The sequence below is a fragment of the Sus scrofa genome, chromosome 6, assembly GCF_000003025.6.
Source record: "Sus scrofa isolate TJ Tabasco breed Duroc chromosome 6, Sscrofa11.1, whole genome shotgun sequence".
Classification (NCBI taxonomy): Eukaryota; Metazoa; Chordata; class Mammalia; order Artiodactyla; family Suidae; genus Sus; species Sus scrofa.
Window position 1 is genome coordinate 164,270,904 of NC_010448.4, and position 68,242 is coordinate 164,339,145.

General features: G+C 55.1%; 2 protein-coding genes and 1 long non-coding RNA gene across 13 annotated transcripts; 2 read left to right on the forward strand and 1 right to left on the reverse strand.

The window, feature by feature from the left end:
• TAL1 (TAL bHLH transcription factor 1, erythroid differentiation factor) lies at window positions 11,339-26,733 on the forward strand. Of its 8 annotated transcripts, none has more exons than XM_013988902.2 (5): window positions 11,339-11,401; window positions 14,112-14,272; window positions 17,578-18,024; window positions 19,332-19,426; window positions 23,137-26,733. In XM_013988902.2, the coding sequence occupies exons 3-5, from the start codon at window positions 17,579-17,581 to the stop codon at window positions 23,589-23,591; spliced, it is 996 nt and encodes a 331-aa protein (XP_013844356.1). In that variant the 5' UTR covers window positions 11,339-11,401; window positions 14,112-14,272; window position 17,578; the 3' UTR covers window positions 23,592-26,733. The 8 variants fall into 8 exon arrangements, 6 of the variants coding, with proteins under 6 accessions (XP_013844356.1, XP_005656230.1, XP_005656228.1 ...); XM_005656173.3 differs by lacking the exon at window positions 11,339-11,401 and adding an exon at window positions 11,408-11,653; XR_298704.3 differs by lacking the exon at window positions 11,339-11,401 and having other exon boundaries at window positions 11,660-14,272; window positions 23,137-23,810; window positions 24,086-26,733.
• Window positions 43,857-50,269, forward strand: PDZK1IP1 (PDZK1 interacting protein 1). Of its 2 annotated transcripts, none has more exons than XM_021096698.1 (5): window positions 43,857-43,952; window positions 44,678-44,848; window positions 47,181-47,289; window positions 49,183-49,278; window positions 49,900-50,269. In XM_021096698.1, exons 2-5 carry the CDS (start codon window positions 44,782-44,784, stop codon window positions 49,967-49,969), a joined length of 342 nt encoding a protein of 113 aa, XP_020952357.1. In that variant the 5' UTR covers window positions 43,857-43,952; window positions 44,678-44,781; the 3' UTR covers window positions 49,970-50,269. The 2 variants fall into 2 exon arrangements, with proteins under 2 accessions (XP_020952357.1, XP_020952356.1); XM_021096697.1 differs by lacking the exon at window positions 43,857-43,952 and adding an exon at window positions 44,343-44,469.
• Window positions 46,025-56,022, reverse strand: LOC110261234. Of its 3 annotated transcripts, XR_002345218.1 has the most exons (6): window positions 55,216-56,021; window positions 53,842-53,975; window positions 53,609-53,738; window positions 53,316-53,461; window positions 52,822-52,957; window positions 46,025-46,467 (listed from the first exon to the last, which is right to left on the reverse strand). It is a non-coding gene; the product is annotated as an uncharacterized LOC110261234 (long non-coding RNA). The 3 variants fall into 3 exon arrangements; XR_002345217.1 differs by having other exon boundaries at window positions 53,316-53,464; window positions 53,842-56,022; XR_002345216.1 differs by having other exon boundaries at window positions 53,842-56,017.

Genomic DNA, 68,242 nt, shown 5'->3' on the forward strand with positions numbered 1-68,242 from the left:
TGGGAGCAAAACGAAGAAAGAGGAGGCACTGTTAGACCTGCCATTGCACAAGCGCATCGCTGCGGGCACGGGCACGTGCAGAGTCACCCTCCTGGAACACTCAGTCCTGCTCAGCGTCTCGTTAGACCCCACAAGGCCCTGTGAGGTTACAGCAGCAGTTTCACCTGCGAACACTGGCGGAGGTACCCATGGCCATAGGGAACTGGGGCGGAAGCGGATGAAAAGACCTGCAAGGAATGAGAAGATCCTGGTTCAGGGCTGTGGGATGAGCAGGAGATGAGGGAAAGGAAGGTGCGAGTATTCTCAGAGAGCTTTCTGAAGATCAGAAGCCGCCTGTTACAGAGCCAGTGCTGCCCGCTTGCCGTCTCTCAGATCAGTAAGGTCTTAGCGGAAGCACCATTACACTTTGTTTCAGTGACTTGAGAACAATGCTTAAGGAGTTCCTGTCGTGGCAGAGGAAATGAATCTGACTAGCATCCATGAGGACGCAGGTTCGATCCCTGGCCTCGCTCAGCGAGTTAAGGATCTGGCATTGCCATGAGCTGTGGTGTAGGTTGCAGACGCAGCTCGGATCTGGCATTGCTGTGGCTTTAGTGTAGGCCAGCAGCTGAAGTGCCTATTTGACCCCCAGCTTGGGAACCTCCATATGTCTCGGGTGCAGCCCTAAAAAAGCCAAAAAAAAAAAGAACAATAGTTAACATGTACTGGCTACATCTGCTATGTTCTAGGTCCTTTATGTTGTGAGCTTACTTATTCCCCACAACAATGTGAGGTACATACTTTTATTATCTCCCGTTTTGTGGAGTAGGAAACAGGAACAGGATGGTTAAGTAATTTTCCTCAAGGTCACACAGCCAGGGTGAAGAACCAGGATTTAAACTCTGGCAGTGTCGCACCAGAGCCCTTACTCTTCAGCTGAGCCTCCTGTCGGGACCACCCCTGAGAGGAAACGGACACCCAGTGGTAAAGGGCTGTGCCCAAGGACATGAAATGAAGCCAGGATTCGAACTCGGGCCCGTCTGGCTTCAGAGCCCAGGCTCTCTTCCTTTTCTTGTCCTCCTCCCTCCGGGCAGAGAGTTCAGGGAAGCATCTTGATAAGGTGATACTGGGTCGCAGGGGCTGGCTGGAAGGGAAGCAGGTACACGGACCACAGCTGAGTCCCTCTTGATGAGTGACTTGCTCCAAACCTCCAGAATCACCCTCTGTGACGCTCCGTGTGTCCTTCCCCGGCACACAGAGAAGCACAGAGATGGCGAAAGTCGAGTCCACCCCCCTAGCCCCTCAAGGCCTGGGGTGCACGGCTTGTGTAATCAGGGAACCATTCTTCTCTCCTCCTGGGGCCATTCAGGATGCCCTTGCATGTTCTCTGTGGCTGGTTTTTAGGACCGGGAGGTCTGGCCAGCTTAGCCTCCTCCAAGTTCATGGCCCAGGTTCCTGCTGGGTGGGGTGGCTCTCCCTCACTTTCTTTCTCCATCTCCGTTTCTCTTATTTCTCTAACACACATGTGTGGTCTCCTGCTCTGTCTCTATGATAGGCTGGGGCGCAGACAAACCAAAGTCCTGTCTTCTAGGGGCTCGGTCAGTGGGGTACACAGACACCCAGGTACACGTGGTCAGCACCACGATGGGGTGTTTAAGGGACACAGGAGAGGGAACTGGAGGCAGCTTCAGCTCTGCTGCAGGTCCCAGGCCACCCAAAGGCCCTGGCTCCCTCTGTCAGCCTCAAGATTTACTTGGAATTTACCCTGCCCCCGCCTCCCACCTCCACCCCGCCACCAGTGCAGCAAGGCCCCAGTGCACTTTCCCCGGGAAACAGACAGTGGTGGGACAAACCCAGGAGCAGCAAGGTGCCCAACCAGCCGCGTGCTGCCAAAGGCCCTAGATCATGGGTATAATCAGGGATTCCACTCCTTTCCCCTCTGCCAAGTGGAGCCTCGGCTCCTGGAGGGCAGCCCAGGTGGGCTCGCATCCTCTCCCACCCCCCACAGCCAGCATGGGGCCCAGAACACTGGTCCAAAAGTGTCTGCTTAAATGCAAACTATTACATGTAGGCTGGATACGCCATGAGGTCCTGTAAGCACAGGGAACCATGTCTAATCTCCTGAGATAGAACATAATGGAAGATCATTTGAGAAAAAGAATACGTATGTTCACTTTGCCATACAGCAGAAACGGGCACATTTGTAAATCAACTATTTTTTTTTTTGTCTTTTTTTTTTAAGGCTGCCCCCGAGGCTTATGGATGTTCCCAGGCTAGGGGTCGAATCAGAGCTATAGCTGCCAGCCTGCGCCACAGCTCACAGCAACACCGGATCTTTAACCCACTGAACAGGACCAGGGATTGAACCCGAGTCCTCATGAATACTAGTCAGGTTTATTACCATTGAGCCACCACAGTCTCCTAAATTAGCTATACTTTAATTCTAAAATTTTTTTAAAAAGAAAAAAAAACGGACAAACAGGAAGTTCCCTTGTGGCTCGGGGGTTAAGGATCTGGCATGGCCACAGCTATGGCACAGAGCAGTGCGGGTTTGATCCCTGGCTCTGGGAACTTCCATAGTCACAGGTGTAGCCTAATAAATAATTAAAATGGATAAACAAGCAGGGGCCGTGCCCACTCGGCAGATGAGAAAACTGAGTTCCAGACAGGGTGGATGATGGCTCTCCCCACTAAAGCTTTTAGGACCAGAATGAGGCTTCTCACCCTAGTGCAGGGCATGCTGTCCAAGAAAAGGGAGCATGTCTTATTCATCTTTGTCACCCAGGCACCTAAGATGTTGTCTGGAACAAATGAGATGCTTAACAAATGTGGAATAAAAGGATGAATGAAGCTGGGTGGCATGCAATGTGGAGAGTCCTGCCCCCCCACTCTCGCCACGTCTACCCAGGAGCCCCCTCAAATGACTGAGCCACAGCCACACCTGTACCTTTCACTGCCACCACTGAGCCTTTGTCCTTGTCATCGCTTTTCCCTGTCATCTGCCCCGGTTCCTCACAGTCCAAGACAGATGACACTAGTTCTGTTGGAAAGTCTAGTCTGATCCTTCCAGCAGAGTAAACACACACACACGTCTCTCGTGCTGCCCAGGGCACTTTCACACCCTCCCTGGTGGCCCAGTGATTGTGCTGCACTGTCATTCTTTGCTTCTGTGTCTGCCTCCTCCACCTTAGCATCTCTAGGCCTAAATACAGAGCTGGTGTGGAGTAGAGGCCCTAATAAATAATAATAGCTTCTAGAGTTCCTGTTGTGGCACAGCAGAAACGAATCTGACTAGTATCTATGAGGATGCAGCTTCGATCCCTGGCCTCACTCAGTTGGTTAAGGATCTGGCGTTGCAGTGAGCTGTGGTGTAGGTCGCAGACGCTGCTTGGATCCCTCACTGCTGTGGCTGTGGTGTAGGCCAGAAGCTGTTGCTCCAATTTGACCCCTAGCCCGGGAACTTCCATACACCGCAGGTAAGGCCCTAAAAAGCAAAAAAACCCACAAAAAACAAAAACAAAAGCTTCTATTGATTAAGCAGTGCTAGGCTCTGAGTCAAGGTCTTTATACCTGCCCAACAATCTTTCCAACAATCCTGTGACACATGTTATTTTACCCCCACTTTAGCGACGAGGAAACCGAGGCACAGAGGTGATGGAACTTGCCCAGAGACACCACCTACTGAGTGGCTGTCGAGGAACGCTAGCCCAGGGTCATCAGTCATGTATTCTCAACCACACCATCAGGCTCTGTCCTGTGGGGTTGGTCCTAGGATGGGCACACAGGATCCAGGCCACGTGGATGAGAGGGCTCCTGCCACAGCTTTCCAGGTGACTCAGAGCTGTGTGACAGAATCCAGTAGGCCCATGTCACGTGTGGGTCTTTAAAGGGTCTCCCCTTCCCTTCCCACCCGCCTGTTCGTCGCCTCCTCCTCCCGGCTGTGCAGGCCAGCTCATAACCCTCCGTCAGGTCTGACTTGTTAGAAAGATGGCAAGAGGACCAGGACGCCTTGTTGCCATGGGTACCTGTGGGGCATAAGCCTTCTCCTGAGCCAGACCAGAGACCGAGAAAGCGGAAGGAGGCAAAGATGAGAAGCAGATTAAGAGAGAAACAGAGAGAGGACCAGGGGCAGGAAGAAGAGCAGACCTAGGGAGAGAGAGAGACAGAGACAGAGAGAGAGTTGAGATAGAGCTGGCCGAGAGGCAGCGTGAAAGAGATGCTAAGAGATAAAAGAGGCATCCTGTGGTTCCCTCGCCCCGTTACACCCCCTGTTACAGACGGGGAAACTGAGGGTCAGGGGAAACGACCCCACTTCCTGGCAGATGTCTCTGTCACTTTTCTAAACACCATCCATTTAGCTTCTGTCATGTCCCCAGACACGTACGGAGGCCGCCAGTGCTGGGCCCTGCGTGGCGTGAGTTAGTCTGTAAGGGTGGCCCTGGGGCGTGCTCACCAAAGCAGCGGGGTGAGAGGAAATATCCACGCAGGACTGAGCAAGCCATGCCAGGCAAGGTAAGGACGAAACTGGGCCGCAAAAGAAGTTTATCATCAGCTTTGTTGAGGCATATGATTCACATGCAATACAACGCAGCCGTTTTGAGTTTACTTACTGGGTTCTGACATGTGTACACGCGTATAACTGCCACCACCATCAAGACACAAAAGGGGCAGTTCCCATTGCGGCTCAGGGGAAACGAATCCGACTAGGCACCATAAGGTTTCGGGTTCGATTCCTAGCCTCGCTCAGTGGGTTAAGGATCCAGTGTTGCCGTGAGCTGTGGTGTAGGTCGCAGATGTGGCTTGGATCTGGCATTGCTGTGGCTGTGGTGTGGGCCAGCAGCTAAAACTCCGATTAGACCCCTAGCCTGGGAACCTCCATATGCCGCAGGTGCGGCCCTTAAAAAAAAAAAAAAAAGAGAGAAAGAGAAAAAGACATGAAATGTTTTCATTACCCAGATAATTCCCTTCTGCCACTTTGCTCTCATCTTCCCTTGACCAGCACCCCTGACCTGAGTTCTGTCATCATAGATTAGCTTTGGAATCAGACACAGATATGTTCTTTAGTGTCTGGCCTTGTTCAGCAATGTCCTTTTTTATTATTTTTATATTTTGCCTTTTAAGCACGCACATGTGGCGTGTGGGTAGGGGTCAAACTGAAGCTGCAGCTGCTGGCCTGCACCACAGCCACCACCACACGGGATCCAAGCCGAGTCTGAGACCTACACCACAGCGCACGGCAATGGCAGATCCTCAACCCATGAGGGAGGTCAGGGATCGAACCCGCATCCTCAAGGATACTAGTTGGAGTCGTTACTGCTGAGCCACAGCAGGAACTCTACCAATGTCATGTTTTTGAGATCAGCCCATCTTCTTTCATGTGTCAGTAGTTTGGTTCTTTTAAATTGCTGAGTATTTTTCTGTTGCATGAATGTACCACAATTTGTTTATCCATCTGCCTGCTATGTGCTTGGATTGTTTCTAGTTTTTAATTATTATGCAGAAAGTGGCTATGAAGATTTATACACCGGAGTTCCTGTGTGTGTGTGTGTGTGTGTGTGTGTGTGTGTGTGTTCTTTAGTGTATGTTTATAAACTGTATGTTTACAAGGAATGGCCAAAGCACTCTCCAAAGTAGTTGAGTCATTTCTGGATTCCCTTCAACAATGTATGAGAATTCCATTTGCGCCATATCCTCATCAATACTTGGAATTGTCAGCCTTTTAAATGTTAGCCATTTTAGCAGGTGTATCATGGTATCTCATTGCAGTTGTTTGTTTGTTTTCCCTTTTATAGCCGCACCTGTAGAATATGGAAGTTCTCAGGCTAGGATCAAATTGGAGCTGCAGCTGAGGCCTACACCACAGCCATGGTGACACTGGATCTGAGCCTCCTCTGCAACCTACACTGCAGATTGTGGCAATGCCAGATCCTTAACTCACTGAGCTAGGCCAGGGATCGAACCCAAATCCTCATGGATCCTAGTCGGGTTCATTAACTGCTGAGCCACGAAGGGAACTCCTGCATGCTTCTTTAAGAAGCACGGCTTCGGGAAAGGGAAATGGCTTCAAAACATTAGGAAGCACGGTGCTTTCTGATTACATTCAATTCTTTTTCACACTGGCCTTTGCGACAGATGAGAGCTGTACACCAGAGGAGTGGTTCTCAGATTTTTGTGCACATCAGAAATCACCTGGACGTTCCGATGGTACAGATTTCTGGGTCTCGCTCCTAGAGTTCCCGATTTAGCAGGCTCGGGGGGTGGGGGGAGGTCGGAGAACCTGCCTTTCTAACAAGTTCCCAGATGATGGGGATGGTCCACTTTGAGAACCAGTGGATTGGACAGAAGTCCTTTCCATCCCTGAGCATGTGATGGCAGCGCTCGGTTTAGAAGCACAGAGGGGGAGTTCCCGTTGTGGCGCAGTGGTTAACGAATCTGACTAGGAACCATGAGATGGTGGGTTCGATCCCTGGCCTTGCTCATTGGGTTAAGGATCCGGCGTTGCTGTGAGCTGTGGTGTAGGTCGCAGATGCTGCTTGGATCCTGTGTTGCTGTGGCTCTGGCTTAGGTCAGCGGCTATAGCTCCAACTGGACTCCTAGCCTGGGAACCTCCATATGCCACAGGAAGTGGCCCTGGAAAAAGGCAAAAAAAAAAAAAAAAAAAAAAAAAATAGAAGCACAGAGGGAACTCTCCCCATATCTCAAGCTTGGAATTCTGGCCTCAGGCATGCTTACCGATGGGGCGAGAGTTCTTCCAGGGCAAAGAACGGGGATAAAAATGGAGACAGGGAGTTCCTGTCATGGCACAGTGGAAACGAAGAATCTGACTAGGAACCATGAGTTTGCGGGTTCCATCCCTGGCCTCGCTCAGTGGGTTAAGGATCCGGCATTGCCGTGAGCTGTGGTGTAGGTCGCAGATGTGGCTCAGATCCCGCGTTGCTGTGGCTGTGGTGTAGGCTGGCAGCTGTAGCTCTGATTTGACCTGGGAACTTCCATATGCCATGGGTGCGGCCCTCAAAAGAGAAAAAAACAGAAAAGAAAAAAAAAATGGAGACACAGGGAAGTGGAAGGGGGAAACAATGACGTCTCCTCACATCAGAGCTTTTATCTTTAAAAATAATCCTAAGAACAAACAATATGATGTATGGATAGTTATCATCTCCCTTCTACAGAGGAGGAAAGTGAAACCCAGAGATTAGGTAGCCTTCCTAGACACAACCAGCTGGCAAGTGGGGGAGCAGGGCGGGAGCTCAGGACTGCCTGTCTATTGTGTGCATTCTGATGCCCTTGGAAGCAGCCCTGCCCAAGCCAGAAGGTCATAGGTGTGACATGCGGCCGCACCACTTACCAGCTGGGTGTTTTCCGCAGGGGGCTCAGCCTCTCTGTGTTTCAATTGGCTGCCTACAAAAGGAAGGTAACAGTCCTTCCTACTTGCCTGGGTTGTGGTAAGGACTCACTGAATGAATCTTCACGAAGTGCTTGGGACAGCGCCTGGCACCCAGTACCGCCGTATACATGTATGGAAAATAAACCTGGCTGCCCACCACCCCCGCACCCTCCAGAGGACAAACTCCGGGAGAAAGCTCAGAGTCTTCCTAGTACCCAGAAACGGGAGGCAGAAACACGTGAAACACACTTAAAGCCTCGAATGGGAGGGCTTACGGAGCGCCTGGTCTTTGGTGGGGGCAGGGGACAGGTCGGAGAGGGGCCGCCACGGCCTCGGGTCCGAGGGTCCAGAGGCCCAGACTCCAGCCAGCGCAGGCTGGGTCCCGACGTCCCCTCCCCCTCGCCATCCCCGGCCCAGGCGCTCCGGGTTTCCGGCCGACTCGAGGCCCCTGTTTGGGGCGGGCCGAGGAGGGGTGGCATTTCCTGGCGGGGCCGCGGGCAGCGTCACTCGCTCCCGGACACTCGGCCCGCTCGCTGACCGGCAGGCACCAAATGCTATTTCGGGCGGCGCCCCGCTCGATGCGCAGTTTCCGTTTTTCCACCGACCTTCGGAAATGAAAAGGGGTGGGGGGGTGTAGACGTCACAAGCCCCCAGCCCCAGGCGGGGGTTGGGGGACAGGTTGGGAGGGCTGCCGGGCTGCCCGGCTCTGGAGCTTCGCGAATAGAGGGGGATGGGAATGTCACCTCCCGCACTCTCTGCCGCAGGGCGGACAAAAGCCGTGCCCACCCCCGTTCCTTCCCCAAGGGGTGCGTTAAATGCCCCGCCCGGTAAAACAATCCAGCAGCCTATAGGCGACTCCAAGACACTTCAACTCAATAAATGCGAAACCAAATGCAGAATCCCTTCTTCTGCCTCTCAGCGGCCAAGCCCCCCGTATGGCTCCAGGAATAAGGCTCCCATTTAGACAAATACAGCCAGAAGTCCAGAGTGTTCCAGAATGTCTCCTTCCCCTCTCTTCCCTCAAACCCGATTCTTACAAACCCAAATTCTCTAGACACATGTCGTCTGTGTCTGCCTTTTGCTGTCTCTTCAGCCAGCACCTTAGTCCCGGCTCCAGTCGCCCCGCCCCGCCCACTGCGTTGCCCGTAGAATGGGTCTCCCCACATCCTTCCCCCGCAACACACACCCCTTCTCCACCGTGCAGCCAGAGAGCTTTCTAGAAATGCAAACATGATCCTGTACAAGGCATTACACGCTCTTCAAATGAAAGAAACAAAATAGTCACCCCCTGCAACTCCCCCGCCAATTTTTAGAATTGTCCATAGCCTTGCTCCAGCCAGTTCCCAACACTTATTTCCCCCCCTGCTTTTCAGGGCAACACCCCTGGCACATGGAAGTACCCAGGCTAGGGGGTGAATGGGAGCTGCAGCTGCTGTCCTACACCACAGTCAGTGGGATCCTTAACCCACTGAGTGAGGCCAGGGATCAAACCCACATCCTTATGAATACCAGTCAGGCTCATAACCAGCTAAGTCTCAGTGGGAACTCTGGGCCAGTACTGAATTCTCTTCTGTTCCTTTCATGAACCTCAAGCCCTTCTGCTTGAGCCTTTGCTTACCTGGAAGGCTCCCTCTTCTACCAACCACTCTCAGATCTCAGTCCAGGCATCAATTTTCAGAGAGCAGGCCCTGGCTGGGCTCCCTCCCTCTCTGCAGGGAGATGTGAAATGACTTGCCCAGTGGTGCCACAGCCCAAAGGTGGCAGCGCTGGGCTTTGATTTCCATGACTCCCGCCCTTTTTATTTAGTGATTCAGCCAAGCAAAGGCACAAGAGACCAGAGGAGGGAGAGATGAAAACCACCCTCCCCTGCAGAGAGGCTTCAAGAATGAAAGGGCAGGAGTTCCCCTTGTGGCTCAGTGGTGATGAACCCGGCTAGTATCCATGAGGATGCGGGTTCGATCCCTGACCTTGCTCAGTGGGTTAAGGATCCCACATTGCTGTGGCTGTGGTGTAGGCTGGCAGCTGTAGCTCTGAACCCTAGCCTGGGAACTTCCATATGCCTTGGGTGCAGCCCTAAAAAAAAGACCAAAAAAAAAAAAAAAAGAAGAAGAAGAAGAAGAAGAAGAAGGAAGGGGCAGAAAGGCTGACTCTTGGAGGACTGATCTGTGAGAGGAGGAGGGTGGAAAGGCAGCAGCTGATACGTCAATGGAGGGTGAGTTGGATTTGATAACAGTGGGTGAAGTGGGGCTGGAGCCATGGGGACAGAGTGAGAGATGGGCCTGAATACACCACAGAAGACCCTCGTCTGGGTCCCTGCCAGGCGGTGTGGCTAAGCCAGGGGAGACCTTGTGCCAAGTCCAGGAATGAGACTCTTTTTCTCAGGACATGGGTAGCCCTTCTCCCACGAGTTTCTGTAAAAGTCACCTGTGTCCACATGGCACCCTGACTTCCACCAAAGAGCCCGTGAGGAACAGAGCAGACAGGCTGCACTGAAATCACCGGATCTTCACAGAGAGCCGCCTGATGGCCAAGCAGGGGCCAGGACTCAGACTGTGGCCACACTCTGGGATCTGTCTTTGCCTGGGACTCAGCCTGTGGATTCTCCAGAAGAAGCGCAAAACCAGAGATGTTGGAAGGACAAAGCAGCCTGAGGTGGTGGGCAGAACTGCGGCCTGGGAACTGTATAATTCAGTTTGGGTCTTGGCTTTTCCTCCAGGTCACTCTAAGCGTTGGCCAAGTCACATCTCCCCGTGGCCCAGCTTCCTTCTCCATAACGATAACCAGAACTCCTGGACACCTGCACATGATGTCATCCTGGGCTCTGGGCTGGGGAAGGTTCCACAGGTTATTGCCCTCGCCGCCTTTTAAAGATCATCTTATCTTCTATAACCCTCACGACAGCTCTCTGAGCTAGGTGTTCTTTCTCCATTCTACAGATGGGGAAACTGAGGTTCAGCGCTAAGTGACTTGTAATATTTCACCATAAAAGAATGAAGCCAGACACCCTCCATGGGCCAAGACGATTGCCTCTCCCTCCCTGAACTCAGATGTCTAGGCCACAGTTCAGATCCTAGCCCCTGCCACGAATTAAGCCCAGATCCCTCCTCCACGCCTAGGCTTTAGCTGCTCTTCTCATCAGCTGGGCTCCAGAGAGGACTCTAGTGCCAAACTGGCTTCAAACTCAGGCTCCACCCCTCCCTGGATAATAACACTGGGGAAGTTATTTTCACTCTCTGAGCCTCAGTTTCCTCTTCTGTAAATTGAGGATAATATTAGCACCAAGCTCTTAGGGTTGCTCCTGAGAACTAAATGAGTTAACTGTGTGCACATGGCTTAGAGCAGTGCTTCAAGAACATGATTAAAATGTTACAGGAGAACGGAATTTTAAACTCTCAGTTGACACCAGTTCTGCCCTCTCGCCCCATCCCCCCCCCCCCCATTTACATGCAGGCAAACGGTTCCATTTTAGAGCAGGAAAGAGAACTGGCCCTTGAAAGCCGGGTATCCAGGACACTGGATGAATGAAAGCCGGGAAGGAAGGGTTGGGAGTGATGCTTTTAATGTTGTCGCCTTGCTGGGATGACAGCCGCTGGAGAAAGGTGTCTGCAAGGCCGGGGGGGACTGAGCTGGTGGGGAGCCCGGTTCCCGAGAGGCCTCTGGATCAGTAATGAGGCGGCACCGGGCTGCCGGGTCCTAGACAGAGCGCCCAGCTCTCTCGGCGGCGCATTCCGGAGCCAGTCCCAGAGCCGCGCGGCCGGTGCCCACTCCCTGCGGTGAAATTGCCAAATTAAAATGAATCATTTGGCCCATAATGGCCGAGGCGCTTATCGGGGGCGAGCGGACCCGCGGCAGGGCCTTATCTCCGCGGCGCACACGGCCCCCGCGCGCCCGGCCCATGCTAACGAGGCCTAGGACGTGCGCGGGATTAGCGCGCGGCGGAGCCGGAGCCCCGCGCGGCGGGGGCGGGGGCGGGGGCGGGGGCGGCACCGAGGACCGGGCCTCAAAATGGCCACACGCGTCCCCCCGTAGCGGCAAAACGTGAGCATTGTGGCCGTTTTTCGGGGGGAAGGCAACCTGCCACGGCCCTCGGAAGTCCCCATCGGTGTCCTCCCTCTGTCGCCCGCTCGCCGAAGAGCTGTCGCTGCTCTTCCCTCGATTTCTTTCGATGGGGGGCCTTTTCCACGGACGCCCCTGCGCTCGCCGCCGCCGCCGCCGCCCCTCCCGCCTCGGAGACTCTCTTCCTTCCTTCCCCTTCTCCTTACGCAATATACAGAAATGCGCGAGGCGGTGGTTGGTTTTCATTTCTTCTTGGTGGTTGTGTGCATGCGGTGGGATGGGGAGAGTGCGTGTGTGCGCTGTGGGCAGGGTCGACTTCTTCCGAGTGTGGTCTTCTCGGTGATAGGTTGTGTGTCCAAGTATGCTCGTGTCTGCGCTGGTTGGTGTGTAGATTTGGATTCTTCAGGGCCCTGCTGCCTTTTCTTCGTTGTATATATTTATGCTCGTTTGCCTCTCGACTTGTGTGTTGGGTTGCGTGGCCGTTGCGATTGTGTTTGGGGGGTTTCGTTGTTGCATCGGGCCGTGCGAGCCTTACTACGTTGGGTTGTGCGGTCACGAGAGATTGCGTTTCACCGATTTCGTTGTGTCGTGCTGGACAATGTTTGGAGCTGAGAGAGTCGGCCTGCGGGGCAGTGTTGCGTTGTGCCTGCTTAGCTTCCCTTCTATGCGACTGGACAGCGTGTGGCCCAGTCCACACCGGGTTGTGTGCCTGTGTGCTTGTGTCCTTTGGACGCGCGTTTGTAAATCGCTGGGGGCTGGAGGGGAGGGCAAGCGAGAGAGAGATGGAGGCGCAAGTTAAGGAGGCGGCATGGGGGCGGGGAGAGGGATTTCACGTTTTATTCTAAATTATGATGTATTCGGAGGCCAGCGTCGGCTTGGGTAGGCAGACGGAGCCCGGATGGGCGGCCGGCTGCTCCGTCCGGAGGCCAGTCTGTGCCTCGGTGGTGTTGGATGAGTTTGTTAGTGAGCGGGAGGTGCTTCCAGGCTGGAAGCGGAGCAGCGCTTGCGGAGACCCGCGCCTTCACGCCGGGGGTAGCCGCCGGCTTCGGTTCCGCGGCACTGAGGCTTTGTCCATCTCTGGTCAGTTTCGCGGGTAGGGCCTCGGGGGTCTGCGGGAGAGGCCCGGAAAAGACAATGGGCGCATACTCCAGGCCTCGCGCCTCGGGTGGGGACCCTCGGGATCATCTCCAAGGAACATTTTTCCACCCCTTCCCTGGGTGAGCGACATCCCCGCGTGGGGCTGGTACCCATCGCATCGATGACTGGGGCCGGGCTTCATGGCGGGGCGGGATCAGTGTTGCCCTAGCTGCGGACGGGATTTTGTTTTGCTAGTTTTGGGGGTTGCTAATGTCATCATCATCATATTTTAATTAAAATAATCGTCCAGGAGCCAAACAGCTTGTCTCTTTTAGCTTCTTTGGAGTGATAAAGCAATACCGGTTTCCTCCCACTAGAGCTGTGTTTTAAGTTGCTGGGTTTGGGGGAGGGAGAGAAAATGGGGGGGGACACAGAGACTCTGTCCTAAAGCAGAAATTAACCAGGCAGGGGGTAGATTCCCCTTGTTCCCATTCCCCGCCCCATTTGGATTGGAAGAGGAGAAGGAAAATCTCTGGCATTGGATTGAAACTGAAGGGAAGAAATTATTACTGTATTTCCACTAAAGCCAGGGCAAAAAGAAGGCGGACCTTGTAATTAATCTAAGACTTCGATGTGTGACCATAAATGAGAAGATTTGGGCAAAACAAATTAAACAAAACCCCCCCAGAGGGGAAATCGAAAGCCAGCCTAAATCTCACTAGGCTACATCCTAGGAAGCCGTATTGGATTCATTTTTACCCCCTTCCTTTCCTTGGTTATTGCTGCAAGGAATTACTAGAATTCTCCCCTACTCTGCTGATCTGGATACATAGTGAAAAATCGAAACTCCTGTGTAGAGATGGTTGAGGAAAAGGCGAGGGCTTTTCTTTCTTTTCCTTTTCTCTTCCTCCTCCTCCTTTTGTGTGTGTGTGTGTGTGTGTGTTCCTCTTAATCAGTAGGAAGAAGAAAAGGGACCCGGATACATCAGATATCCCCCACCTCCCCCAATTCTCTCAGATCTGCGCCTTTCAAATTGTATCCCTTCGGGAAAGTAGCCTTTGGAATTGGGTTCCGGTTTCGTTTTGGGCTGGAGATGGGCAAGTGGGGGTCGTGGAGAGAATGAGGACCTCCGGAGGTTCCGTCCCACCCAGCAGGGTCTGAAGACTGGATTCCCTTTTTCCGACACACGGTCCCCTACCCACCCAGGCCAGGCTGCTCAGGACTCCGCGCTGTGGCTGCAGCTCCAGCCCGACTCGGATTCCGGGCCAAAGGCATAGACAAGTCAGTGCTGAGAAAACAAATGGCCACACTGAACCAGACATCCCTGTTGGAGGGTCCGATAGTGTTCCCGGCAGCCGGCAGCGGGGCTGTTGTTGTTGGACTAAATAGTTATTCCTGATTGGTCAGGTGTAGGGTTCTTTTTATGGGGGTTCAGGGGAGGCTTCAGACACCTGCAGGTTGGGGGCGGAAAGCTGCTGGCGGCTCCCTGGGCTGGTTGGTGAGGACATGAGGTAATTCCCAGCCATTGACCCCCATTTCTCTCTCTCCCTCCCTCTCGCCCTCCCTCTTTCTCTCCACCCCCATCTTTCCTGGAAACTGGCTCTGGGCGCGGCAGACCGCCCAGGACCACACCGCGGCCTAACTGTCGGTCTCTCGGTGAGAGAGGGGGGGAAGGCAGAGACCCCTGTGCACTCCCGGACCTCGGCTCCCGCCCCTCTCCCGTGGAAGGAGTGGAGATCCTATTCAGAGGGGCCGGTCTCTCTAAATATGCCCCAGGTGAGTTTCTGGCGAACGGCAGCGGTGGTGGTGGCGGTGGCGGTGAAAACAGTGACCAGGAAGGCCTTGGGGTCTGGCCTGGGGTGGAGAAAGCTCAGGATGGAGGACAGGCCGGTTTCAGATTGGGGAGGGGGAGGGGGGACAAACCCAGAGCCAGGAATCCAGAATCGGACTCTGCCGCTCGCTGACTGTGGCCTCTGTGCTGCTGTGGCTTCCAGCCGACCTCTTTCTTTTTTTGATCCTATGTGAAAAACAGCTAGTTGGCCTTAGTCCCTCAGGCTGCTCCTGTCTGTCCCGGTTCTGTGCACGTTTTACCAGGCTCATAACTTCGGGACGGCTATATCCGGGTAGTGCAGGCTGAGTGCCCGGGCTCTGGCAGGAAGAAGGCCGCAGCCGTCCTGGCTAGCGCACTTCCAACTCGGGTGGGCCCTGACTGGGGCCTAAGGCCTAGAGCAGGGCCGCGCTGGAACCACCGCTCCACTCCAGGAGCAGCTGGAGAGTGGTTCTGTTCACTGGTGATTTGGGCTCGCCTGGAGGTCATGCGGGTGTGGAGGCCATCCGAGGCATGGAGGCCAGGCTGGGGCATGGGGAGACGGGGTGGCCTGTTTCCACATAAAAGATTTTTCCAGCTGGGAAATCAGGTGCCTTCTCCCGCCCTACCGCCCAGGAGCCCAGGGGTTCCCCCTGTTTTGTTCGGGCACCCATGGAAATGATCTGGCAACAGGAGAGGAGGAGCGGGTCTAGGGGGCTTCAAGGTGGTTCTTGGCCACACAAAGAGTTGAATAGTGAGTCTAGCGCTGTTCAGTTCGGAATCTTCTCCTCGCCCTACAAATAAACAAAAACCACTCGGGCTTTCCTCGCAGTATTCTTAAGGAAAGCCAAGCGATGAGGTTTAGTCGCTGACCACTGAAAGCCCTTGTGAATTCTCGGGAGGCTTCCTTCTGAGCCGGGACCCCTGGCTTGGGTGATCCTGGTTGTAGAAGAACCAGCCGGGTTTTCCTGAGGTCCCAGGAGGGGTGGGAAGAGGTTGGCCAGAGACCCTGGGGACCAATCATAGGTTTCCTACCAGGAGCTTCAGAGATATAGATATTTCGAGGTGTCTGGAGAGAGCATTTGGGGCCAGAATCAACTCATCTGTTAGACTTGCTCCCCTTGCCCCTGTGGGATCCGCTCCTACTCAGACCTGCAGACTTAATCAGAAGGTATAAATGTGTCATAGAGGAGAGCTTGCGCTCACTCTGTCGATTGCAAGATGAACCATTTGTCACTTGGTTAGACTGGGGCTGAAGCACATGTCACTGGGCACCCAGGGGTGCCTGGGGACAGTAAGGTAGGGAGCCAGCCCCTTGGGATCGTATATTTCACCAGAGGATGGTGTATTTCTGGTGCATTTCACTATTGCAGGTGAGGCAGTCTCCAACAGTATACCTCTGGTGCATTTGTAGTGGCTGCAGTGTCTTGTCGGTCCCATCCTGTGGATGCAGATCTATTGTTTCTGCATAAACTCACTGCCAGTGAAGTGTTGCCGACCCACTGCCTTTGCCGCGTGGGTACGCCAGGTCTGGGAGAATTTTGTCATTTCCAGGCAGAGCCCAGGGCACTGGCAGGCCCAGCGCAGGAGTGTAATCTGAATGTCGATTCTCCGTCAGAATCTCTGCCTGGTGGCAGCTAAGAGGAGCTCTGGAGGAGGTTTCAGAAGGTCCAGTCTCTCCTCTTGGGGGGAAGGATGGTTCCCAGGCTGACTCTGGTCCAAAGCAGTGCAGTGGCAGAATGGCTGCCAGGAGTCATTAGATGGACTTTGCTTGGGGCTGAGTTGGCTTCTTGTGTATTTGTTTTCTGCGACAAAATACCGTGATTATATAATTCTGACCGCAGAAACTTTATTTTTAACATCTTACGAAGCCTGTCAAATTGACTATCTTTTTATGGTTTTATTAAAACAACTCACTAGAATTGCCACACTCTGGATCCAGAGTCGCATCGTTTTTCTGCTTTCATTCTTGAGAGAGGAGCGGGGCTGGCTCCGCCAGCACCAAAGCAGGACTATGGAAGCCCTAGGAGGAGCAGGAGAGGGGAGTGGAGCCTCTGCCTGCGGTCACCCTGGAGTGTGGTTGTGGAGGAGAGGCGTGTCCTTGGCTGGGGGTGGGGGGTAATATATGAGAAGGCGTGCAGGGGAGGATAGCAAAGAGAGACTGGAGTTCTGGTCCCAGTCTGTGGCAGACAGCCGACCGTGCATCCCCTTGCTGGCCCAGTCTCCCTGTCAGTCATAATGTTTACTTGAGCATTTGCGCAACGCTTTTAGATGCATAAATGAGGCATTCCTCCTGTTTCCCAGAGGACAACACCCAGGCGGGAGAGAGGGGTGGGGGTGTGCTGGAGCTCAGGGGCCTTCATGACACCCCTTGCCCCCACGCTCCGGGATGGGAGCCCAGACCCCAGTGGCTTCAGGAGCACCCTGCGAATGTCCCGGCTCCACACCCCCCTGCTAGACCCCACCTCACTTCTGAGTCGCGTGGAGCAGAAGGAGTGTGCAGGGAGGTAGTGGCGGATGGGTTTCTTCCCTTCCTGATGTCCCATCTCCAGTCCCAGTGGGAGAAAAGGGCCATTGGGGTTTCTGGGGGCTGCAGAGAATACAGGTGGATTAGCCCAGTAGGACAGACACCCCCACGGGGTGGAGGTGAATTTGTGTTGAAAAGTGGGCTGGTTCCTCCGGGTAATTCTCTGCCAGTTCTGATCTCTCTTGTACCCTCACCCAGCCTCTGGGTGTATGTGGGTGGCAGGAGGCTGGGGGCAGGTATTGCTGAAAAGCAAGGGAGGTTCAAAAAGCACCCCACCTCCGTGCGACAGGTTCCCCGCCAAAACCAAAAGGGGGGCGGGAAGAACACGGCCGGGGCATGTGTTCCCTCCTCTTCCCTTGCGGCCTGAGACAGGCACCGGCACCGGCTGATATTTCTTTCTTGCCTCTTTCTCCATTTCCTTCCTCCTTTTTCCTCCTCGGTTTTTCTTTCGCTGGCTGTATTCCTTTTCTTCCAGTAGCTCTGTTGTCCTTCTCCACCTCCGTGCTTTCGGCCCTCAGTCTGTCCGGAGGCCCCCTTCCCCTCCCGCCCCAGCCCCTCGGGTGAGTGTGTGTCCACGTGGCGCCGAGTCTGTCCGCCTCTGCCCACGCCTCTTCCCCACGTCTCGGTGCGGGGGTTTCTCTCGCTGCCCCTCACCCAATGCCCCTCGCCCGGACCCCCCCCGCCACGTGGGTGGCTTGGGGGCGGTGGTCTGAGCTGCCTTCCGCTTGTCTGTCTGTCTGCCCGCAGGATGACGGAGCAGCCGCCCAGCGAGGCGGCACGCAGTGACCCCCCGCTCGAGGGACGGGACGCGGCCGAGGCCCGCATGGCCCCCCCGCACCTGGTCCTGCTGAACGGCGTCGCCAAGGAGACGGGCCGCGCGGCCCCCGCGGAGCCCCCGGTCATCGAGCTGGGCGCGCGCGGCGGCCCGGGGGGCGGCCCTGCCGGCGGGGGCGGCGCCGCGCGGGACTTAAAGGGCCGCGACGCGGCGGCGGCGGCGGCCGAAGCGCGCCATCGGGTGCCCACCACCGAGCTGTGCCGACCTCCGGGGCCCGCGCCCGCGCCCGCCTCGGCCCCCGCGGAGCTGCCGGGCGAAGGCCGCATGGTGCAGCTGAGCCCGCCGGCGCTGGCGGCCCCCGCCGCCCCCGGCCGCGCGCTGCTCTACAGCCTCAGCCAGCCGCTCGCCTCCCTCGGCAGGTCAGGGCCGGCGGAAGGGCGGGGGGGCAGGCGGTTCGGGCACCGAGGCTCCATCTCCGCGCGTCGAGAGCCGGCCGCCCTCCTCGCGCACGACTGTGCGGCTGGGCGCGCGGAGAGAGGTGGGGACGGGAGGTTTTACACCTGTGGGCAGAAAAGGCTAGGCTGGAGCCCCGTGCAAGGGAGGAAGGAGCTTTCTACACGTGTGTGTGTGTGTGTGTGCATGCGCGCGCAGGCGGCGGTGTGTGTTGGGGGGAGGGCAGCGGGTGGGTACCTTGTGCCTGCCGCGTGCACGGAGCACGGAGCACGGAAGATGAGGCGGAGGAGTGCAGGCATGCGGTTGGGTGTGAGCGAAAGCGCGGGGCGCTGCGGGGTGGGGGTGGGCGGGAGACGCCTGAGTGTGAGTACCAGTGACTGAATGCACTCCGCCGGAATTCTTCTGGAAGCTGCAGCCCTCCGTGGACAGGTAAGAGAGGGACATCTGAGGGCGGTTGCCAGAGGGCTCCCTCCCTCCTCTGAGTCTCCGGAGCCACCTGGGGAATGGGTGCCCTCTCCCCTCCGGAGCCCCCCTGCTCCTAGCGGCGACCTCTGGCGCCGACCTGTACTGCCTTTGGTGCGAGGGTGTCCATTCCCCTGCTGGGGCCACTGAGATGGCGGAGAGCTGGGGAGGGGACGGGAAGATGAGGCAGGCAGGAAGGCACAGTATGGGACAGTAGGCGAGTTTGCCGGAGAGGAGAGTGCAGGGTGGGTGGTGGGGAGGGCAAGCCAGCGGGGGTGCTGAGTCAGGGTTTGCTGTCCCACCGTCTTTCCAAGGGCTCCATAGGGCAGCAGGGGTGAAGGTGGGGTGAGGTCGAGAGGAATGGCCTGGGTGCCCTACTGTGATGCAGGAAGTGCGCACTCCCAGGCCCCAAAGCCGAGTCTGCCTGTGTGAGCAGCTCTTTGGGAGCGCAGGTGTTTTGTGGGGTGTGTGCTTGTGTGGGGGAGGGGAGTATGTCTGTGGGGGGTGTGCATTCACTTTTGGGTTTGCTCCATGTGTTCACCTCTGATTCCGTGTGTTTGTGTGTGTGTGTGTGTGTGTAGGGGTGTGTGGGTATGTGATTCCTCTCCCCTTGCTTGTCTCACGCAGAGAGTAGGGTGTTGCATGTGTGTTTCATGCTCTTTCTATCCCCAGTTAGGGTGTGGAGGGACCAAAGTTGCCCTTGTTTTTCCAAGAGTGGGGGGGCTCGAGAGCACTGGGGAGGCTCACTATGGAGCCTCTTTGTCCCCTCCACCCACGTGTGATCTTGTGATCTGCCCTCTCCCTCCTGCAGTGGGTTCTTTGGGGAGCCAGATGCCTTCCCTATGTTCGCCACCAACAACCGAGTGAAGAGGAGACCCTCCCCTTATGAGATGGAGATTACTGACGGTGAGTCCACCCCCCAACACACACACACACACACACACACACACACACACACACACACACTTCCGTACTCACTCCCTTAAGCTGGCAGAGCTCCCGAAGGAGTTTCGGGGGGACTCCTCTCTAGGAGTCTCATATAGATGGGTGAGCTATCTAGGAGCCCCCACCTGTCAGAGTCCTGTCCCTATTGCCCTGGGGTAGAAGAAGCTGTAGGTGGGGCTGTGGGCTGCCACACTCAGTCCTGGGAAGAGGGGGCATGGGCGTGAGGACGCATTGTGGCCTTAGCCCAAACCCCTGCCATCAATTGTTGTCCCCACTCCGGCTCCATTCCTGCATTGGCAAGGATCCCCGGGGGGGGGGGCAGAGACACGCGCCGCCCCTGGGTCTAAGCACCCACCCCCAGGGATTCTCTGTACCTCCTCCTGAGTCCTCTTGGGCGTCTGGAGCCTGCTCCCTGGCTGGAATTGCATCTTTAAGACCTTTAAGGGTCTTGTCTCGGGTCCCTACAAAGTGGGGCCGTCTCGTCCCTTTTTCCACACTCAGGGCTGAGGCTTGGAATTCCCTTCCTGACATCATAGATTCTACCCTGCTCCCTCCCTTCCCCCAGGGGGGCCTCAGCACTGCTCATGGGAACTACCTGACGAGTCTTTGGCCCTGAACTTGGGGACCAGTTGGACGAGTGGGAAATTTGGAGTGTCCCTTCCCTCTTCCCAAGGTTGATCAGCTGTAGCAGATGGGGTCCAGCACCAGGGGGCAGGAGAGTAGGCTCTTCAGAGCCAAGGAGCTTCCTGGAGCTCCCTGTGCTGCAGCCTGGCTGAAAGGCACTGGAGGCCTTGGAGCCAGACTGGGATTTCTGCAAGTTGCTGCTGGGGGTGGGGGTGGGGGCGCGTGTGGAGCTTCTGGAGTGGAGCCCTCTGTGGTCTTCTGGACAAGGAACCAGACTTCAAAAGACCGAGCCGGCCTGGGCCCAGGGGTGTAGGACCAAGAGGGGAGGGTGTTGGGGTGTCAGTGCTGCTGGGTGAGAGACAGGAGGTGGGTGACCGAACAGGTTATAGGCAAGACCAGCCCTGAAGTCCCGCAGGGAAGAGGCATTTTGAGGCGTTTCTACAAAGGGCAGAGACAACAGAAATCAGGCACAGAGGAGAGGAAGAGGGAGGGGGCCAAGGAGCAAGGTCCGGGGGGAGCCGAGGAGTGTAGAGAGGCCATTACCCACAGATGATGCCAATATTTACCAAGCACCCACTCCGTGCCTGGCCACAGAGAGACATAGGACGCAGAGGCACGGGCAGATTCAGGAAAGGGGAAGGTGTGGCAAGGTGGGAGCTCTGGGGGGCGGGGGACCAGAGAGGGACAGACAGAAACGGAGGTGAAGGGAACAGTGGGGGTGTATGTCCACAAAACTTTGAAACCAGAGATTTAGCCAAAAAGAGTCCATAAACATGGAACCACCGCAAGGTCCAGAGGCAGGACCCGATGACGATTCCTGTGGCTGGACTTTCCCAGGCCTCCGTTGTCTCATCAGTAAAGTAGGGAGAAGAATAGCTTCCTCACAGGCTGTCGAAGGCACGCAGTGGGATGAAGCACATTTAGGCCCTGACGTGGGGCCCCTTCTGGAGTGAGTCTAGCTCCAGCTGGGATGGACCCCTATCGCCCCTCTCCTACCTAGGCGCCCCCTCAAGATCAGCCTCGGAGCAGGCTCTGGCCCGCCCACGGCACAGCCGAGGGGCTCCCCTCTGCCCTGGAGGCCAGAGTACAGCAAGCTGTCCCCTCTGAGGACAGGGTAGGACTGCCCAGCAGGTGGGCTGTGTTTTCCAAGCCTGGGTCTGGCCTTTGGCAAAGAGTCAGCTGGGCTGGGGCCTGCCGAGGTTTGGAAAGGCAGCTCCAGAGGCACTGTGGGCAGAGGCTGAATGATCCTCCCTGGGGAGAGCACGGTGTGTGTGTGTGTGTGTGCATGCATGCACGTGCGCGTGTGTGCACGTACACACACACACACACGTAGGAGACATGGTCAAGTCGCATGGTCGGCACTGATGCGCTGGGTCTCAGAGGCGAGGGCTGCCTCTGTCCCAGCCGCAGTCTCCTTAGCTGTGAAATGAGCCCTGATCTGGGCGGAGGCCTCTCATGTACCCAGCCTTCCCCATTCTGAAGTCTGGACTATGGTCATCGGAAGAGGGCAAACAACTGTCCCAGGACTGGCACTTCCTTCGGGGTGCGTTCCTCCAGTTCCTTCCTTCCTGAGGACTGCCAGGAGCCTGGCTCTGTGCCTTGGTGTTGGGGAGGGAAGTGGCCACCCCGGCCCCGGAGCCTGGGAGCACTTGTGGGGCCCTCCTCTGTCTTTCCCGACTCTGGGAATCTCAGGTCAGGCTTGGACATGTAATGCCATGCTTTGTACACCGTAGGTGCTCCATACTTGCACCCACCACCGCTGTTCTGCACGTCTTAGTATACAAGCGCTAGTGAGTGCTGGCCCAGTCTGCACACGTCACACTGTCAACACACAGGGAAGAGGCAGCCCTCAGAGGCCTGCCCGGAGCCTCCCGTGGTTCCTGTGCGTGGCGGTCTCTCCACTCCTCTCCAGGGAGCCCACGGCATAGGTCATTTCTTCTCGGAACCTGCTCTCTCCCCCAGTCCCCTACCCGCCAGTGTGATCAGTTAGTCAGAAACTATTTGCTGAGCTCCTACTCTGTGCTTCCCATCACCTTAGAATAAAATCCCCACACTTTACTGAGCAGGATCTGGACTCAGCCTACTCTCATCTCCCCTTCGCTTATCTAGCCAGGCTGGCTTCAGCTATTTTCCAGCTCAGGGGCTTTGCACATGCCCTTCCAGCCTCTCTTCCTGGGTCTGGCTGGCTCTTCTTTAGCCTCAAGTTCTCCCTCATAGATGTCACCTCTGCCAAAAGGCTGGCTCCAACCGCCTCAGCTGAATGTGGTCACTCCTTCCCTCTTTTATTTATAGTCAACCTCCTGTTTGTCCTTTGTTTGCTGTTTGTTCATCTGTCATCCCCATTAGTGTGTAAGCTCCACGAGGGCAGTTCTGTCCTGTTCATGGTTGCTCCTTAGTGCCTAGCCCAGTGCCTGGTTGTCACTAAATAGCTGATGAATAGATAATAGTCATGAGCATTTACCGAATGTTTAGTTGGAGCCAGGTATTGTCTTAAATACGGGTGTTAGTTGTCAGACCCACATGAGAGTCTTATGACTTGAGTCACTAGTATCATCTCCATCTTATGATGAAGTTAAGGCACGGAGAGTTTAAGTAATTCGCCCAGAGTCACCTTCTAGGGAGTAATAGCCAGGAATTGAACCCAGAAAGTCAGGCTCCAGAGTTTGAGTTTCTAACTATTCCTATATGGCCTCTTGGCACAAGTGAATGAATGAATGAGTGAAAGAATGATATATGGTTCCTGTCTTCAAGTGTCCTACAGTCCAGAGAGGGAGGTGGGCATGAAACATGCTGTAATGATCAAGAGTGATGTTGATTATGGGATTATTGGGCCGTGGTGGTGGTTGGTTAATCTGTCTGGAGGGGCTAGTGGAAGTTCTCAGAGAGAAGGATACAGACGAACTGGGTTTTGAAGGATGAGTAGGAGTTTTCTGAATAAAGGGAAAGAAGGCATTCTAGGTTTCTCAAGTTTTAGGATGCATGGCTTCTCTTCTTCCCCAGGGGGAGTTTCCAGCCCACTCTCCTAACCCTTGTCCTCCTGCCTCCAGGTCCCCACACCAAAGTTGTGCGACGCATCTTCACCAACAGCCGGGAGCGATGGCGGCAGCAGAATGTGAATGGGGCGTTCGCTGAGCTCCGCAAGCTGATCCCCACACATCCCCCAGACAAGAAGCTCAGCAAGAATGAGATCCTCCGCCTGGCCATGAAGTACATCAATTTCCTGGCCAAGCTGCTGAACGACCAGGAGGAGGAGGGCACCCAGCGGGCCAAGCCTGGCAAGGACGCCGTGGTGGGGGCTGGGGGAGGGGGGGGAGGGGGAGGGGGAGGTGCGCCTCCAGATGACCTCCTGCAGGACGTGCTTTCCCCGAACTCTAGTTGTGGCAGCTCCCTGGACGGGGCAGCCAGCCCAGACAGCTACACCGAAGAGCCGGCACCCAAGCACACGGCCCGCAGCCTCCATCCCGCCATGCTGCCTGCCACCGATGGAGCCGGCCCCCGGTGATGGTCTGGGGCCAACCCAGGACCAGCCGGAAGGGGGCCCTCAGGCTGCTGGGACCGTGGGCTTCAGGGCACGTGGGGTGAGGATTGGGCGGCTCTGAAGCAGGGCGTGGACTTCATGAGCTTTCCTTGATGTCTGAACTTTCCTTGATGTCTGAGTGCCCCTGGGGCTGGCTTTCCCGGTTCCTGCCTCAGTAGGAGGACCGAAAAATGAAGCAAAGTGGTAGGTACTTTTTATGAAGACGGCACAGTCGTCCCCTTTTCCAAATCCCTGAGACTTCTCAAGTAAGAGGCTCGAGCAGCACTGCTTTGGGCCTGGGGCGTGGGAGCCCTGTCTTTGCTGAGACCTGGGGTTGTCCGCTCTCTCCTGAGGCGTCTGGCAGCCTCGGCCTTGCCTGTAGCCCTTCCCAAGCTGGCTGGGGTGGCTTTTGTGGCCACACCGTCCAAGTATATAGGTACCCAATAGCTGCCCATTTCGTGGGCCCCATCTCCACCCAGGCCCCTGTCAGTCCATCCAGCTTGCCCGCTGCTGCAGAGAGCCACGAGCCTCGAGGTGCCTTCTTCAGGGCCTGGTTGAAGAAGACGCCCCGTGGACAGCCTGATCTCGACTAGCTGGGCCGGAGGGTCAGAAAACCCAGGAGCCCTTCCTTCTCATGCGGGGGATCGAAGCTCTGCTTTCTCCCTGCTCAGACTTGCCTTCCTCATCCTTGTGGCTCTGCGGACCGGGTCTGCCGCTGTGAGCCTGCCTTGTGGGCTTTGTGCGAAGGCAGAAAAAGGAGACATGATGAGAGTGAAATCGAGTAAGAGCTGTTTGGGGCACGTGGGCTTCAAATCGTGGTGATGTCTCAGAGCCACCTGCTTGCGTTCTCAGTGACACTCTGCGGTGGGTGCGGGGGGCAGAGACCGGGATGCTGGGGAGGGTGCTGGTGCAGAGAGTAGATGTGCAGCTCTGTTGCATGTTCTCCTGGGTGCTCAGAGGGACCCTCCTGTGGCAGGATGTCTGTTTGCTGGTGGTCTGGTCTGTATTCTGAGACCAAATTGAGAGCAGAGCCCGTCCTGTGAATTCCTGGTATTGGGGATTGTGCTTGACTTCAGTTATCTGCAGGATCTCTAGGTCTTGATAGGACCCAGGATCTAGCCTGGTGCCCAGGGCCTGGGGAATCAGGGGAGACCAGGCCTTGGCCGAGACCCAGGCACACATATACACACATGTTCACTTCGGCGTCCCTGGATGGTGCAAATTTCAGTCATCAAGGGTGTGTCTGGGAGGCTGGCTTAACCCAACACGAGCGCTCCCTGCCAAAAGTTGTACATGACATTTTTGTAAATCAAATCCTCATCGTTCATCTTTTAAAGAAAAACTACCACAAGTCCTTCGGTAAAGTGGAAAATCCTTTTGTGGAATGGCCCCCCGCCCCCTCATTGAACTCGTGTGTCCGTCCAGATGGTGGGAGGTGGTTTGCAAGGCAAGGCCTGCCTGTGACCCACATCTCGAGCCCGTGGAACAAACCACGCACAAGCCCTGTACACCTGTCACTGTGCCCTCAGGGCACCCCAGCCAGCCCTGACCAGGCTCTGCTTTGAGGTCGGAGGGAAGATGATGCGTTGGCTCTGCCCTGTCCACAGCGGTGTGGGCTTCAGCCTGGTGGCTTGCCCTCGCCATGGCAGGGCCTGGGGGACAGCTGCATGCACACGGGGAATGAGCTCTGCCCCCCTCCCCTTCCTTTCAGGTTGTGCGGTCCAGCTCGTAGGGGTGGGAGCAATGGGGTTAATGCTGGCAGCGCTCTGTCCCATTTCACCCCCCACTCGTACTTGGTTGACCATGAAGACTGCTTCCTTTCTGATACTTGGAAGCTCCTGTGAGGAGCCCCATCTGACAGAGCACCTGTGCCAGGTGCTAAGGCCGTGTTTGCTTCCTGGGGGCTCAGGGTGACATGGAGTGAAAAGTGGCCACCGTGTGCCTGGGAGGATGGGCTTTAGGAGATGGGTCCCCCATTCTATCAGGAACTCAAGCTTCTGGCTCTCTCTTTTCTTAGACTTGCAGTGCAACCTGCAAGAGTTCTCTCTCTGAATGTTGGTGTCTCATAAATACCCTGGCTCAGCCCGTCTCCCCGGGCCGTGGTGTGGACGGAGTGGAATCATGCACGTAGAAGCATTTCGAGAGTGTGAGGCACTCCGTTGCCCTCAGTATCATTCCTGCAGTGGGGTTTCCCACCCTGAGTCCAGGACCCAGGCGGTGGGCCAGGTTGCCTGACTGCCCAGCATTTGGGTCATGCAGGTTCTAAACCACAGAAGCGCGCGTCAACTAGACTCTCCTCATTTCTCCAGATGGACCTCATTTCTGTTTTATTCCAAGGCAAAGGCACAGGAGGGAGATGAGAGACAGGATATGGGAACGTGGGCAGAATCGGTATAAAGTGTCACAGCTCCCCACGACCGGCCCGGGTAGGGATGGGCCACGTTTCATGTCTTTGTTAAGAACTCGAGATAGAGCCACAATTTTGATTTTCGCTTCCAACCCCCCGCCCCCCAGCACACCCTTCTCTTTCCTTTGGCTCCTCTTCATCCGTGGATATTCTTCATCCGAGAAGAATATCTGTTTGAAATGGGGAAAAAATGTAAAGGTAAAAAGTCACGAGGCGCCAAGGGTGATCGCAAGTGACCGGAAGTAATCACACCTTTTAAGAAAAACTCATGTGCTTTTCTTCGTAGTGGCAAACGACGAGATGGTACAACCTCTATCCCTTTCCGAAAGCAAAACAGAGGGCACAGCATCTGTAGTCAGCCGACAGCTGGCTGGGCCTTTGGGGGTGGTCTCATCGTACTTGTGATTTCAGTGGTACGTGGCCCCCGCCGAAGGCTGGCCCCCACCCCCCCACCCCGTTCGGCCGTGTACATAGCGCACTGTTCCTGCGGGCGGGCCCGGCACTTTCCGTCAATGTTGTACTGTACGTGATGCATTGCGTTGGTCTCTGCATTTTTCTGCAGAAGAGGAGTAACCGCTCCGGGTACCTTGACCTTTGTGTAGCCCAGAGGCCAACACTGTGGGCGTGTGACTCTTTAGCAACAAAACCCATGTGGTGATGACGTGTGTGTATATATAAGGATATATGGGGAAGATTTCTAAATAAAAGTTTTACAAAGGGGCCTGGGCTCTGTGCTTGCATGTTGCGCCCCTAGGGCTGAGAGGTGGGGCGTTCGAGGAAAGCCATGGCGTGAACCTCTCTCCCCTGAAATGGGGGCTCCAGGACTCCGCTGTCCCCTCCTAGGGTGGGGTTCCCCCCCCGCCCCTGCCCTGAGGCTCCCCACTTAGGGTTCCTGTTCTTTCTTCTCTGCCAGGCCTCACAGAGGCTTCTCAGCACTGTGCATCCATGCTTTGGGCTTGGGGCCTCTGGGCAGAGTCCCCTCTGTGTGCTGGGTTCAGTGGCTTTTATCATAGGTTCAGGACAAATTGAGATCTCACCAGAGGAGGGTCCCAGGTTCCCCAGCGACTCCGTGGAGGCCGCTGCTCTTATGGAGGATTGGGGTGCAGGTCTCACATGGGGCTCAGGGACAGCAGCTGAGGCCTTGGGAGCCGTGAGTGGAGGCTCCGGCGTGGAAACGCCGTGCAGAGGCAGGGGCTCTGGGTTCTGGGGAGGCCTCTGCGTGTGGCCTGTTGGATCTTCAGGAACCTACCTCAGTGGGTCAGGTAGACATTTCCAACGAAGTACCAATCCTTCCTTTTTTCACTCATTTAACGAATATGTGTTGAACCCCTACCATAGGCCAGGTATTGTGCTAGGTACTGGGGATCTCGCAGTAAAGAAAACCAAGACCCTTGCTCATTTGCTTAAATTCCAGCAGAGAGACAGTAACCACTCGGACACACACAGCCATAATGAATATGTTGGTTGTGTGGTAAATTAGGGGGGTTGGTATTAAGGGAACCGGGGTCGGGGGGTCAAGGGGCTCACAGATAACTTTGGTTTTTTTGGGGTGAGGCTTGCTCAGCCCCCCAGGCTCTGATCTTGGCCGCTCCTGTCCTGGGCACTTCCAGCTGTAGCTAGGAGGGTGAAGGCAGGACCATGCTTGGGATACTGCTCTGGCCTGCAGGGAAGCTCCTTGGCTTTTAGGAGAGGCCAAGTATGCCTCTTCCCAGCCCAGGGCGAGGAGCTCCCTGGGCAGATAGACGGTGAGGCTTGGGCGTGGAATGGGGAGTCTGCTGGGCGCGGCCTGTGGGTCTTGGTCGTGCTGGTGGGTACAGCCACCCACCACCTGAGGAGCAGCATGGCAAAGGGACGTGTGTGAGACAGACAGACGGGAGACAGGGCAGGGCAGTCAGAGGAGCAGGAGAGTGAGCGTGGTGTGTCAGAGGCTAAGGCCAGAGGTGTTCAGGGTGGAGGAAGTGGTTAGCCAAGCCCACGGCAGCTGAGAGGGCAAGCAAGAAAGCGCCTGAGCGTGTCGGCTGGATCTGACCACGTGAAGGCCATGGATGACTTTGGTGAAAAGAGCAGCAGGGGCGGGTGGAGGCAGCCTGCCTGGACCCAGACTCGGAAGGGAGGAGGACATTTAGGAGGAGGCAAGGCCGTCCTTGTCCAAAGAGCTCAGGACGAGCTGAGCCTTGCGGCCACCAGCCAGAGACCATGGAGCTGTCGCCTTCCCAGCCTGGCTGGGCCCTCGGGGACCGTCTGGCTGGTGCCACATCCCCAGATGGGGAGACTGAGGCCAGAGAGGAACAGAATCTCCTCAGAGCCGCACGTCCCATGAACAGGGACAGCAGTGGCAGGCAGGGCAGAGTCGGGCCTCCTGCCTCCTGGGATCCGCTGTGTCGGTAATGGGGAAGGATGGCCACGGGACCCCGCCGGACGGCCCCCTGGTGTCTCCAGCCTCTTTTCTCACCAACCTGCCCTGGGTTCTCTAGCCTGGCTGTTCTGGGCTGCAGTTATCTTTAGCTGTCTAGTTTTTGCGGTTTTGGTTTCCATCCATCTTCTGTTCCCACCCTCTGCATCTGGTTAACTTGTCCTCAGCGTCCCGGAGACTGTCCTGCCTCCCTGGGGTCACTGCCTCCCTGGGTCCCCTCAAGCCTTCCTTCACTCCGCTGGCCAACCTTTGCCTACTTGTCTGCTTTCCCACTAAAACACGAGCTCCTTGAAGGTGAGTCCGTGCCTGAGGTGTCTCTTGGCCTCCAGCGCCCTGCCTAAGACCTGGCGCGGGTCCCTTTCGACATGTGCTGAGTGAAGAGGTTCCGCTGCCTGGACTCTCCCAGTGTGGTGCCAGTGTCAGTGTGGCTGCAATGAAAGGGCGGAGGGATGGGTGGGCCGGAGGCTGGGTCCTTCCTGCCAAGATGCCCTCCGCCTAAAACCGCAGTCCTAGGCTGGTCGGGTGCACAAGGACAGCTCTGCCCCTTGGGCTGGCAGAGGGCCTTGGGCAGCTTTGGTTGGTGGCTGGGGAGGTGGGGTACTAGCTTTCTCGGGCTGGGCTCCTGCAGCCTGGTTACCGTACTGGGCCCGGGCTGGGGTGAGATGGGGGCTGGTGACCTGGTCCATTCAGAGCAGCCTTGCCTCCCCACGCTGCCCACTGCCCTCTTTCCAGCTTGCCAAACAACCAACTGCTCCTTCAGGAGCCCGCCCTCCCCGCCTGGCCCGGTGGTGCCTGTGACCAGCCTGCTGTGGCACTGGGCGCAGTGTCTAGCAGTAGAGGCTCAGCTGTCATGACTCAGAATAAGGAGAGGAGTCTGGCAAGGTCTCCCAGGCTCCCTCTCTGTTGTCCAGAGGAGGAAACGAGGCTTGGAGAGAGCGTGGGCTTCACCAGGGCTACGCAGGACTTGAATTCAGGTCCAAGTCCAGAGCCGGTACTCAGGGCCCGCAGGAGAGGAGGAAGAAGTTGCCAATAGGTAGATGGTGCTCTTGGTGCAGAGAGGCCCAGGCTCTGCTGGGGGCAGGGAGCAGCTCCGCTTCTCCGGAAATCTGGAGCTGGAGAGCTTGTCTGTAGCAACAGGCTCAGTTGAGGATGTGCTTGTGGGCTGTTGACACAGGTGATGTGGTGTCAGCTCAGGGAGGGAGAGGTCAGGACGCAGGTGGGATTGAGCAGACGAGGCAGCTTGGCCATAGAAAGAGCCTGGCCTTTAGAGGCAGATTTTACTGGATTAAGTTCCAGAGCTGCCACATCTTCTTGGTTTTTCTGTTCTTTGTTTGTTTGTTTGTTTGGTTTTTTTTTTTTTTTTTTTTGGTGGCAATCCATGCCACAGCTGCAACAATGCCGGATCCCTTAACCCATTGCTCCAGGCTGGGCATCGAACCGGTACCTCTGCAGTGACCTGAGCTGCTGCAGTTGGATTCTTTTTTTTTTTTTTTTCCTTTTGTCTTTTTAGGGCTGCACCTGTGGCATATGGAGGTTCTCAGGCTAGGGATCTAATCGGAGCTGTAGCTGCTGGCCTACGCCAGGGCCTCAGCAATGCCAGATCCGAGATGCGTCTGTAAGCTACACCATAGCTCACAGCAATGCTGGATCCTTAACCCACTGAGCAAGGTGAGGGATCGAACCCGCAACCTCATGGTTCCTAGTCGGATTTGTTTCTGCTGTGCCACAACAGGAACTCCTGCAGTTGGATTCTTAACTCATTGCACCATGGCAGGAACTCTGACTGCCATTTCTTATCTCTGCTGTGTGACTTTGGGTAAATCAATTAACCTCTCTGAGTCTCGGTTTTACTGTCTGTTAAATGAAGTTATTAAAGCCTCCCGTATAGGGCTATATGGGGTTTCACTATAACATATGTGCTTGTGTTTTGTAGAAAAAAACCATTGCTATTGCTGGAAATGGGGTTGGGATAGCGCTGTCCTGGGAAGGGCAGGGGAGGGAAAGAGGGCAGAGGAGGAGGTGGGAACGTTAACCACTCACAGCAGCAGGAACTCCTCTGGACCTGCCCCGTGCTGGACAGTGCCGGGGCGCCAGCGAGGGATCCTGCCTCTCCCTGTCCTCGTGGGGCTCCGAAGGCTGGGTGGAAGTAGGATAGAGGGGGACAGATACAGAGCATGACAACCCTGGAGGCAGGTTTGTGAGAGAGGGGCCCACTGGGTATGGGAGACCTGGCTCTGGCAGCTGAGGCCCAGAGTAAATGTTTTCTGAATTGAAGGAGCCCGAGGCGGAGGCTGGGGAAGGCTTCCTGGAGGAGGTGCCATTTCCTTTCTTTTAGGTGCATTGTAGGTTGGCACAGCCCGAGCCCCAGCATCTTTGCTCAATGGCAGATTCGAGCTGCTCCAGAGAGGCTGGTCCTCTCTCCTGGGGAGGATGCTGGTCCAGGCCACCTGGGCCAGGGCGGGGCTGCTGGAGCTACCCACTCCAACCCCACATTCCCTCGGGCTCCTCCTTCTCTCCCTACCCACTTGGTCCGAGCCCTGCCTCCCTCCCCAGCTCCTGGCCTTCTCCGTCCACACAATAACAGGATGTGATCCGTTCACAGAGAGGAAGTGGGGAGGACGGGCAGGGCTGATAGTGAGTTTCTGACTCTCTAGGCTCCACGCCTCTCCTCCCTCCCCTTTGGACCAGCCTCAGAGGCTGCCTCCTCTCCCAGGCTCTGCCTGCCTGGGAGTTTCTCCAGGTTCCGGAGGGATGGGTTTGGGGTCTCCAGGCTCGATTCAGGCCGGTGTAAGCCCATGGAGAGATACGCTCTGCCTGCATCCTAGCTCTGGCTTTGCTGGACCGGAGACGCCTGTTAGAGACACGGAGATTTGGAGAGGCTGGCCTGACAAGCTCTGGGCTCCAGGGTGGTTTTTGGAGCTGCCTGAGCCTGAGGGTGGGCAGGTGGGCTCCTCAGGGCTTCACCTCCCACCTGTTTCTGCCTGAGCCTGATCTAAGGCTCGGGGCAGTACAATCCAAGAGGTCCACACCAAGCTCTGACTGCTCGGCCTTGCACAGAGAATGGGCTAGGCTGCCAGATGGGGAAACGGAGGCTCCGAGAGGCAAAGAGCTTGTCTATACCCAGCATGAACTGGGGGCTAAGCTGGAGCTAGAACCCAGGTGTCCTAGCCCCCAGCCTGGAGCCCTCTCATCCCTCAGGCCAGCGCTGCCCCTCGGAGCTCTGTGGTGATGGGTGTGTTTTTACTCCGGCATGGAAGTCACTCCGCGCATGTAGCTACGGAACACTTGAAATGTGACCAGTGCTACTGGTAACTGAATTTGACATTTTGTTTAATTTGAATGAACTTTAATGTAGACCTGTTGCAATGCCTCCCCTCCCCACCCCTCCCAGGGAAGAGCGGGTTTTGGTAGAGCGGGGGCCAAGAGTCCCCCAGCCCCGCACCTGGGAAGCTTGGGGAGGCGATTTGGGTCACCAAAGGTTAGCCTCACCTGCGCACAAAGGTCATACCAAAGGGCTGTGCTTGCAGCGCCGCTGTCCCACTGCCTCGTCCCGAGAACCCAGTTTGAGCGGACAGTCAACCCCGGGTTCCAGAGGAGGAAAACTCCAAGATCAAGGCTAAGTGATTGGGCCACGATCGAGTGGCTGAGAGAGAAGCCCAGCTGGGATTGTGACCCCGGCTGTCTGGGGAGTCAGTGCCCTCACCCCAATGCAGGTGACTCCCCTGCATACTCCAGGATCCCTGGGGGAGGCACTGCCCAGTCTCAGGCTGTTGGGATAAGAGCGCTGGGAGGGGCCGTGGGAGGAGGAGGGTGCCCCCACCCCCATGTTACTCTGGGCGCTCCCGTGACAGAGACTCAGTCGCTCCCTCCTCAGTCGCATCCTGCAGATGGTGATCTGAAGATAACACCCCTTCCCGCCCGCATGGCCCACACCCCCTTCTTCTCTCGTAATTAACCCCGCCCCCTGCCCCCGCAAGACCCCTGGTGTTTCTGAGACCCAGTGGAGCTGCGGGACCCGAGTAGAAAACCCTTTCCCACCCCGTGCCTCTTGACAGCCCAGCCAGCTGAGACCCGGGAGCCATGGTCCTCAGCCCTTCCCAGCTCCCCCTCTGCAGCCTGGGACCTGCGATGCTCCTGGGTCCCAGGCTTTGCGGGGATCTCGGGGGGGGGGGGGGGGGGCTGGGCCTTCTGCCCTCTGGCCGTTCCCACACCGTCGGCCAGGTTCCTTCTCCGGCCCTCCGCCCCCTCTCCAGCAGTCCCCCAGGAGCTGCTTGCGTTCAATGGGCTATCAGGCTTCCTCATCACTCTCACGCCCCCTCCCCACTACCCCTGAATCGCTGGGATCCAGACTCCAGCCACAGGCACTCCCAGCCCCAAGCCCCCGGGAGATCTCTCCCAGGACCTCCTGGGACCTCAGAGCTCTGAGGCCCGCTACCTGCCTTCCACGCTCAAGACTCTAGGTCCCAAGCCTCTGATTCTGTTGTTCGGCAATGGTGCCTTCTAGAGCAGCGATCCAAACTGGGGGCCACGCGCTGCGACGGGCCCTGGTCTGCATTCATACTCAACTCTGTCGAGTCTAAAGACAGGCAGAAGCCGAAGTCTCTACGAACCTCAGGTTCTGCACCCTAGGAGTGGGCACTCAGGGATCACACACTTCTCCGACTCCCTTTGGCTTTTTTGGCGGCTGCAGCAGATTCCGTGGGGCAAGGCAAGGAGACGTTTACAGGATGGGTAGGAAACGGGGGCGGGGGGCATGGCTTGGTTATTTATTTATTTTTTTGAGGAGAGGCAGGCAGTGTTGGCCACGGGCCCCTTCAGGGTTCACATCTGCTCGGTTGGGGCTCGGCCAAAGCTGGCCTGGCTGGCCCAGTAGCCTGGCTGCGCTGAGGGGGACCAGGCTGGCAGGCTTTCTGTATGATGCTAATGAGGGCAGTGGCAGGGGAGGAGGGGGAGGTACCGCTTTTGTCTTGCACTTGTCCTTGCTGGAGGGTCCTCAGAGAGAGACAAGGGGCCCTCCTCTAGACCCAAGTGGCCGTGATTAGCCTGCCATCACTCACTCTGATGGCTCCCAGGGCTTTAGCGGGGCGGGGGGTGGACAGAGTTTTGGGGAGGGAGGGGGGAGCAAGCATGGTCCAGGGTCCCTTTCCTGTGTCTTCCAGGGAATGGCCTAAAAAATAGGCTAGTTTCTGATCCCAGTGAGATTCTCTTGCCTCCGTCCTCTCTTAAGGAGCTGTTGAGCTCCTTACTTTCCCACCTGTAAGCCTTTGTGTAAACCTGAGATGCACTCCCCCTAGACTCCCAGACCCAGCAAGAGTCTTGTGTGTTAAACTTTGTCTGAGGCTGCACCTGCTGGCTCCCCACCCTTGGACTGGGGTCTCTCCTATTTCTGAACTACAGAGCCCCTTAACCATATCTGGGTGCTGCTTGCATCTGCCTGTGTCTGAGTCCTGGCCTCATCGCCCTATTTGTCTGTGAGCCAGTCATTGCTCGGACGCCGTGTCACCAATCACTGGTGCCTGTGTGTGTGTGTGTGTGTTGGGGGGGGGTACATGGGTGCTCAGTAAATATTGACTGAGTTATTTCATCAGATCCTCGGGGTGAGTGGACACAAATGGGTCATTACCATCATTTTATTATGGGCATTTTTAAATATATACGAAAACAGAGAGGATCAAATAATAAATGGCATGAATCCATCACCAACTTCAACAATCATCCACATGGGTAATCGGGTTTCATTTGTACCTTCATCCCGCCCCACACTCCCTGTCCTTGAAACAGATTATTATGAAGCAGATCCCAAACATCACGTTATTTCATCTGTAAATTCAGTTAAAAATCTTTACTAGTTGCTGAAATTAAACATATCTACTGAACATTCACTCCGTTTGGCTGTGTGCTAGGTTCTGGTAAACTCCTACTTATATTTCAAAGCGTAATTCAAATGTCACCTCTTCCTGGAAGTCTTCCCTGATTGTTCCTCTCCCCAGGGGAGATTAACGGCCCTTTCTTTTGGGTTCTAATTGTGTATCTTCTCCACAGGAACCATTGCTTTTTAGTAATGGTTTTATTTATGTGAGGAGGAACTATAATGTATGCTCAAGAGCTTTAGAATCAAATAGATGTGGATTCAACTTCTGAATCCACCTACTTTCTGAGTTTAATTTCTCCCAACCTCAGTGTCCATGTCAGTAAAATGGGATATAGCGCTCACCTTATACTGTTGTGGGGATTAGCTGAGCTATGGCTCTGAAGCACTTAGCCCAGGCCCACAGTGAGCATTCCTTCAAGAAGTGCTAGCATCACCCATGTGACATGGACTGAGCTGGAGGCAGGACCCAGGTGCTTCCTATGTGTGTCCTGGCACCTGGAAGGCCTTTCTAGAAGAGCATGGTGGGGGAAGCCTCCAGTTAGCCAGAAAAGTAGAAGACTAGGCCCTTCCACAGAGCCCCGGGGGCCCTGCCTGGCTAGGGATGGATTCTTCATCCAGAGAAGCCCTGGCTTGACTTTTGGGCCATTCATGGGTTATCAGTAGAAATATGGAAAAGTAACGGTTTTGCCTTTTTAATGCATATTTAGTTTAATTTTAAACTACAAGCTTCTTCTTCTTCTTTTTTTTAATTTCCCACCTAACAAACATTTCTTGTTATAGAAAATCTGGAAAGAAAAGAAAAAGATGGAATAAAAATTCACAAACTCAGCCCAGATCACCAATGATGATGATTTGATGTATTTCCTCCCTTAAAAGAAAGAAACAAACAAACAACCTGTTCTTTTTTCTTTTCCCCAATGGTAAAATTGCATTTGCATTTTGTTTAACTTTTGCACGCAGCTCCAGCCCTTTAAAGTCATTTTTCATTTTGAAGGTCAAAGTCTGGCCTTTCAGATAGTAGCTCCAAGCGTGAAATGGCCCGATGGTTTGGGTGTGGCTCATTTTAGAGTCAGAAGTGGTAAACGTGTGACCAGTAGAATGTACCCCTTCTGCCCTGCCCGGGCTTCTGTTCTGAAAGAGGACTGGTTTGGGACAGGGTGTTACAGCTCAAACACTTGACACCCTGTTCAGATCTGCGTGCTCCTATTATTTACTAAGAATCTTAAGCTACAAGGCATTCAGGTGTGTTATCCTCTGACCAATGCTGCGCAGCATTACTGGCAGACGGAGCCTCAGAGAAGTGAAGAGACTTGCTCAGATCTCCTAGTTCCGGGTGGGTGAGGATTTTGACTCTCAGCTCACCCTTCCTGTTCCCAGGGACTCAGCCTTGAGTCCCTTCACCCCTGCCCTGCCCTTTGCTGTGCTCTACCTCCTTCTGCAAGCTCACATCTCCTGCTTGCACACCTCTAGTGATGGGGAGCTCACTACCGTTCAGGGTCATCTCTGCTATCCATAGACAGTTCTTTGAGACAGGCCTCTCTCTCCCTGAACCAAATCCAGACTGTGCGACTCCTCTCGTCACCCCAGCTCTGGGCTCCGAGGGCACAGAGCAGGAAGTCCCTCTGACCTGGGGCAGCCCTGCAGACAGGGGGAGGCAGAGATCCCCGAGGCTCTCCTTTTCAGGCTGAAAAGCTCAGCTTCTCCAAATATTTAATAGACTAATGGCAAAATTAGTAACGGGGGAAGAAGACAGTTTTAGGATGAAATAAAATCAGTTATGTGACAACAACGGCCCTGAAACAACGGTCTGATGCTTGTGGTTTGATCATAAAGGTATAAAGGTGACGTGTGTCGCTTCTTTATTGTCCTTCGGTTCAGATGCGGAGCCACTCCCCATTTAATGAGGAATTTCTTAGCCTGACCTCTCATCCTTGCCTGTCCCAGCCGGATCTTCCTTGTCTAAGGCCTCAGCCACCCTCGATAAGCCGAGGGATTCTAAGCCTCTGATTCCATCTCAGATCGCTCCCAGGAACGCCAGCCTGACACCCCTGGCTACACCCTGAGAGGTCCCCCAGGCCCTGCGAACTCAGCCTGTCTGCACTAGAAGCCAGCATTTGTTTCATCGCTCGTTGTTTGTCTCACCCTCCAAGATGCGTGTTCCGCCAGGGCAGAGCTGCATAACTATAGTGCCCAGAACAGTGCTTGGCACAGAACACACTTTGAAAGCTGTTCAATGAATGAATACATGCTCTCTCCTCACCCCTACCCTGCCTCTCTTCTACTATTCCCTGGCTTAAAAATAGCACCAACATCCAGACATTGTCCAAGACGGGGAGCCAGGTACCACCTTGACTCTTCCCTTCGGAGGCCCTCGCTCCCTAGATCCGTGCAGTCCCCGTGGCCAGTGGTACCCCTTAAATTGCTCTTCGATCCTCCCGCTTCTCTCCATGCACTGTCTCTTTGCTGGATCCCACCCCACCCCACTCCACCCCCGCCTGCTCTGGGCTTACTGCCTTATCTAACCCACTCTTCAAGCTGTGGTTGGAGAGATCCTGCCAAAATTCAAGACTGCCTATGTCATTTCCTTGCCCCAAACCCTACAGTGATCCGGCATTATCTATAAGGTAAAGACCAACCCTCTTAACAGGTCCTGCAACGCCCTCAAGACTCCTTTCCCGAGCGCCTCTGCTCTCTGGTCAGGCTGATCTCCCATCAGCTCCTGCGGCCTGGCTCCTTCCCCGCCTGGAAGGGCTCTTCTGCACAACTGCCCAAGCCCAGCCCTTTGCATCTTCTCTCCCTGGGACCCAGGGCAGCCCTGCCTGGCTGCCCCCTTGTCTCCCAAATATGCATCTCCAGCTTGGAACTCGCCTCTTCCCTCCAGACTCACCTACCATCTCCAAGCCTGTTCCTTCCCAGCAGGAATGGCCTGGGCTCCTGAACCCTCCCCTTCTCAGCCTAGTGCGCCGAGGAACTCCAAACCTTGATATCAGCCTCGGGTTCTCTTTCCCTCACACTCCAAGCCATGGCGCGTTACTGGATTTGGATTCTATATCCCAGTTCCACAGCCGCTACCTTGACCCAAGCCATGGGTGTCTCTTGCCTGGAGTATTCGCTAGACTCCTCACCAGCCTCCCCGCGCCTGCTCTTCTTGCTCCCTGTGCCTCCTCTCAACACAGCAGCCAGATCATGTCTTCAAAGCCTCGAAGGGCTTCTTGTCTCAGTCTGATGACAAGCCAGTCCTTATGGTCACTCGCAAGGCCCCAGAGGAGACGCCTTGGCAGTCTTTCAAAGCTTCTCTCCCGCCCTTTCCCTGTACTGGCTTCCCACAGTCATGCTGACACCTGCCTCGGTGCTCCTTCCCAGGGCCTTTGCACGTGCTGTTTGAACTCTTTGTCTGGAATTCTTTCCCCTCTGGCAGCTGAACAGCTTATATTCAACCCTCTGCTCAAATGTCTCCTCTTTTTTTTTTTTTTGTCTCTTTGCCATTTATTGGGCCGCTCCCGCCGCATATGGAGGTTCCCAGGATAGGGGTCTAATGGGAGCTGTAGCCGCTGGCCTACACCAGAGCCACAGCCACGCGGGATCCGAGCCGCGTCTGCAACCTATACCACAGCTCACGGCAACGCCGGATCCCGGATCCTTAACCCACTGAGCAAGGCCAGGGATCGAACTTGCCACCTAATGGTTCCCAGTCAGATTCGTTAACCACTGAGCCACGAGGGGAAGTCCTCAAACGTCACCTCGTAAAGGAACCTTCCCTGATGCTCCTGTGTGAAACAGCACACCCTTTGCTGCGGGACCCCATCCTCCTGTCCTGTCTCGTCTTTTGTTCCCCTATCGTCATGTGACCTATTTGATCTATTTATTTGTTTGCTTCCTCTCGAAGGTGAGCTTCATGAGAGCGGGGACTTTTTTGTTCACTGCAGGACCCCTGGCATCTCAAAGAGTGCCTGGTCCACAGGCAACATCAATAAACATTTGCCGAATGAATGAACAAATGAATGGTGGGCTTGATTCTTCCTTTTCTTGATTTTTTTTTCACCCGGGGGCATCCCCATTTATATGCTCTTAGCAGCTCCTTCCACCTCCTTTGAAACTCTGGAGCAGTGGGAATTAGATAGGGGTTTAATGTAAGCTCTACCTGTTGTTCGTGCCTGTGTCTCCGGTTCCACGCTAGACGCTACATGTGTGCTAGCGAATGAATGACAGCGCGCTGGAATGCTCCTTGGGAAACTGACCAACAGGTAGGTCCTTCACAGAGGGAACGAGCTCTAGACACAGGAATACCTAGGGTTTAGCCCCATGTCGCCCTCTAACTTACTGTGTGACTTTGAGTAAGTGACTGTCTCTTTCTGGGTCGCCCTTTCCCCAGCTGAAGAACGAGGAGTGAGACGACGCTGCTCAGGATGAGCCTGTAGGCCAGAGAGACTGAGAAACCTGCACCCATCATGTGATTCCATGGCTGACCTACAGCCCTGGGCAGGGGGGCAGGGCTGTGCTGGAAACACTGGGCAAAGATTTGGCCTTGGGACCTCTGCTGCCAGGCTGGGCTCTTGGCACAGGGCCAGCCCTTTAGTTTCTTGGCAGCGTGAGTGGGCAGAAGGAGGTGATTGATCGTCCCCCACTGGGGGTCCTGGCCATAAATCTCACCAGCCTAGTAGGGTCGCCTGGGACCCAGGAGTCACAGCCAGTACATTCCTTGGCTGGCTCCCCGGGGTGCTTTCGGTTCCTCCCGGCTCCCGGGCACTGGGACCCTCTAAGGGCAACGGGACCGCAGGCCCCAGCTCTGAGCCCCAGCAAGCCTCTGTCCAGAGAGTGCCAGTCTTTCTGCAGGCCTGACCTTGAGATCATGTGGCTTTGCTTTGAGCAGACCTGCCCCAGTCTCCCAGTGAGTCAGGATTTCTTAACACTTTGTACCATGGAAACCCCAGGCAGTCTGTGGACTGCTTTCCAGAGCAGAATTTTTAAAGTTATATAAAATGTGTGGCATTGTGAAGGAGACCAACTGCACTGAAACAGATCTGAAAAAACTTTTTTGTTGTTTTTTTAGGGCCGCACCCGCGGCATATGGAGGTTCCCGGGCTAGGGGTCAAACTGGAGCTACAGCTGCCGGCCACGGTCACGGCCACAGCCACAGCAATGCCGGATCCTTAACCTGCTGAATGAGGCCAGGGATTGAACCCACAACCTCATGGCTCCTCGTTGGATTCGTTTCCGCTGTGCCACCAAGGGAACCCCTGTTATGATAATATTAAAAATACAGGTTTGCAATAGAGAGACTGTGGGTTTTATGATAAGATCTAGTGGAAGTTTAGTCCCCATGACCACTCTGCCTCCATCTGATGAGCAGAAATGGTGCATCCCGAATGGGTGCATCTGCAACAATCGTCTGGTGATGGGAAAACATCACAGGGGCACTATGACTCGTGGCCTTCACGCCTGATGGGAGGAAACGGTGACTTTCAGTTAGCAGTTAATGAAACGCACACGTGATGTTTTCCCCATGCGAGTTTGGGGCCCGGTTCTGCCCGTGGGCCCTTGTGAAGGGAGTGCTAAGTGAAGGGAACCGGGGGAACAAGCACTGAGTCTGAGAGGAGAGAGACTCACCACAGCCCGCTTCCTCAGAACCGACTGAAACAAAAAAAAAACCTAGGAGTTTCCTGGTGGCTCAATGGGTTAAGGACCTGCAGGTTTGATCTCTGGCCCCGGGACTTCTGCACGCCATGGGCATGACCAAAGTAAATGAATAAAATTAAAAAAAATAAGGAGTTCCTGTGTGGCTCAGCAGAAGTGAATCTGATTAGTATCCACGTGGATGCAGTTTCAGTCCGCGGCCTCACTCAGTGGGTTAAGGATCCAGTATTGCCATGAGCTGTGGTGTAGGTCACAGACAGGGCTTGGATCCCACGTTGCTGTGGCTGTGATGTAGGCCAGCAGCTACAGCTCCGGTTCAACCCCTAGCCTGGGAATCTCCATATGCTGTGGGTGTGGCCCTAAAAAGACAAAAATGAATAAAATAAAATAAAGTCTACCCTAGTCTGTTAATGGAATCACGGAATCACAGGCTTAGGGAGTTGGAAGAGCCGAACCCTTTCTGCAGATGCCCCCGCTGGGGTAACGCGGTTTGCAGCCTCTGTTCGTGCACTCCTAGGGACGGGAACTCACGCTCTTCCCAGGCTGACAGCTCTGCCTTCTCTCAACAGCTGTAACCGAGTCCCCTCTCACACAGAGACAAACAGGCACATGCTTCACGCCCACAGCTAGAGGACAGAGAAAGATAAAGCCCCAACTAGAGCTAAAATTCTTCATTTGTCCAGCAGTCATTTTCTGAGCTTCCCGGTGGAGAGCGCAAGGTAGGCACTGGATATGCTGCGACTCACCTGCGTAAAGCTTTTGTGGGGTTGTGCTGACACTGGCGTGCTGGGGGTGAATGGACACGAAGCCCTCCCTCCAGGGAGACAGACACTAAAAGAGCAAACACACATCTCTTCACAGGCATTATCCCAGGGTGGGGTTTGAGATCAAAGGACGCCCCTTGGGAAAGTGACATCTAAGGCAAGTGACATCTTGGAGGGCTGGTTAGCGTCTGCCAGGCAAACAGGGAAGAGCAAGTGTGGGGGAGGCCCCGATGCGGGAGAGAGCATGGCTATTACTAGAAAGTGAAAAGGCACTGGGGCCAGAGGAAGCCAGACGGAGGTGAGGGCGGGTGGTGGGGTCTTCAAACCCATGCTAAGAAGTTGGCATAGTATCTGAGGAGTCACTAGTAGCTCTGAAGGGGTTTAAACAGAACCTGTTTGGATGAATAAAACAAAGTCTCCAGGGAGTTCCCGTTGTGGCACAGCGGAGATGAATCAGACTAGCATCCATGAGGATGCAGGTCTGATCCCTGGCCTCGCTCAGTGGGTCAGGCATCCAGTGTTGCCGTGAGCTGTGGTGTAGGTCGCAGACTCTGCTGGATCCCACATTGTTGTGGTTGTGGCGTAGGCTGGCAGCTGTCGCTCCAATGTGACCCCTAGCTTGCGAACTTCCATTTACAGTGAGTATGGCCCTGAAAAGCAAAAAACAAAAAACAAAAAACAAAAAACAAAACCAACCCCACAAACCCCAAAACAAACAAAAAACCCACAGATCTCCAGGAGCTCTCAGGCTTGCAGCAAAGGCATTAGCAAGATGAAATACAAGAATGAATTCAAAAGACCTTTTACTTCCGTGGTCTCAGCACCTTGAATGTGTCTTCCTGCTTTTCCCCAGGCTGAGCGCTCCATCCAGCTGCCTTCCCCAAGCTGTCTCTCTGCTGGGTCCAACAGTCCAGCTAACCTTTTCCTAGTATCACCTCCTCCAGGATGCCTTCCTTAACGATTTAGCCAACAGTGCTTCCCTACAGCACAGCCCTGAGCGTGCCATGCCGTGTGCAGCATCACGGACTGTTTACTTGTCACTGTCCACCCTCCCTTCCTCCAAACCACCCCCAGGATGGGGTCGGATGTGGGGGGCTGGAAAAAGAGGAAGTTGCAGAACCTTCAGCTGCAAACTGGCCCCTTCTCTGCCCTCCCCAACTAGTCTGGGGTCGGAGTAGGACTCTGCCACCTGCTGGCAGAAACTGGAATGGCAGGCTGTGTGGGGGTGGGGAGAAAGGGGACTCCCAGGAGCAGTGGGGTCCCCTTTGGCTTTTCTGACGGGGAATCCCACAAGATCTAGCTGGATGCAGGGCCTAAGGTGACCTGATGACACGGGCTGGCAGAGCTGGGTTGGGAACAGGAGAGAGGAACTGAGTGCGGATGGAACAGTGGCTCAGAGATGAGTACACAGGGTCCAGCACGGTGGGGCTGCAAAGGCTTGAGTCCAGACCCTGGGCCCAAGCCAGAGCAGCAGCGGGCTCAACTTGCTACCATGGGGACCCAGGGCTGGTCCATGCAGCTGGAGAGATGACCCCCTCGTCTGGATGAGGACACCTGGAGAGCAGGGACCAGCTGAAAGCCAAGTGTCCACCCACACCCCCCTCTTCCGGAACAACTTGTTTTGCTCTAAAGCTTGGGACTTTGACCCGGGAGGTGTGTCTTCCTCCCGTTGGTCACCTGATGTCCTTCCTGCTTATCCCCCTCCCCCACAGCCCCCAAAGCATGGCCCAGGGAGTCCTTGTCCTTCCCTGGGCGTCTGAGGGAAGGAGGGATGCTTGGATGAGAGACGCAGCAGCTTGGGGACTGATAGGAGAGGCCGGGCTGCTCTTGGGAGGGGCGACTGGCTGGAGGGGGTTCACGGCAGTGACTTCCCTGCCCATCTCTTCAGAGACACCCCGCCCCTGGGGTTTCTGCCTCCTGCTGCCTCCGGACTCCTTTCCCTTTGAAAGACCCTGTGTACTGGGTCTATGTCCTGGTCCCTCACCGCTTCCCTCTTTCCTTGGCTCCCTCCTTGCCCCCCCTACACACACACCCTGGGGAGACTAGACGCTCTCATGGCTCAGCTACCAACCCCGTGCCACAGGCTGCTCCCAGATCACACCTCTCTACTCCAGACCCAGGATCTCGCTGCCTCCTGAATGTTTCCAAGGATAATGCACCTGAGCCTGAAGCTCACTATCCCTCCCAAGCTCCTGAAACCTGCTCTGGCCCCTTCTGAAGTGCCGCCATCCGCCAGCTGTCGGAGCCAGACACCTGGGAGTGAGCCCCAGCTCCTCCCTGTCCCACACTCCCCGCTAGCTAATGTTGCAGTGATCACGTCTTGTCCATGGATCCTCCTAAATAGCGCTCAAATCTTTTCCCTCTGCCCTGCCCTGTTGCAGCCCGCATCCCTGGCCGTGGGGCTGCTGGAGCCACCTCCCTGTGACTGCCCTTTCTCTGGTCTTTGCAAACCCCTTTGATGCTCCCCTCTGTGTGAAAAGGGGCTTTCTTAAGTGCACATCTGACCCTCTGACTCCCCCGTTTAAAAGAAGGCATCAGTGGTTGTTAAATTCAACCCCGTTCCTTGCATTCTAATCACTGATTCCCTGGCTGTTCACGAAGCCACATGGTGCCTACTCCAGCCGAACCTTGTGCCAGGACACTCTGAAGACACCAAGTTGGGATGTGGAGGGAGAGCAGGACAGACACCTACCAGAGGCATCGCTCGCCTCCAGTTCAAGTCCCCCTGGCTCCTTCTGAGACCCCTTCTTTGCATGGCTGCATGCGTCTGCGGCAGTGGGCACACCTCCACACACACACAGGAAGCAGGGATGAGGCGTGATGCCTGGCGGCTGCCACTGGCAGTCGAAAGGGCTTCCCAAAGGGCAGCAGTCTGTTGGCTTCTGAGCAGAGAGGCTGTGAAGGGGCTTTAGCTGCCACGCTGGCTTCTGGGGACCCTCCGTTCCTCTGAGACTTTGCCCTGGTCTGCTGACTCCTTCTTTCTTGGATTCTCGGCATCCCTGACTTCTGGTACTCCTGGGGGCAGGGATGGGAGTGGCGTGGAGGTGGAAGACCCAGCATGACCCTTGGTCCTGGGGCCTCAACAGGTACTTGAGTCATTCTCAGTTCCTGGGCCAGAGGGCATGATGGGCTCCCTGGGATCTTGGGCCTTGAGGGCCCCAGGCTGGACTTTCTGCTGGGGTATCCTCCTTCTGTCCTCCAGAGCAGGGCTGTGTCCAGCACGTGCCCCTCTGTGATGGTGAAGAGGGATCAGAAGGTGAGAGCAGAGGCCTCTGACCAAACCCAGATCTTGTCCCTGCTTCCAGGGGCCACATCTGTGGCCAGGAGGAGGAGCTGATAGGGCCAGGTCAGCTGGGCCAGGTGGGGAAGCCTGGGGCCTGGGACCCCGAGGCCCTCTGTCATGATGCCCATGGGATAGCATGGATTTGGAGAGCTACTGAGCTGAGCCCAGCATGCAAGGACAGAGCCAGGGCTGTGTCCCAGGACGGGGCCCTGAAGTCTGGCTTGGCTGAGTGAGGACAGGTGAGGGGAGAAGAGGAAAGGGGCCAGGCTCTGGGGGCGGGGACAGCCTTGCCCTTTCCCTAGCCTCTGCGGCTTTCCCCATGCATCCTGAGTCAGCCAGCAAATTTCTTAATCCCTCTGTCAGCCTTCCAAGCGGCCCCGCCTGCTGGGCTCAAGCAAGAATGTGTCACTCCTTTCCCAAGGCCCAGCCCTCCTGCCAGGAAAGGGGAGCTGCTCCACGACTCCAGCTCCCGGAGGCCTGGGGCTTGGAGGTGAGGCCCCGCTCTCCCCGCAGCTCCCCGATCCCCAGACCCCTGGTCTCTGGGAGATGACCTTGAACCAGCCTGGGTGCACTAGGCGTGGCTGGGGGAGGTGGACGGGAGGCCCCGGGGAGCTCATTACCATGGGAGGCAGGGCAGGCTCCCCCCACTCCCTCCTCCTTCTCTCCTCGCCTCTTCCTTACCCGCTGCTCTCCTCCAGGGTCACTCTGAGCCCTCAGCAGACAGCGACAGACCCCACAGCACCTCCAGGAGCCCAGATTCCAGCAGCTGGAGAGAAGACCCCGGCAGGAGCCACCTGCAGCCATGTCAGTCCTCAGCCTGGTCATTCTGGGCCTGCTCATGGCAGTGCCACCTGGCAGCTGTCAGCAAGGTAGCACAGGACCGGGCCAGCCTGGGTGGCTGCCGTGAGGAGAGGGCCAGGCTGGGTGGAGGGAACCCCGGGGCGGGGGGTGGAAGGATGACTTCTGGCCCCTTGCATCACCCTTGGCACCTGTAGTTTGGAGGGGGAGCAGGGACTGGGCCAGCCAGGGGAACCTCCAAAGGCAGACACCTCTGAGCCATGCTTCTGTCTGCGGCTTGTCTCTTACGAGTGAGAAATGGGGGCCACAGAGGATATGCTGGGTCTAGGGTCGAGGAGGGGAGTTGAGACCCAGGCTCCAGGAGCCGGAATTGCCCTCCAGGTGGCTGGGTCCTGAGGGCAGACGATCCGTAAGGGGGCTATAAGGAGGGGGTGGGCAGCACCTGCGCCGTTCCTCACCCTCAGACTTGTTTCAAGGGTTTGCTCATGGCCTGGGCCCAACCGCTCATCATTTCAGCTTCTTCCTCAGAAGACAATGCCCCAGTGTGGTCCAGATCCGCCTCTGTCTTGCTGTGCGGCCTTGAGCAAATCACCGCCGCTCTCTGAGACTCAGTTTTCTCATCCATAAAATGAGGACAATAAACCTGTCCCGCCCACTTCCCAGGCAGCTGCCAAGCAGGAGTGGGAAAAGGCTTTGCATCAGAAAAGCACCACACCCACCATCTGGTGTGCTCCCTGCACTGTGAGGCTGCATTTGCAGCAAAGGCTGGGCACTCGGCAAGTGGGACATGGGTCCAGAGGGGGTTGGCAGAGGTGCTTCCAGAGCACCTCTCCTTTGCAGAGGCCCTGAGCTCTCATGCGTGTCTGGCTTCAACTTTGTCTCTCAGGTCTCGGATGCCCTCTTGGGAACTGAAGATCAGAGGGGTTGAGTAACTTGTGTGGGACACACAGCAGAGCAAGAAGGGACAGGACTCAGATCACTTCTCTCCTCCCCCAGGCTCTGCCCCAACACTACATGTTCACCCCAAAGCCCCCCCCCCCGAAAGAGGAGCAGGGGACTGAGGTCCCTGGTGTGTCTGGAAGGAGTTGGCTGCAGGGTCTGTTGGAAGCAGGGACGGGCCTCCCCGGGCTTGAGCCCTAACCTTCAGTCCTTGAGAAATCATTGACCTGAGGCAACAATGGGTCTGAACCATTGGTTTTTGGGGAAACAAGGAGTCCAAAATACGGCTTTTTGGAAAGTACGGAGCATCTAGTAACCACACTGTGTATTGTTTGTTACTCAAAGAGATAAGCCGCAGGGCAGAGTTCCTGGAGCCCCCTCCTTCCCAGCACCTGCCAGGCTGAGAGAGAGAGCCCAGAGAAGAGGCAGGACCTCCCTGCAGCAGGAGAGCCTTCAGGTAGCCTCAAGGAAGGACTTTTGAGTGGGACTGAGGCAGAATAATGTTTCGGATGTCCAGCCTGGGCTCCTCGTGATACAGGGAGGCACTAGAGACACAGCGATGTTGGCCTGGAGGGAGGACCCTTCAAAAGTCTCCTGCGGGCCTCTGTCCCCTCCTGAGACATCTGTCTGCTGCTGTGTGTCTGTCCTTGAAGGGCTGGTCTTCCTTGGGCTCCCAGGAGCACAGCGATATCCAGGGAGAGCAGAGCCCTTTGGGGACGTCAGCGGGTGAGGGCAGAGGCTTCTGGAAACCCTTGAGGGTTAGAAGTGGTGTTAGGATCAAGGGGCAAAAGGTAGAACAGGTGCACGGATGGGGCCTTGACCTGGCCTCTGGCCCAGTCCCTTGGACCCCCAGCCAGAGGAGCCCAAAGGGGCTCCGGTTTTGGAGCTCCCTCCTGGGCCCCGAGACCTGGAGGAGAGCTCACCCCGCTGCCTGTCCTGCCTTTGCAAAGACGCTCGGTCCCACCCCTCTCTCCGGGCACGCCTGGCACCCTGGGCTGAGCAGCCCTGCCTGCCTGCACACCCACGCCTGCTTACCCAATCCCGGAGAAACCTCAGTTACCAAACAGGATCTCCTACGTGCCAGGCCAGTCCTATGCATTCTGGGCCGCCCCAGCCCGCTGTCCGGGCGGCTGCCCTTTGGTCCCTGGGGCCTAGGCACTCCCTGGGGGGCCCTGCATGTGACCCATGGTGGAGGGGGTGGGGTGGGTGTGGGAGGGGGCCCTCTGTCTGGACCTCAGACTTGGCTCTCTGACCTTGTTCCCTCCTCCGCTTTCCTTCTTCAAATCTGATCTTTCTCCAAACCACCCAGTGGGGGGCAGGGGCCCGATGGGTCCTCATTCTCCCGGAAGTCTCCGGGCAGCCCTGGAGCAGGTGAGGATGTAAGCCCTTCCCGCCCGCCCTGTCCTGTTCCGCACGGGCTGGCCAGTCCCTGCTGTAGCACACACCTCCACCCCTTCTTTCCAGGCCTGGGGAACCTGCAGCCCTGGATGCAGGGCCTCATTGCCGTGGCTGTGTTCCTGGTCCTTGTCGCGATTGCCTTTGCTGTCAACCACTTCTGGTGCCAGGAAGAGCCGTGAGTACTGCCTGGGGCTCCGGGGCTGGGCGGGCACAGGCAGGGTGGGCCTGGGACCACGGCCACTGCTGGCAGAGCAGTGGGAGGAAGGGCCCAGACCCCTCGCGGTGTGGAAAGGACCCCGAGACCCAAGGTTTCGGGACCAGAGCAGAGCCCCGCTGGCCGCCAGCCCTGGGAGCACATGCACTGGGAGCTCTGGGGAGACGTCTCCCCTTCTTAGAGACTCAGTGTCCCTATCTGTGATGGGGGCTGTGAAAAGCCCTGGACAGGAAGTTTCTGCCCTTCTTTGGAGTCAGCTACGGTGCCCCACACGGGGTGGGGGTACAGGGAGCAATGCGACAGACAGGACTCTTGGGATCCCAGATTCTCAGACAGGAAGGGCAGGCCAGTGGGGAAGAGCCCCTCCCAGTGCAAGTACTGATGCTGGAGGAGCATTCAGAGGGCAGTGCGGGCCTGACCTGGGCGGGGACGGGCACAGAGGAAGCGTCTATGGTACATTTACCCCAAGCCCAACCAGGAGTGAGTCCGGCAGAGGGGGTGGGAAGAGCCTTGCAGCTGAGGGAAGAGGCACCAGGCCCCTGAGTGGCAGGTGGAGCACAAAAGTAGGGAGGGCCCGGCTGAAACCCAGCTCACTCTGTGCCTGCAGACCCCTGGGGCAAGGTTGCATCTGCCCCCAGCTCCGCACAGGTGGCTTGGTGCCTGGGTGCCAGCAGCAGCCCCGCCCTGCCCATGGAGGGAACACAAGCAGCTCACGGGCCGGGCCAGAAAGAGGGATGGAGGGGCCCGAGAGAGGCGGGGAGGTCGCAGGACCCTGTTGCAGCGGAGTCCTGAGCCCTGGGCTTTATCCTTAGTGCCCCAGAAGTCGGGGCAGGTTTGTGACCCAGTCTTGGGGTGCGAGGCGGCCCAAGCAGAATCGCTGGCTGCCCCGTGGCGGATGCTCTGGGCTGGGCCAGTCTTCAGGCCAGGAGAATGACGAGGAGGCTGAGCGTGAGGTCAGGGGAGAGGCTGGACTGTGGAGGCAGCAGAGGGGATGTCGAGAGGGGACAGGCCAAGCTGTCTAGGAGAGGGTCGGGTCACAGGAGACAGCAGGGAGGAAGGACAGGGGTGACGTCCAGGCTGCTGATGGGACTGCCCACCGAGACATAGAACACAAGAGGCAGAGCTGGGCCCATTTGGGACGAAAGTCTGAGAGGCCTGCGGGATGTCCGAGGAGCAATGAGCCGCGGTTAGAGCCCTTGTGACCCACCTGCATGAGAGCAGCGCCTGGAGAGGTGGGGGCAGAGGCCACATCGCAGTGGGTTTAAACTTGAGTTAGAGGAGAGGAGATTTTTGTTGGAAATATTTCTTTGCTGTTTGTTTTGTTTTTCATCTTTTTGACTTTTCTAGGGCCGCTCCCGTGGCATATGGAGGTTCCCAGGATAGGGGTCCAATCGGAGCTGTAGCCGCCGGTCTACACCAGAGCCACAGCAACACGGGATCTGAGCCACGTCTGCAACCTACACCACAGCTCAGGGCAACGCCGGATCCTTAACCCACTGAGCAAGGCCAGGGATCGAACCCGAAACCTATGATTCCTAGTCGGATTCATTAACAACTGAGCTATGATGGGAACTCTGGAAATATTTCTTTCCTCACATGGCCCTTGTTCTGCCTCCAGTGGCGGTACCTATCCCCCGAGGGAAACCTTCTGGAAATCCTGGGCAGACACTGCGTCCTGCTCTGGGGCTGAGCCAGGAGGAGGGTGGGGCCAGAATCAGGCTGCCGGCAGGGCTCTGCTGGAGAGGAGGTTTCTGCCCTAGAGTCCATAGAACAGGGCCTGGCTGGACACAGGGGAGGAGCGGGGACAGAGCAGGAGGGGACCCAGGGAGCCCTTCTGATGATCCCTGTCCCCAGCGAGCCCGTGAACATGGTCATGACCATGGGAAACAAAGCAGACGGGATCCTGGCAGGAACTGACGGCAAATACTCCTCCAGGGCGGCCAGCTTCAGGTGAGATACTGGCATAGGCTGACCACCTGTGCTCCAGGGGCCCCCAGGGACCTCAGGACCAGGGGCTTCTGAGGGGGAGAGGGTGGGAAGGCTGGGAGCTCAGGTGGGAAGCGCTCAGTGAGGAGAGGGGGCTTAGTGTGGGGGCATTGTGAGCAACGGGGGCTTTGAAAGGACTGCAGGGGACATGCAACCTCCGTTTGGGGAGAGGGCTCAGTAAGGAGAAAGGGACTTGGAGGGGGAGGGGCTGAGGGATTGGAACTCACAGGGAGGGGTGCAGTGGGGAAAAGGGGCTCAGTGTGGGAAGGGGGTGCTGAAGGGATGAATAGGGGGACTCAGTGCAGGGAGGAGGCTCTGTAGGGGGAGCTGAGTGGGGAGGCGGGTTCAATAGGGGGACGGCTCAGTGGGGAAGGGGGGAGGGGCTCGGTGGAGGAGGGAGATGGGGTTCAAGGAGCTGAGAGGCCTCAGGTCTCTGGATGTGGTCAGGGGAACCCCTTTCTGGGGCTCCAACATTTGTTCTGGAAGATGCTGCCCTCACAAGTGCAGGATGGGGCAGGCAGAAGGGGAAGGGACAGAAAGGGGGATGGGACAGAAGGCCGGGTGACCCGTGTCATCCTCTTTCAGGTCCAGTGAGCATGAGAACGCCCCTGAGAACATCCCGGAGGCGGGCAGGGTCCACAGCACCCCGATGTGACCCTGCTGGCCTGTGACCCAGGGCCAGCCCCCTCCTCCTCTGTATAGAAACTGCGGCAAGGGGCTGATTCCGCCAACCCCCACTGCCCGCCCTCCAGCCAAGGTCGGAGCTCAGACTGTATCCAGGTTGGGGCTCAGCTGTGGCCCTGGGGTCCTGGGGGGGGGGTGTCTCCAATTCAACTAAGAAGACCCTTCTGAAAAGGACGATGGCCCAGCACCTCTCATCCTGCCTCACCTCTCCTTCCCCTGATGGTGGCGATGGCCCTTATTTCTGTGAAATAAAGACACTGTGTGCTTCGGAGTCTGCATTCCAGGGGCCAGCCCTCAGGCTTCCAGTGAGGCCTGATCTTGCTTTCTGCATCATCTTCCAAAGCCACTGTCACGGTGACTGTGGAGGATTTCCTGGGAAGCACCCTCTGGAAGAACCCCTAGGGCCAGGGACTTCACCCCCTATTCCAGGCAGAGACCCCCCTATGAGCCCCTCTACTGACCTGCCCTTCACAACTGCCCTTCTGGGCTCCTCTTCCTGTAGCACCAACAGCCTCTGTGCTCGGTTGGTTCGCTCACCTCTCATCCGCCTGGCTCTGACCTCCTCCCGTAGCCCGTCTAGGCTGGGCTTTGGGCACAGGAGGCACTAGGACAGAGTCTGGAGCTGAGACTCAGGAAGCCCCGATGTGAGTCTGGAGTCCCCGGTCAACTTGCTGTGTGACTTCGGGAGAGTCACGTCCGCTCTGAGCTCAGCTCACCCTCCGAGGGCTTGGCCAGCATCACCCCAGAGCTCAAGCAGAATCGTCCTCACCAAAGCCCCTGATGCCCAGCCCTGGGTGGGGCCAAGGACTTGGGTCCCAGAGGGACTGAAGCAGAAGGGAGAGGACAGAGGGGGCATGACTTGGCCATGCTCGCTGACCCTGGAGGGCCCTCACCTCTGTCATTCTTGTGGGAACAGCCTCTGCCTCTCCGTCTGGGGTGACAGCCTGAGGCAGACTCACCCATGAGCACCCCCAGATCCAGAGGAGAGGGGCTGGAAGGTAGGAGGCAGCCCACCTTGTCCCAAAGACCTCCCTCTGCCCCCTGTCCCAAGCCCTCCTGTCACAGCCCCTCGTTTCTCCATTACAGCTACTCGTTTGCTGCTCCAGGCCTTCACCCACACAGCCCTGGGGAGATGCATCTGAAATCCAAATTATTCCTCTCACTTCCCTGGGGTCTAGTTTGCAGCCTGCAGCAGGGAAAGATCCCTGAGCAGAGGGCTGGCTGGGGGCTTCGCGCTGCTGTGTGACTTGGGCCAGGATGCCTCCCCTCTCTGGGCTTCAGCTCAGTGAATGGGGGCTGTAGCTCTTGTGATTCCCACTTTCCTTTTGTGCACGTGGGTGGATGTCTTCTCACCCACCTCTGCCACGTTAAACCCTGCATATTCCTTTCTCTTGGCCCTGCCTGTGATCCTCTTCCTCCAGGAAGTCTTCCTTGATTAGCCGGGGGGGGGGGGGTAAAGTCAGGTGACCAGCCAGCCTGGCCTCTCACTTACTGAAGGAGAACCCGAGGTGCCTAAAGGGCATCTGCTAAGGCACCAGCACCCCCTTCTTCCTTTCCAGCCTCCTGGTCTGGACCTTCTGGCTGCAGGAAGCTACCTCCCCCCCCCATCTCTGTCCCCAGTTGTCCCTAGGGGGTTCCAGTCTGACCCCTCCCTGGCCTGCCTCTGCCTCCCTCCAGCCCCTCCCACTTGTGAGCTTTTACCAGCAGAGGCCCCTGGGAGCTGCTGTCCTGCCCTGGTGCGGGGGTCAGAGTCCCCAGCACCCTGCCTGGGCCTCCACGGACAGGACCGGGATGGTGGGAACCCCCCGGGGGCCATGCAGGTGCTGGGCTGACAGTGACCTTCCCCCCACCCCATGTTCCTGCCCTGAGAGGGGGCAGGGGGCATGGAGCTGCCGGCCCCGAACTGCCGGAGCCCCCCAGTCCTTATCGCTGGTTGCCACCTGCCAGCCCGCCCCGAGGAGGGAGGGAAAGGAGGCTGGGCCCGGGCCAGGGCGGTGCTTAATGACCCTCGGGGCCTAATCGCTGACTGGCAGCCGCCGAGTGGCTCACGCTGGCTCCTGGAGGAGGCTGATAACGCACCAGCTGGGCCCCCACCATCTATCGGGGCTGCGCAGCCAGTCCCAAGGGGGCAGCGCTCAGGGGGCCCAGGAGGGGGAGCCTCTGGGCTGGGGCGGGGCGGCAGGGGAGGTGGGGGATGCTCTCTGCCCCCGCCCTGGGGGAAGGGGATTCTGAGCTCCTTGATTGGCAGGCAAGTGGGAGGACGCTCCTTCGGTGCCATCCTGCTCCCTCCTCCGCCTTTTCGCAGCAGGCAGAACGCCCCCCACCCCCTCGCCCCCCGAACCTGGGCTTCTCTTAGGCTCTCCCAGCCTTTACCCATCTCCGTCCCTCTGCCTGTTTCCATCTCTATCTTCCTGTACCTGTCGCGTCTCTCTCCTCTCCTTCCTGAACCTGAACTCACTGCTCACCAGTCCTTCTCTCACCTTTCATCTGTCCCCTCTTTCCAGCTGGCTCTCCCCGTTGCCCCCTCCGCAGCTGCCTACGTGTCCACGCTGCCCTAAAGCCGATGCTTGGCGGAGAAGTTCCGTGCCCGCGATGGAGTCTGGCATCTTCGTGCAGCTTCCGCCCCTCGGATCCCTCTGCCTGCTCTCTGGGTAGAAGGGTCAGGCTGCCCAGACCCTGCACTAGGACAATGGTTCTCTTACTGCCACAGGACATTCTTGCTCCCCCTGCTTCCTGGAACAAGGCTCGAACATTTCATGTTCTTCCCCTTCCGCAAACCTGTGGATTTCCCAGGGCTACATTATAGGTTACACCTAAACTCACGCGGGAAAAGCTGCACGCAGGAACTGCAGAGTCGAAGGTGATGGCAGCACAGCTTACTTCAGTTAGACTCAAAGGGGAACTTCCAGCCTGGAGTTGGTTTTGAAAAAAGGCTGCGGAGATCTAGCTTGAGTGTCACCTGTTAGTAAGACAGAGACGCAGGGCGTTGGGATGGTTTTCAAGGTGACTTGCCTCCCGCTCAGAGTGACATGAGCAGAAATACTACTGCTCATTGTGCTTGGGAGCCATCAGATGGGACTGCTGCTGGCCTCTCCTCCTCCGGCCCAGGGTAGAGGAGCGGGGTTGGGGGGTGCAGAGAGTTGTGACCCTCTGTTCTCCTACCTGATCCCCTTGGACCGAGCCCACAGGTGAGTCAGATGCCTGGACTTGCACTGGGCCGTAGATGGGAGGCATCTGCCTCCCCTCTAGATCTGGCCCAGGGCCTGGACCCCCCAGCTTGGCCCTCCTCCCAGTGTTAAGTTCCCAGCAGTACATACAGTGGCCAGGAGCTCGGGCTTAAGATTCGTGCAGGCTCTGGTTCAAATGCCAGCTCTTCTTCCCACTGCGTGTGGGACCACTTGGCCTTTTAGATGCTCCGTGCACTTGCCAGGAGAAGTGGTCCTGTCATGCCTTCCCCGCGAGGCTGCTGGGGAGACGCAGACATGATGTATGTGTCTGAGACTCGCCGGAAGTTCTCTAGGCTCAGCCCAGAAGCCATTTCTGGGAAGTGTGTCCCCAACCCCTGGGTTAGGGGTTTCCTCTGTGCAACCCCAGCCATCTCTGCACTCACCACCCTGTGTGGTCTGTTCACTGGTCTGTGTCCGGCCCCAGGTCTGGGCGCTCCTCAAGGGCAGGCCTGGGGTGACTTTCCTCTCTGATCACCAGCACCCAGGTCAGGGCTGAGCCCAGGGAAGGGAAACCTGAGGGGTAGGAAGAGACCCAGAGGAAGGGGCTAAACCCAGTCATCTGTCCAGCTGTATGTCTGTCCATACCCCTCAGCCCCACACAGGCACAGACACACACCTGCACCTGCTCGCGCAAGCTCTTTCCCCTGAAGGTCAGGGTCAGGGAACACTGATGCTCCATCTGGTTGGTCTTCAGTGGGTTGGGGAGGGGCTGCTCTTCTTCTGCCTGTAGCCTCGGCTGCCACCTGGTGGCTGCAATGGGAAGGGCAGATTCAGCAGAGCCTTTGAACTTCACACCTTTAGGCGACTCTTCCCCCTTAAGCACTGGGACCAGAGGCTTTTCCAGGGCCTGGCCCCAGGGACCCCATAGGTTGTGCCCGCACGTTGCACCGTGGGCTTCAAGGGCAGCAGGGCCTCCAGCGCCCCCTCCTTGTGTCATTGGTGTGGTGTAACTTGCAGCTCCAGTTCAAATTCTGTGCCCCCATCTGGACTTCCATATGCTGTGGGTGTGCCCAAAAAAGGAAAAAAAGATTTAGAGTAAAGGAGTAAAACTTTTGCGGCACCCTGCTCCCTCGAGACCCTGGCCCCCTGGAGAGCAGAGCAGAGAGAGTTTGATGAGCGAGAAGGGTGGAGGGAGGTCAAGGCCAAGTCCCACTCTGGGCCTGAGCAGCCTGGAAGACGGTAGAGCCACGAAGGACCCCCAATTGGGTTGTGCAGGCCTCGGCTCTACCTGTAACCTGGTGAGACTGCATCTGCCTGCAGGGAGGGGGCGTCTTTTTCTGATTCGCATATGGGCACCATTCAGGCTGGCGCACAGCACGGAGAATGGCAGGTGGGTGCCCGAGGACAATCAGGAGCATGTGGGGTGAGGATGCATTTGGACACGTGGCGTCTTGGAGCTCGTGGAACGTTACAGGGAGCAGACTGGGGGCAGCTGGGTGCACAGGAAAGACCTGAAGCTCCGTTGAGCAGGTAGTAATTGAGCCAGAGATTGTGTCTTCTAGTTGGCTGCCCACTGGGAGGGTGAAAGGCCAGGTCTGGGCCAGGCAGCCTGCACACAGCCCCGCTCTGACGGCTAATGTCATGTGACTTTGGATCAATCAAGTCACCTGAGCTCCAGTTTCCTCCTCCGTAGACTGGGGGCAGTACATGGTGTCTGTCTAATAGGAGGTGTCGTGAAGATGCAAAGAAACGTGTTTTTCTCTGCACAAACACATAGAATAGGGCCAAGTATACAGTTCGTGCACAATAACTGTTAGCTTCTGGGTTTTTATGGCGATTGTTATGCTGAAAGGAGGGACTCAGCTGGATGCAGGAGCACAGTGTGTTAGAGCAAAATCCTAGTCACCTTGAACTGGAGCAAGGCCCTCACCCCCACCCCTATGTCCTCAGCCAGCCTTTGGTCTGCAGAGAACTTCAGCCAAAGAGTACGTGTAATCGGAGAAGTGAGAAGATGCAGAAACCAAGGAAAACAGTCAAGACCAAACAATACCAACTAATGATGGTTTAGCCGTCACGCAGAGTCAGGGCCCTTTAGTTTCTCCTCACGGGCGGCAGGTGATACTCGGAACCCCATCCTCCACGCTGTCTGTGGATCGCGGGGCCCCAGCAGGTGGAAGAAGTGAACCACATGCCGACCCGACGGTAGCCAGGACATCAGCTGCCACGATTCCGACTCAGAGAAACGGGACCAGGCTGACCCCGGAAGGAAGATGCGCGGTGCTCCGTCAAGGGGGCTGCTCAGGCCGCGGTGAGACCAACATGCTGGCTGCTTGTGGTCCCCTGCGTCTGTTTATGCCCCTGAAGCTCTCCTTTAAAAGCTCTTGCCCCCCGGTGGTCAGGGAGGTGAGAGCGCCCGTGGACACAAGTCCAGCCTCCCCCGTTTGCCGACCTCAGGGATAAAGCAAATGTTCCTTCCCACCCAGCTCGCCTCTCTTTACTGGCTTTGAGCGGCGAGCAGCCAGACCCCCGTTTTAGCCCCTTTTACTGATATTGTGCTGTGAAAGCTGAAGCCCAAGGAAAGGTTGGCTTCTGCCAGAGGTCATGTGACAAGTTGGGGTAAGAGCCTCTGCTTGGCTGGTGGGGACGGAACATGCTGGACCCGGCTGCTCTCCTGGACCTCTGGACGCACCAACATAAGGGGGCTGGTTCGTTCTGCGTTGCTGAGCCGGTACAGTTAGGTAGGGGGACTTTGCAAATGAATAACCGGGCTTCAGACCAGTTCTGTGAGAAAATGCAGAAACAAAGGAAAACAGAGCCCCTGCATAGAACAAGGCTGAGTATTTGTTGGGTGAATGAGTATGTGTCAGCTAGTCCCAGCTCAGCTAGTCCCAAACTCAAATAATTTGCATGCTCTTGGGAAAATCACTTGACCTCTCTGGGTCTCAGTTTTCTTTTCCATAAGTGGGCATTTAAAAAGAGGCTCTAGGAGTTCCCTGGTGGTACAGTGGGTTAAGGACCTGGGGTTGTCACTGCTGTGGCTCAGGTCACTGCTGTGGCATGGGTTTGATTACTGGCCTGGGGACTGCTGTATGCTGCAGGAGTGACCAAAAAAAAAAAAGAGTTACAGCTTGTTATCTACAAAGGGGACAATAAGGTGCTTTGGAATAGTTTTAGTGAGAACTATTGTATGTGTGAAGTGCCCAGTAGGATGCCTGGTGCATAGGGGATCAGTAAACTGGGGCCCAAATTTTAGCTGAGAAACTTCACCAGATGATACAGGAAGGTAAGGTCTAGAACAAGACGTCCTTAGTTCGTGATTATGATGAATGTTCTTTCAGTTTAGCTATTTTGAAGTCCCCCGCCACGCAAGGGCACTGTCAGAGGTAGCTCACTGTCAGGGCTTTCTCGCGTTAATGCCTGAGACCCGAGCTGATATTTTCTCCCGGTCCATTATTTTCCAGTGTCTTTTTCTTATCGTAGTTTTCTCATATTACTCACTTAAGCAAAGTATACACTTTGTGATGGTACCCTGTGTGGTTTCACATTGAAACTTTGCTTTATATCGCCTGTGTGATGTTTGTTGAGGAATTATTAACGGTGTCCTTTTTATGATTCAGTAATTTAACTTCCGTGACAGGGCCCAAGATACCAAATTTGGAAACTTTGGAAAGCTCTTGAGAAAAAGGGGTTGGGGCGGCTCAGCTGCATGTTTGTGGTGACAGTCCAGCGTAAAGCCCTAGCATGAGGTCTGGCAGACTGTTGACCCAGGGCCACCATGCACAGCCACCTGCTCCCCAACCGCAGCCGATTCCTATCGCTCACCAGCTGCTGCCCAGTGGTACCTTCTCCCGTCTCCCACCCCAGCTGAGGGTATTAAAAACCTCCTCTCCAAGGCCATTCTGGAATTAGACTGCAAGCCGGCTGGACTGGGTGGGCCTGGGCTCAGTTGATGGCTCAGCCGAGCTCCGCGGGCTCCCATTTGCCCAGAAAGCACAGGCACAGCCTCCCTGTCCTTGGAGCCCCACCGTCCTCCTGAATGACTCTGCTCCTGGGCCTCCTTGTCTCCACCCAGCTCCTGATGGCCCAGCTCTGGCTGGCGTGGGGCTGGAGCTCCGCTTCCGGGGTCTCTGCCCTCTGACACTGCCTCGCTCTGGATGGCCCCAGTCACTGTGCCTCTTTCGTCACAGCCCCGGAGCGATGGCCCTTCCTCCAGACAAACTGCCAGGAGCAGGATGACTCCATCGAGGCCCGTGAGCATTTCTGAGGCTCGTGTGAGACACCTGCTCACTCGTGGTTTCCTTAGGAGTTCAATCCGTTCCCACTTAATCAACTCACGGAAAACAGTGGGGGTGGGGGTGGGGATGGCGGGAGATTCCAGATTGCTCTGGGGCCACTTTCTAAAAGACTGTTCCCAAAGTAGAACACTTTCTTTTTGCCAAGTGCCTGCTCTGTCCTTTAGCCTTTCTCCCTGGTACTTGTAATATCTTGAGCAGCCACCAGAGGGCAGAGCTCACACAGTCCCCGGGAAGATCCACGCCAGAGCAGCCCGGTTTCCTGTCCTTGGAGGGGAGTTGGCCAAAGCTGGGGGTCTGAGTGGACTGGCATTGGTAGGATCCCTGGGGAGAGGGGGGAGTGGCCCTCACAGAGACAGCTCTGGCCGGAAGTCAGGGGTTGGGGTGCTAGACCTGGATGGACCTGCCCAGCCTCAACCATTCCTTTCTTGAGGATACCGACAGGCTGTTTTGTCCAACTATCCCAGCAGAAGCCGCCGTCAACAGAGTGTGTGACTCAGGCACCTGGTTGTTTCATGGAGGCCTCAGTGTGTGCAAAGCCCAGGACACACGATTGTGCTCATGGGCCATGAAGCGATGTTTATTAAAATGGAAGTTCTGACGGCTGAGTTTGTAAAGCAGGTCACTGAGGGGCAGGACGGTGCTGGCCACGGTGGATGAAGGTGGTCCTTGTTAAGCACTGCTTCCAGGCAGGGTTTGGAGGGATGGCAGCGAAGAGGTGGAGCAGTTTACTTCCTGTACCTTAGCCCCCGACCCGTTCGCCTGGGCACCGCCCTGACACAGAAGGCATGCTCCATAGCAGCCTTTAGCAAAGGTCTTCGGAGAGCTTCAGACCTGGGTTCTGGGTCGCGAGTTGCTCCCTTGTGTCCTGGAAAGAGAGGCGAAGATCCCATCCTACAAAAGGCTCTTCTGTGTCTCTCCCCCCCTTTCCCTACGTGCCCCTGGTGCTCAAACCTTTATGGGTGCCGTTTTGAGCTTCTTCGGGCTCTGTGGCACAAAGACATGGCTCAGAACAGATGTGCAGTATACCTACAGCTATGAGAATGCAAAGCAGCCCGCAAGCACGGGAGGGAATGCTGTGTCCAAATCCCCCTTCCCCTCAGCTGCCTCGTGAGGCTCTGCCAGTGGTTCCATGCGGCTGCCAGAAGGTGATCTAACCTCTTTAACCAAAGACAACGCCAACCAGAGCCACTACAATTCACTAGACACCATGGACAACACTTAATGGAAACTCACCAGGCAGGCCAAGAAGCAGACTAATTTGGCAAAAAAAGCCAAAGCTGAAACAAACAAAACCCAGGCAATAGTCATAGTCCCACAGATACTGGGTGGCCAGACAGAGACAGTAACAGATCTATGAGCAGGAGTTCCCTGTGGCTCAGCAGGACCTGGGGTTGCCACTGCTACGACTCTGGCGCTGGTTCGATCCCCACATGGGAACTTTCTTAGGCCGTGGTCATGGCCAAAAACAATAATAACAGTAATAACTGTGAGCAACGTGTTTTAGGATACAGGGGGGAAGATGGAGAATTTCATCAAATAATCTATAAAAAAGGGGGCAAAATTAATATTCTGGAGTTACTTAGCAATGCTTTGTGGTTTAATAGGATGTCCTGCCTATGTGGCCTTTTAATGTCAAATTCTGTCCCCAGTGCATCTGCTGCTGCCTTAAATGACTCCAACACCAGCTGCTTAAAATTCTGGGCTTTCCTATGACTTATGTTCCCGATTCCTCTTCCCACTTAAAACCGTGTGTCTCCCGCTGCAGATGTGCCGGAAGGTCTGCATCTCGCCATGGCCCACTCAGGCACGGGGACCAGCTTGGTCTCTGCAGACCCCATCTTTATCTAGACTCCCCATCGCACTCAATGTTGAGCAGGCATTCTCTAGGGTATAGAACCCTGTAATACTCCGAATGGGAATTCAGCTACAGGCCTACCTGTATTCAGTTCCTCTTAAGTATCTAGGGTTGCTAACATCCCTTCATCAATTTACCCAGTCCCTAGAAGGTGCAATGAGAGACTATGAGGTGATGGAGTTACTTGCAGTTAATTGGGGAAGAAGGCTGAGGATAAAGCTGTTATGCAGAGACAAAAGTAATGCAGAGACGTTGAGTTGGAGACTAGATCAAACTCTTCTTGAAAGTCACTCTGCTACTACTTATATGAGCCAATAATGTCCTCTTGCACTTGGAGTCAGTTGGCGTTTTTGAGGTACTTTTTGTGGGTTCCACCAAAAGGAAACCTATACAATCCAGCAGGAAGTCAGAATTATTTCTAATAATTTCCAAAATCAATCCAAAGTACCCTAAATTATACAGTTGTCCACATGCAAAAGAATGCTGTTGGACCATATATTAAAAAATGAAAATGGATCAAGGACATAAAGTTGAGACCCAAAACAATAACACTTTCAGAAGAAATCATAGGAAAAAAGATTCACAGCATTGGATTTGGAATAGATTTCTTGGGTATGACAACAAAGACCCAGGCAACAAAAGAAGAAACAGACAAATTGGACTTCATGAACATTCAAGAAAATTTGCATAGCAAAAGACATTATGAACAGAACAAAAAGCCAACTCACAGGCTAGGAGAATATGTTTGTAATACATTCTTTTAATGACCAATATCCAGAATATATAGACAACGTCTAAATCTCAAAACCCAAAACCCTAATAGCCATATTTTAAAATGGGCATTTTTAGGAGTTCCCGTTGTGGCTCAGTGGTTAACCAACCTGACTAGCATCCATGGCAAGGGGGGTTCGATCCCTGGCCTCACTCAGTGGGTTAAGGATCCGGCGTTGCCATGAGCCGTGGTGTAGGTCGCAGACGTGGCTCAGATCTGCGTTGCTGTGGTCTGATTGGACCCCTAGCCTGGCAACCTCCGTATGCCACGGACACGGCCCTAAAAAGACAAAAAGATAAAAAAAAATTTTAATGGCATTTTTAAACAGACATTTAAACAGACACTTCACCACGGAAGAATGGCCAATAAGCACAAGGAAAAATGCTCCCCCTCATTAATCATCAGGGAAAGGCAATCAACACTGCAATGGGCTGGCTGTCATCAGAAAAGCAGAAAACCGCAGATGCTGCTGAGGATGTGAAGCAGTGAGCCCCTTGCACACTCTTGGTGGGCACACAAACTGGCACAGCCACCGTGAGGAACAGGTGGAGGTTCCTCAAAAAATTAAGAAGAGACTAACTGTGTGATCCAGCCGTTCCACTTCGGGGTAAATCCTCAAAAGAGTTGAGAGCAGAGTCGGGAAGGGATATGTGTACACACACGTTCACTGCAGCATTATCCCCAATAGTTAAAACATAGGCGCAACCCAGGGTCCACTGAGGGATGAACGGATACGCAAAGTGTGGTCTATACACAGAATGGAATATTATTCGGTCTTGAAAGGAAGGGAATTCTCACAGTTGCTACAACACGGATGAACCTCCAGGACCTCACGTTAAGTAAAGAAGCCAGTCACAAAAAGAAAAACACAGTATGTTTTCACTTACACGAGGCGTTTAGAGGAGTCAAACTCATGAAGACAGAAAGTATAATGCTGGTTGACAGGGGCCGAGGAGAGGCAGAAATAGGGAGTTAGTGTTGCATGGGAATAGCGTTTCGGTTTTACAGGGTGAAGGAGTCATGGGGGTGGATGCTTGTAATGACCGCCCAGCAATGTGATGCAGGTGACACCGCGGCTGTGCCCTTGAGAACAGTTAAGACGGTAAATTTCATGCTGAGGTATGTTTTACTACAATAAAAAGAGTGAAAAAGAGATCAGGGGAGAGAAAGCCTTCTCAAAGAGATTTCTTTACAAAGCATTAGCTATGAAAGCTATTGATTAGTTTGGATACATGAAATTGAAGGACATCTGTTGAAAAGATGCCATTTAGAAGTGAAAACCGGAGTTCCCGTTGTGGCTCAGTGGTTAACAAATCCGACTAGGAACCAAGAGGTTGTGGGTTCAATCCCTGGCCTTGCTCAGTGGGTTAACAATCCAGCGTTGCCACGAGCTGTGGTGTAGGTTGCAGAGGCGGCTCAGATCCCGTGTTGCTGTGGCTCTGGCATATGCCAGTGGCTACAGCTGCAATTCAACCCCTAGCCTGGGAACCTCCATCTGCCGCAGAAGTGGCCCTAGAAATGGCATAAAGACGGAAAAAACAAACAAACAAACAAAGTGAAAACCCTCGCACACAGTGGAAGAAGGATTTGCAGCACGTGTTAGCAATAAATGGATCAATTTCAGACCAAAGAACATCTAGAAATCCATGAGAAAAAAAATTATTGGAAAATGGGCAAAAATCAACAGTAACTTTATAAAGAGGGGCTCCAACCAGCCAAGCACATGTGAAAAGTGCTCAACCTCCTTAGTCAGCAGGGAAGTGAAAAATCCAACCATAAAAGATCCCAATAGGGTTCTACACAACTGGGAGAATGGAAAAGTCTGACACTACAAACTGGGAGTTTTGTGGATCCGTGAGAACTCTTGCGTTGCTGGAAAGATGGTAATATAGAACCGCTAGGAACCTGGCCGTCTATACCAGTTGTGAAAATATGCATCCTCTCTACCCCATCAGTTCCACTCCTAGGTGTGTGTGTTTGTGTACTGAGGTGTGTGTACAGAGATGCTCATGGCGGATTTATCTAATGATTTATTTATCACCACACCTGTGGCATGTGGAAGCTCCTGAGCCAGGCATCGAATCTGAGCCACAGCTGTGACCTGCACTACAGCTGTGGCAATGCTGGATCCTTAACCCACTGCACCAAGTTGGGGATTGAACCCACACCTCTGCATCAACTCAAGCCACTGCAGTCAGATCCTTAACCCACTCTGCCACGGTGGGAACTCCAGCAGCATTATTTGTAACAGAAACCTAACTCGAAATCTGGAAACAGCCTAAATGTTCACCAGCAGTAGAATGGATAAAGGAGCTGTGGTCTATACAGAATGGAATGCCATTGAGCAATATAAATGACTGAAAAGCAGTTACTCCCCAAAAAGGAGTAACCCAGGAGTTCCTGTCGTGGCTCAGCACTTAATGAACCCGACTAGCATTCATGAGGACACGGGTTTGATCCCTGGCCTCGCTCAGTGGGTTAAGGATCCAGCACTGCTGTGAGCTGTGGTACAGGTCACAGACACGGCTCAGACCATGCGTTGCTGTGGCTCTGGCATAGGTTGGCAGCTACAGCTCCAATTCTACCCCTAGCCTGGGAAACTCCATATGCCAGGTGTGCAGCCCTAAAGAGGCAAAAAGATAAAAAATATATATATATGAGTAACCCTCACAAATGCGCCTTTGTGCAAAAGAACAAAGGACCAAAAAGAACGTGTGATTCTATACACATGCACCTCAAACACAAAAACATCTAAACTCTAATATTTAAGGTTGCATGCTTGGACAATAAACTATTAACAAAACAAAGAATGAATATCACAAAAGTCAGGAAAGCACTTACCTCTTGGGGTTCAAATATTTTTAAATCAGGTTTGGGAAGGTATTGGGGATTGTTCTGCAATTTAAGCTGTGCATTGTGTTCCTTGTACCTTTTTGAGTGTATCCTATGTTTTACCATTTTAAGTTTTTAAAACATGTGCCAGTTTGGCTCTACTAGCACCAGGAGATGCCCCCAAACCAAGGTTAATCAAAATTATGGAGCGGCAGCTTGGGTCATTTAGTACGAGGCTCAAATCCACAGCCAACACCAAGAACGGGGGATGGGGACCAGGGAACGAGATAGGTGTGTGTTTTTTCCATGTCAAGCGATTGGACGGCTCTCTTGGACCATCTGTCCTGGTAAAACCTGGAGTCCCAGGAAGGCCCTGCTACGTTCCTGCCCTCCACGGCACAAACAGGCCAGGCAGACTGTACCTTCTGCCGTAGTGCCATGGCCGGGACTGAGAAAAGTAATAAAACAGGGTGTAAGGAGTTCTACCCGACTCCTAGCCTTTTTCCACCGAAAAAGTAGAGACCGTCTCTGAGGCAGTGTAGGATTCGAGCACACTTCCCATCCTTCTAAATCCGTGCATGCCATCTCAGGGCACTGTCATCTCGCTTGATGCCGGAACAGAGAAATGGTCAAACGTCTAAGGAGAAAAACGAGGCTGACACAGGGACACAGACCTGACAGGCCATAGGAGACCCAGCCCCAGGGAGTTCCCTGAGCTCTTCTTGGCGTCTCTGCTGATGCTCAGCGTGCTTTGCCGTGCGGTGGAGATCCAGGAGATGCCTCTGGATGTGCTCTCCCGTCCCGGAAACATGAACAGTTTCACTCCAGCCAGGACATCTGCTCTAAGGAAAGACTTTTCTTTTCTTTTTCTTTCTTTTTTTTTTTTTTTGTCTTTTTCCATTTCTTGGGCAGCTCCTGTGGCATATGGAGGTTCCCAGGCTAGGGGTCCAATTGGAGCTGTAGCTGCTGGCCTACACCAGAGCCACAGCAATGCAGGATCCGAGCCGTGTCTGCAACCTACACCACAGCTCACGGCAATGCCAGATCCTTAACCCACTGAGCAAGGCCAGGGATCGAACCCGCCACCTCACGGTTCCTAGTCGGATTCGTTAACCACTGCGCCACGACGGGAACTCCGAAAGTCTTTTCTGTGTTCACTCTTTAAAAGATGCTGAAGATCTATCTTCCAAGTCAGTTATGGAAAGTCATTTCCTTCCATCAAAGCAATGGGCATGGAAAAAGATTAATGCTTTAAAAATCAAAATTAATTCAACTAATATGATATACATATTTTACTTTATATTTTCAAAGCTTCAAACAACTAGATTTATGTCAGAATGCCAGGCTTTGTAAAAATATCCATGAATCAACAGAAATCAGTTCGGCAGATTGAGTCAGGAGTTGCACATAAGTTCATACCTTTGATCGAGTAATTCCATTTAAAAGAATGCACTCTAAGAAAATGTTTAAGGAGTTCCCATCGTTGTGCAGTGGGAACGAATCCGACTAGGAACCATGAGGTTGTGGGTTCGATCCCTGGCCTCGCTCAGTGGGTGAAGGATCTGGAGTTGCCGTGAGCTGTGGTGTAGGCAGGCAGCTACAGCTCCCACCAGACCCCTAGCCTGGGAGCCTCCATATGCTGTGGGTGCGGCCCTAAAAAGACAAAACACACACACATACACACACACACACAAAAGAAATTATTTAAAAATTGCACAAGGAATTTATATAGAGAGATATTTAATATCATAGTCAGAATTGGAAGGATATTTAATATCATAGTCAAAAGTTGTAATGGCTAACAAAAGAGAAAGGTAAAATAAATTACTGACCATTGATAAAATGGGATATAACGTAGTAACAAAAGTTATGTTTCTGAATAAATCTTAATGAGAAGAGGGAAGATTTTGACTTAAAATTCAGTGGAAAAACAGTATAAGGAGTGAATTATATGTATATATCTATACATGTAGAATTATATTAATTTGAAATAAACATATTGAAAAGAAAAAGCATTGAAAGAAAATAGTCATACAATTACCAAATGGGACTGCAGGTAATTCTAATTCCCTTTATTGTTTTCTGTGTATCCAATTTTTAAATAATGAATGCATATTATTTTCAAACCAGAAAATGCTATTGTAAAAGTCATCAGTTCCTGACAATTCTACTCAGCTTCCAAATCTGCATTTCCCAGGGCCCACTCTTAGGAGTCTTGACCTAAAGGGCTCGTCTTTCCCACGATAAAGCTGGACATCACAATGCAAATCAGACCCAAAGACTATGTTTTGGGTCCCTCCAAAATTCAGTACAATTCAAGGCAGCAAGTGTTTACTGAACACTCAGACGAGGCTGGCAAATGATGTGCATATGGAGCATTCTGACTTAGTGGAAAGGGCACGGAGTTTGGACTCAGAACTGTCTTGACTCCTGGCTTTGCTGCTTTCTAGGTACGTGACCTTGAGCCATTGACTTCATCTTCTGAGCCACCACTTCTCTTCGGTCAAATAAGGATATTCATAAATACCTCACAGAGTGGTTATAGTGAAAGACTTGACTTTGAGAGCTGGATTTGAAAATGGGGTCATTGTGATACTGTACACGTGTTGGTGGGTGAGTTTGGTGAGGTGATCCGGGACCTCCCGGGCATTATTCACTTTTACCTGGATTTGGGTAGGTTCCTTGGCACAGGTGTCCAGCAGAGGAGGAAGAGGCTCAGGTGGAGCAAGGAGGAAGAGGATGTGGAGATGTCTGGAGGGACAGACCACAGCCATAGGCTCAGCCTGCCCCCCAACGCCCCAAATCCCATTGCATTGACACCCTGTGTCCACGAGCAAGGGCCCAGCCTTCTAGAAGCCAAATGCCATGCCAGCCTGATTCTAAAAAAACAACCCTGCATGTCCAAGGTTCAAAACAGGTATTTCTGGGCCCGGTGTTGTGCCTCCAAACAAGCAGAGGGCTCTCAGGCCCTTAGACAGCCCTTCGAACTCTCTAGCCATTGGGCCACCTGACCATGCATTGATCCACAGATGTGATGGCAGAACCCGGTCCCTTCTCGGAGTGGAGGCACTTTGAGCCACAGGGTCAGAAGCACCCTAGACCCAAATGCAAGTGTCTGGGAACCTCCCTGGGTTTCTTCCACCAATCTAGCTCCCACGGTGTCTCTGAGCTGGTGATGCAGCCTGGAAGCCACACAGGGGCTCTGCTGGTGCCCTGGTGCCTTTTGGCCACCATGGGCCCTGACAGCAACTCTCAGGCCTTCCTCGGCCTCCCACAGCAGGACCTGGGTCTGCACTGGCCTGGGTCACGTGCCAGTGTGACTTGCTCACTCCTCTCGCTCTGAGGACGCTGAAATGCTCTACAGGCCGGGCTTTGACTATCTTGAGATCGGCCAGGGCGCTCACCCCACCCGGCATCACCCCACTTTCTGATATCAGCCACCCCTCTATTTAAGTCGTGGGAGCTGGCTTTGAGTCAGCGCCTTCATCCCTGGGACGCAGCTTGAAATGACTGACCCGTCAGCCATCATCCCCTTTCCTGGTTGGAGCGAGCTTCCTTCGAACAGGTGTTCCGCAGAAGGTGAAGCGGCTCGGGTGGAGAGGCAAGGAGAGGGTGGTGGAGCTCTCTGGGCAGAAAGAGCCTGGCGCTGGACACAGCCAGCCCCCCAAGGCCCTGCCACACTGACACACGGCATTCAGCACCTGCAGCCTGGCCTTCCAGAAGCCAGACTCCTAGCTGAGCTGATTCTGGAAAAGTACACCTTCCACATTCACGTCTAGTGTTTCTGGGTCCAGAGCTCCACCTCCAAACAAGCAAAGGACCCTCAGACCCCACACAGCCTGTCAAATTCTGATCTTTGGGCCTCCCAACCCAACAGGAATTGAGTTGGACACGTGATGGCAAAACTAGGTCCCCTCACTGAGTTGAGGCAAATTGGGACCCAGGGCCAGAGGCACTACGTGCACAAACACAGGGCTCTGGGCACCTCCTTGGGTTCCATGGGTCCATCTCCTGTCCCCTTCTGAGCCTGGAGATGCCCGGGAGTTGTGAAGGCAACCACTCTGCTGGCTCTGGCGCCATCCGGCGGACATGTCCTGTAACAGCAACTCTCAGCCCTTCCCCTGCCTCCCACAGCAGAACCCTGGTCTGCACTGGTCTCGGGGCACTGGCCAGTGTGGTTTCCTGACTCCTCTCCCTGGCAGCACACTGAAATGCACGGTGGGCAGGGGTGTGACTATCTCAAAGTTGGCCAGGACACTCACCCCCCACACCACACCGTCCCACTCCCTGGAATCACACAGCCCCCCCCTTAATTCACATGACCTGGTTCTACTTGAGGTCCCCCCACCAGGGGTCAAAGTCAGAAGGAGGAGACTCAGATGGAAAAATAAGCATCTTTGGGGAGAACTCTTGAAAGAAAGGGCACGTAGTTGAGCAAACCTGCCCAGCAAATACCACTGCTTTTACCCACTCCATTTAAAACAACCAGTCCTACTTCCCAGATGCCAAACCCCATGCAAGCCTGATTCAAGAAGTCTCCAGCCAGGTGTTTCTGGTCCAGAATCTGGCCAGGGCCAAAACCAAGGGTACTCTCACCCTAGACAGACTCAAACTGCCTGATGACTGTGCCACCAAACCAGGCTGGAAGTGATCCATGAAGTGCAGATGGCACACACGTCCCCTGTGTGAAGTCAGGAAATCTGGGCTAGAAAGTCAGAGGCACACTGTTACCAACGCCTCCTCTCTTTGGACCTCATCGTGGGTCCCCACAACGACAACCCCGTCTCCGAACCTCTTTGGCCTGGGAGCTGTGTGTTCTACCGGTCCTCTGCCGCCCTCTAGTGGCTCTGTGCTCTAACAACAACTCTCTGCCCCTCCCTTCCCACCCCGCTATTTTAAATCAAAACACTCTTTATATCCCAAGACTGGCTTTAAATTGATCAGCCCCCCCCCCCCCCGCAATTCATGTGATTTGGCTTTAGGTCAGGTTCCGCCTCGGCAGGGCTCAAGGGTAGAAGGAAGGAGCTCAGATGGAATAAGAAGGGTCGTTGGCGAGAATCCTCAAGAGAAAGGGCGCGGGGATGAGCACAGCCCTCCCACCAAAGTGCCACTGCTTCTCCACAGTCCGCGGTCAACACTGCCAAAGCATTTTTCCAGATACCAAAGCCCACAGAAACCTGAAGCTTAAAAACTGCGAGGACAAGAGTCAAGCCAGGTACTTCTGGAACCAGAGTGTTGCCTCTGGAGAATCAAAGGCAATCAGACCCCAGAAAGACCCTCAAGTTGTCAGGCCACAGGGACACTCGACGTGGCTGGAAGTCTT

Coding starts and splice junctions, on each gene's coding strand:
- PDZK1IP1 (XM_021096698.1), top strand. CDS start 44,782: ATGTCAGTCCTCAGCCTGGTCATTCTGGGCCTGCTCATGGCAGTGCCA. Junction 47,290..49,182: donor TTCTGGTGCCAGGAAGAGCC/GTGAGTACTGCC, acceptor CCCTGTCCCCAG/CGAGCCCGTGAACATGGTCA. Junction 49,279..49,899: donor TCCAGGGCGGCCAGCTTCAG/GTGAGATACTGG, acceptor ATCCTCTTTCAG/GTCCAGTGAGCATGAGAACG.
- TAL1 (XM_013988902.2), top strand. CDS start 17,579: ATGACGGAGCAGCCGCCCAGCGAGGCGGCACGCAGTGACCCCCCGCTC. Junction 18,025..19,331: donor CCGCTCGCCTCCCTCGGCAG/GTCAGGGCCGGC, acceptor TCCCTCCTGCAG/TGGGTTCTTTGGGGAGCCAG. Junction 19,427..23,136: donor TGAGATGGAGATTACTGACG/GTGAGTCCACCC, acceptor TCCTGCCTCCAG/GTCCCCACACCAAAGTTGTG.